The 72,089-nt window shown below is 42.3% G+C and overlaps 1 protein-coding gene and 1 long non-coding RNA gene across 2 annotated transcripts; one reads left to right on the plus strand and one right to left on the minus strand.

Moving 5' to 3' along the window:
* Positions 1–6,545: 6,545 nt before the first annotated feature.
* Positions 6,546–11,290, plus strand: LOC126993574 (uncharacterized). Its single transcript, XM_050852713.1, has 4 exons — positions 6,546–6,621; positions 8,319–8,533; positions 9,312–9,917; positions 10,786–11,290. Exons 1-3 carry the CDS (start codon positions 6,554–6,556, stop codon positions 9,734–9,736), a joined length of 708 nt encoding a protein of 235 aa, XP_050708670.1. The 5' UTR covers positions 6,546–6,553; the 3' UTR covers positions 9,737–9,917; positions 10,786–11,290.
* Positions 11,291–12,582: 1,292 nt separating this feature from the next.
* On the minus strand, positions 12,583–16,939 carry LOC126993575 (uncharacterized). Its single transcript, XR_007747961.1, has 3 exons — positions 16,472–16,939; positions 15,460–15,690; positions 12,583–13,060 (listed from the first exon to the last, which is right to left on the minus strand). It is a non-coding gene; the product is annotated as an uncharacterized LOC126993575 (long non-coding RNA).
* Positions 16,940–72,089: the final 55,150 nt, after the last annotated feature.

Below are 72,089 nucleotides of genomic sequence, written 5' to 3' on the forward strand. Positions count from 1 at the left end.
GGTGCAGTCTGAATTTACTTGTCTACATCTGAGTTTTACGCCATTGTTCCTCGTGCGCAAAGTGTCATCGATCATAAACAATGTTGATCTGTCTACATTCGTGAAACCATTAAGTATTTTAAAACATTCGATCAGTTTTCCTCGGAGGCGACGTTTCTCAAGAGAGAACATGTTAAGGGTAGAAAGCCTTTCTTCGTAGGATTTGTTGCGCAAGGAAGGGATCATTTTCGTTGCCCGACGCTGAACACCTTCTAATTTAGCAATATCCTTTGCATGGTGGGGAGACCAAAACTGTACCGCATATTCCAAGTGGGGTCTGACTAAACTGTTGTAGAGCAGGAGTATTACATCTTTATTCTTGAATACAAAGTTTCTTTTAATGAAGCCCAACATTCTGTTCGCTTTCTTTGCTGCATCGATGCATTGCTGTGAGAATTTGAGGTTTGACGCGATTTTGACACCCAATTCTTTGACGCATTGAACGCTTTTGAGTTTAACGCCGCGCATTTCGTATTCGAACTTCTTATTCCTCGTTCCAACTTGAAGGACCTGGCACTTGTCTACGTTAAAGGGCATCTCCCATCTATCCGACCAAGCTGAAATTTTGTGCAAATCCTCTTGGAGGCTTTGCCTGTCTTCGTCAGTGAGAACCGAGTTGCCAATCTTTGTGTCGTCTGCAAATTTACTAATGCGGTTATTGAGTCCAACATCCACGTCGTTGATGTAAATAATGAAGAGCACTGGGCCAAGGACCGAGCCCTGAGGGACGCCACTAGTGACAGGCGCCCACTCTGAGTTAAATCCGTCAATCACTACTCTTTGTTGTCTGTTGCTCAACCAATTCGCGATCCATTGGTTTACTTGACCGTCAATACCTATTTGCTTTAATTTGTAAAGTAATTTATGATGCGGGACTTTATCAAACGCTTTCTGGAAATCAAGATAGACTACGTCCAGTGATTTGGTTACGTCATAAACAGTGAAGAGGTCGTTATAAAAGGTTAATAGGTTTGATAGGCAGGATCTTTTGTTTCGGAAGCCATGTTGTGAGTCCCCAATCAATGAGTGGCTTTCAAGGTAATTCACAATTTTGTCTCTAATTATGCCCTCAAGTAGCTTACCTACAACCGAAGTTAGACTAATGGGCCTGTAATTACCTGGTACTTTTTGTCTCCTTTCTTGAAAATCGGTGTCACGTTAGCCTTTTTCCAATCTGAAGGGACGATGCCTTGTCGCAAGGACATATTGAATACGGTTGTGAGGGAGGAGAGTATTTCGCTCTTTGTTTCTTTCAGCAGAGTTGGATATACTTTGTCAGGTCCAGGACTTTTATTTGTTTTAAGTGAATGGAGAGCTTTAAGGACTTCATCGGTTGTTATTTCAAAATTAGGCAATGCATGCTCGAGATTTACAATAGTACTGGTGTTGGTGGTAGCGAGAGGAAGACTGTTAGTATTAAACACCGAGGAAAAGTAATTGTTTAAGAGGTTTGCAATGTGTTGGCTGTCAGTCACTAGTGCACCGTCGCTGTTTGTTAAAGGTCCAATACCACTTTTGATCGCCTTTCTGTTGTTTATGTAACTGAAGAAAGATTTCGGATTATTTTACAGTTGGCTGCAATATTTTCTTCGTATCTACGCTTTGCCTGACCTACTAGTCTTTTTACTCGTCGCCTGGCATCATTATAAAGTCTAATGTTTTCGGGCGTGCTTTGTTCTTTCTTTAACCTGTAAAACAATTTTCTCTCATTGACTGATTGTTTAATTTCGCTATTAAACCACGGTGGGCTTTTATTAGTGTTAATTCGCTTCTCGCACAAGGGGACGAATGTGTTCTGCTGAGTGAGTAAGTGATTGTTAAGGCTTAGCCAGGCTTCCTCTACGTTGCCGTCATCTGATAGTTGTATTTCTGTTAGTTTTTGTCGGATTTCTACGAAGTTAGCTCTTTTGAAATTGGGCACCTTTACTTTATTTTCAGTCACTGATGATTGAGCTTTAATGTCGACGCGCACTAATTTATGATCGCAAGAACCGAGGTGTTCTCCTACCGTGACACTACTGATTAGGTTATCTTGGGTCGTTATAACAAGGTCGAGTATATTATTTTGTCGAGTTGGCTCAGAAACCATTTGGCTTAGATAATTTTCTTCTAGAAATTCGATCATTCTATGTGACTCGCCTTCTGTACCTGACAGTGTCGCCCAGTCGATATGGGCAGGTTAAAGTCTCCTAATATCAGTGAGTCGGTGTTATTAAGTGACTGCCTTAAGACGCTGTACATTTCAAGGTCGTCATCGAGTGATTGCCCGGGAGGTCTGTAGGTGACAGATATATTTAAGTTGACTTTTGCAATGTTTACTCGCACGCACAAATGTTCAACGTTACTGTTTCCAGTGTTTTGTCAGTGGGTTGCAAATAGCTTTTGACATAAAGGGCGACGCCACCGCCTCTACGGTTTACACGATCTTTGTTGAAGAGTCTGTAGCCATCTATGTTGTATTCGGAACTTAAATCAATATTTGTGGTGTCGATAAATGTTTCGGTTATAGCAATTATGTCAAAATTTTCTGTTAAAGCAAGACATCTCAGTTCATCAAATTTGTTTCTTAGGCTACGCGCATTGAAACTAAGGATTTTTAAGTTATCTAGAGGCTTAGTAATAGAGGTGGTGGTACTTGCGGGATCACGGTTACGGGTTTGTCGCGATGCACGGCGTCTATTTACACGGGTGGGGTGGAGGGACGTGGCCGTGACTCGTTTTTTGTTCGGATGACACGCACTGCTTCGTTGAGGAGCCTTCCGAGTCTGGCTGCCCCGATGGGAGAAAGGTGCAATCCGTCCCTGTGGAAGAGCTCATTTTGTCCATAGAAATTGTCCCATGCGTTTAGGAACTCCACGTCAAGCTCCCTACAAAGAGTCTGTAAGCGGTTGTTTAGGCTGAAGGCCTTACTGAAAAAGTCGCTCTCCGCCCAAGTCCGTGGTAGAACTCCTGAAATCAAAATGTTAGGGGATTTAGTCTTATACTGCTGGATGAGCCTACGGTACTTCTCCAGGAGTTCCTCAGACCGGGTCGTGGTGACGTCGTTCGTACCTGTGTGAATAACAAACAGTGAATCATTAGTAGCCTGGGGGGAGATCTCCTCAAGAGCAGCAGTTATGTCGTCGATCCCAGCACCAGGATAGCAATAGTTCCGTCTTCGACGAGGAACTCTGCCGCAGAACTCAACGACCTGCTGGCGAATCATGGAGTCACCCACCAGGAAGGTGCTCTCCTGCTCGTCCTCCTCCTCCAGAATGGCAAACCTGTTGAAGCAATGAACAGGATAAATCGCTTGTCTGGCTGGTTTGGCTCCTCCATTCACGACGGTGAAGCCATCATGGGCGGTGCCACTAGCATCCTCCCGTTGCGTGGTGTTGTCCGCTGGTGTCGACGGTACCGCTGAGGGCAAGGGGGCGGTTGGAGAAGGGTTTGGCACCACAGCAACGTTAGCCTGGATGAATTCCTGCAAGGAGGCAACAGTGCGAGAAAGCTCTATTATTTTATTCTGACCTGCTTCCATCTTCTCTTCTTGCTCCTGCAGTCTGGTCTCGAGATGCTGCCTGGTGAGAGAAAGCTCTATTATTTTATTCTGGCCTTCTTCCATCTTCTCTTCCTGCTCCTGCAGTCTTGTCTCGAGATGCTGCCTGGACAGACACAGTCGACAGACAGCAGAACGCCCTGTAAAAAGTGAGCTGAGAAGCTACCGTTACAAGTACTGCACTTAGACGCCATCTTAGCTGAAATGAAAGAGATAAAACACAGAGTGAAGGGGATTAGGAAAGGGTTGAGGTGTGTGAGAGGTAGTTTAGTAATGGAGGAAAAGTGAGAGAGAGGAGGAGTAGGAAGGGATGTGAGGTGAGTAAAGAGGGGGAAAGAGAGGTGTGTGAGATCAAGGAGGGTTAGGAAATAGGTGAGGTGGGAGAGAGGAGGAGTAGGAAGGGATGTGAGGTGAGTAAAGAGGGGGAAAGGGAGGCGGTGAGTGAGGTGTGTGAGATCAAGGAGGGTTAGGAAATAGGTGAGGTGGGAGAGAGGCGGTGAGTGTGTGTGAGATCAAGGAGGGTTAGGAAATAGGTGAGGTGGGAGAGAGGAGGGGTAGGAAGAGATGTGAGGTGAGTAAAGAGGGGGATAGGGTGGCGGTGAGTGAGGTGTGTGAGATCAAGGAGGGTTAGGAAATAGGTGAGATGAGTGAGAGGGAGTTTGGGAAAGGAGGTAAGTGGGAGAGAGGAGGAGTAGGAAGGGATGTGAGGTGAGTGAGGTGTGTGAGAACAAGAAAGGTTAAGAAGGAGGCGAGGTAAGGTGGGTGAAGGGATGGGTAAATAGGATGTGAGGTAAGGTGAGTGAGGGGGGGAGGGCTTAGAAATATGTGGAGGTGAGGGAGGAGTAGGAAGGGCTAATCCTCTAGGGGATGAGGAGGAGCAAAAGGGATGTGAGGTGAGCGAGGGTGGGGGGGGGCTTAGGTGAGGTGAGGGAAAGGGGTGTAGGAAGTGTTAATCCTCTAGGGGATTTAAAGGGGGTGTAATGAGGAGGAGCAGATTGAATCCTCAGGGAATTCAAAGGGTGGGTTGTCGACACACCCAAATCACGCGTGAGACACTCGGGAACACAAAGTCACACTCGGGACACACGAAACACTCAGAAACCCAAGCACAAGCACGACTAAACACCCTCAAGTCACTCGCAAAAACACCGGAAGTACAACAGCACACTCAAAACACTCTGAAACCCACGCAGAGCACTATAAACATCCAAATCACACGTAAAAGCACTGGAAACACAACACACTCGAAACGCAGAACACTCGAAAACAGCCAAATCACACGTAGAAACACCGGAAACAAAACAGCACACTCAAAACGCTCTGAAACCCACGCAATACACTTAGAAGCAGCCAAATCACACGCAAAACACCGGAAACACAACACACTTGAATCACTCTGAAACCCACGCAGAACACCCGGAAACAGCCAGATCACACGCAAAAACACCGGAAACACAACACACTTGAATCACTCTGAAACCCACGCAGAACACCCGGAAACAGCCAGATCACACGCAAAAACACCGTAAACACAACACACTTGAATCACTCTGAAACCCACGCAGAACACCCGGAAACAGCCAGATCACACGCCTTCGATAGAGTCTGACACCAGTCTTTGCTTTTTAAACTGCCCTCTTTCGGATTATATCCCTCTCTCTGTTCCTTTATCTCCATTTTCCTTTCCGGCCGTTCTATCTCTGCGGTGGTAGACGGTCACTGTTCTTCCCCTAAACCTATAAACAGTGGCGTTCCACAGGGCTCTGTCCTATCACCCACTCTCTTCCTGTTACTCATCAATGATATTCTTTCCATAACAAACTGTCCTGTCCACTCATACGCCGACGACTCCACTCTGCATTATTCAACTTCTTTCAATAGAAGACCCTCTCAACAGGAAGTACACAACTCCAGACTGGAGGCTGCATAACGCTTAACCTCAGACCTTGCAATCATTTCCGATTGGGGCAGAAGGAACCTTGTGTCCTTCAATGCCTCAAAAACTCAATTTCTCCACCTATCAACTCGACACAATCTTCCAAACACCTATCCCCTATTCTTCGACAACACCCAGCTGTCATCTTCTTCAATACTATATATCCTCGGTCTATCCTTAACTCAAAATCTGAACGGGAAACGTCGCATCTCCTCACTCACTAAATCAGCTTTCTCGAGGTTGGGCGTTTTGTATCGTCTCCACCAATTCTTCTCCCCCGCACAGTTGCTATCCATATACAGGGGCCTTTTCCGCCCTCATATTGAGTATGCATCTCACGTGTGGTGGAGGCTCCACTCACACAGGTCTTCTGGACAGAGTGGAGTCAAAGGGTGTTATTGTTAGACGCGAAGGATATCGTCCTATCCTCTCGCTAGACCATGTAGGTAGGCAAAGTTACTTCGTCCTCGACCGTATTGAGAGACCAGCCTGCCAGCAGCCCCGCTGCATCTGGCTGCATCTGGTGTTGGTACGCCTGATCAGGATCAGCTGGCCACGCACCGGCCCGATTTCCCGTTTTTTTCAAAAATCATGTTTCATATCGGGACTACATTAAGAGAAAATTATAAATTTAGAGATAAACAAAACAGAAAAGCTAGATATAGCCGTAATTAATGGAAGAAGACGAGGTGCAGTGCATAAACTTTTATTTCAGCAGTCATACATATAAGAAATTATAAGGAAGTACTCTTTAAAAATAATAGCATTTAAGATACAAATTCAAATTAAACAATTATGAAAAAAGAAAATGAAAAGATAATGCAGAGTGCCGATATGAATGCATATTCCGCCATCACAACAACGCGCGCGCACGGAAGCTGATCGACAATGGACCGCGCTGCACCACTTTCGTCAAGGCAGAGGAGAGTCCTGGTGCAGCTAGTGGAGGAAAGGCCTGTCCTTCAAGATAGGTCAACCAGCACTGCGGTCCAGCACAAGAAGAACTTGGCGTGGGATGAGATCGCCAAAACTTCAACGCCATGCACCCTGATCTGGAGCCGCGATCAGTTCAACAATTGAAAAGAAGTTTCAACCGCATCAAATTGAAGTAAGTAAATGAGGTGCATTGATTTTACGTTGTATATAGTTAACCTTTTGACCAGTATCGCTTTGTATCGCTTCTAGGTCCTCCTCTCCTCGATCCTTTCAGTGCGCAACGCGTCATGACCCCTGTGCGCTGTCGGGCAGGGGGGAGGTGAGTTCTATTTTCACCTCCACACCTCTGTAACTATGCATTGTAGCAAATATTCGGCATATCATTGGAAAGATAAAGGCAAATACTATACAGCTTGCTTAATTATATTGCCAGTTTCATATGATGACCGACTAAACAATTATATTTTGCCATCGTATCTAAAAAAATAACCGCTATTATAATATGTATTGGTAGTATAGTTTGGTATATATTATTCTCGCTTTAACTTAGTGGTTGTAACAGCCAACTAGGCAAGACAATTCACCCAGTTCTGATGACAGGCAGCATGTTTCACGTATGAGTATGTGGTTGCATTATGTAGGAGGTGTCGGTGGACATTCCATCAGAATAAAGTTACTATGGGGTGGTGAATAGTGTTGGAACATGTATTGTGAGCGGGAGATTCAAAACACCACCAGCACAGACAGCGCGGCGTCGCTGCCACAATTTAGCAATAAAATAATAAATGCTCTTACTGTGAATTACCATATAGTTCTTGCATCACGGGGTCACGGGGAAAATGCTTCCACCTCAGCGTGCTGTTGCGAAGCAACTGGGGTCACATGCCACTCCCTCCCACCTGAGAATTAACATACTGCACCACTTCGACCATGCCTTTATACCCACCATTAATATGATCTTAGAATGTTCAATTGTAAAATTCTGTGTGGCATCAGAATGCCGCGGAGCTTAAATTGTCTAGTGCCCTCACATACTAAGATGTGAACCCATTTGATAAATACCTATCCACTCCAGTGTTTGGGTGATGATTAAAATGATCAACTTTTCACCTTTTGAGACACAGATTACACTAATAATGTGTTCTCCAGATCCAAAATAATCATAATGCATTAAAAATAGGCTATAGTTATTTTTCATTGTTATTACATGTTATTTGTAAGGCAAAAAGAAAGAATTACTGGTAGAATAGCAATAAGCATAGAGCAGGTGTAGCTCTTACATATGATAATATTATACCATTGCTGATCAAATAGTAACCCATTAATTCTTGCTTTGTTAGTTAAGAGCTATATTCAAACTAAAATAATCCCATGTTATCAACCTAATTGAATAGCAATGTATCTTTAATGCAAACACTATTAATATTAATAGGCACTAGAATATTAAATCTGCAACACTAATATCAATTTTGGTACAACAAGTTGTTTCCAATGCTCTTTACTATATTTGGTCAAAGGGTAAAAAAAGGTAAAGGAAAAGGTTAAGTTGGGAGCACACGCTATAGCTGCGGGTGGTGGCAGTGCTCATCTCCATCCCATTGATCCTTTGAGCCTGTCATGAGACAACCCATAAACCAGATACAGTACCAGTGTAACATCTGGGTTACCACAGTTTACTTTCCCTGGTGGCCCCAGGTACCCGGGTGAAAGGAAGGATGAACGGCTGGGTGGCTGCATGCCGACTGCCCAGGCCCGCAGATTCATTGTTAGGGACTCGAACCACTGCATTGCAGAGGTGTATTGTTAAAGGGTTTACAATTCAGTATGCCTTTGATATATTATTGTTATTAAAATCATGTTTCATTGCAGTGTGAAAAAGGAAGAGAGAGCCTACAAGCTGAAGGTGAAGAGGACTGGTGGTGCCCCTCCTCCATCACCTCCCAAGTTTACAGAAGAACATGAGACTGTTGCCTCCATGATCTCTGGAGAACTCAACATGGGCGAGGATGTCTTTGACACTCTTGCCATTCAAGATGGGCATCCAGTGGATGAGGCAGGCACTCCCATCATGGATGTTACTTTCAGTAAGTTAATCATTGCTTGAAAGTATATCACATTATATTATCCAGCTTTCTGCATTCTTGTTCTGGTGCTGCATATAAATACTATCATTGTTATTCTCATCATCAATTTTCTCTTGTTGATACACTGGTTTAGGTTAAAAGATATGACAAAAAAAAACATATATATATATATATAGATATATATATATATATATATATATATATAGATAGAGAGAGAGAGAGAGAGAGAGAGAGAGATATATATATATATATAGATATATAGAGAGAGAGAGAGAGAGAGAGAGAGAGAGAGAGAGAGAGAGAGAGAGAGAGAGAGAGAGAGAGAGAGAGAGAGAGAGAGAATATATATATATATATATATATATATATATATATATATATATATATATATATATATATATATATATATATATATATATATATATATATATATATAGATAGATAGATAGATAGATAGATAGATAGATAGATAGATAGATAGATAGATAGATAGATATAGATATAGATATATAGATAGATAGATAGATAGATATAGATATAGATAGATAAGTTACTCATTTCTGGGAACAAGCTCTGAGGGGGCCCAGTCTAGGATTAAATTTAAATAACTATAAATGCAATAGATATCAAATTCTCTGGTGCCTTTTATTTATGGGTTAGTGTTTTTTCAAGTATTATAAGAAAAGAAGCTAACATTGTTATTGAAGGAAGAAATTTCCCGAGTCACATCATCTTTCATGTATAAGTATGACTGATAATGCATTGTATTATTTCACAGCTGTGAGTGGAAAACTGCCACCGACAGAGGTCCCCTCTGCTACTTCTGCCGCTGAATGTGCTGAAGCACCTGCACCTCCTAGTGCTTCTACATCTTTCCAGCCAGAAGCTTCATCCTCTGCATCCACTGCACCATCACTAACTACATTTACATGTAATGTGGCCTCCTCTTCTGCTGCCCCACGGCAGAGGAGGAAATTTGATGCAGAGTACCAGGCCTGTCGGAAGCAGCAGGATGAGTATCACCAACTCCTTCTTCAACAGACCAGAGAGGAGCACGACCAACAGATGAAACTGTACCAGTTTCACAGGGAGGTGTTGCAGCGGCAGCTAGATGTCTTCACGGAGACTTGGCATCATATCCGTGAGGCAGCAGACACCTGCAAAGCCAAATTTTTGGACAGTTTGGGGAATGCCGGAGAGTAACATCCATGATGGGATTGCCTGCCTCATCAACTGCATGCCCATCTTGTATTGTAAGAGTGTCAAGGACACACTCGCCCATACTGAGTTCTCCAGAAATCATGGAGGCAACGGCCTCGTGTTCTTCGGAAAGCTTGGGAGGTGATTGAGGAGGGCCACCACCAGTCTTCTTCACCGTTAGCATGTAAGCTCCCCCCAACATCACTACCTATGAATTTATCTAAACTTTTTATTAATGTGTTTATCTTATTGACTCTCAGAACATGAAGGTCAGGCCTGTTCCACGCATTCTCTTGTTAGTAAAGTATTTTTTGTCTATGTCCCTGTTGAATTTGAGTTTATCTAATTTAAACCCATTACTACATGTCCTACCCAGCTCTCTTATCATCATAAACTTATAAATATCCCCCTTATTAAAGCCCTTCATCCATTTATAAACTTCGATCAAGTCTCCTCGCACCCTTCACCTTTCTAGAAAATGCAATTTTAATTCATTGTTCGAGTCTCCTCATATGTCAAGTTTCTTAACCCGTAAATCATCTTTGTCATCCTCCACTGTACCAATTCTAACATTTTGATACCCATTCTACAATTATGAAGGTGACCAGAAAAAACACACATTATCATAAGATCTAACTAATGCTAAATATAGCTTGATAACATCAGCACTTGTTGCTTACTCTTCTTGAAATGAATCCCAGTACCCTATTTGCACAATTTCTAGCCTGAATGCATTGTGCTCTTAGATGGAGATCAGAGCTCATCAAGATCCCTGAATTCCTCTCACACCTTGATCTTCTTAGGGGAGTGTCACTTAACCGATAATTATGAGGGGTTGTTCCCATATACACTCAGAGTACTGCACTTCCAGATGTATAAATAAAACCAACACTGCCACCATCTTCAGTGGTCTTTCTTACACCACTGAAGATGGTGGCAGTGTCCACCGAAACTGTTTAGTTAAAAATATAACTATCGTCTGCCAGTGTGGGTTTTATTTATACATCAAGAATATTACGTCAGAGTGATTAGCCCATTCTTTGCACTTCCAGACATTGAACTCCATCTGCCACTTCCCTGCCCATTCACGCAATCTGTCTAGTTCATCCTGGAGAATACTAGCGACCCGATCCGACTCAATTACTCTGCCAATCTCTGTATCATCAGCATTTTAGCATATATTGCCAACATTAACTAGTGTTAGTAGTAGTAGTTGTAGTAGGAAATACATTATATTCAGTGATGTTTGATAAATATTTTTGTTCATTTATTTATATCATGATTATGTACGTATAGGCTTCAGGCAGGAAATGAACAAATTAAAGAGACTGTAAATTTTGATCGGAAAATATTTATGCAAAATCTTACAAGCTATTTTCATTTTCTGAACAGACATAACTTATTATTAGAGAAACTACAATAAAGATCTCAAAATGTACACCACTGTGACCAACCACCACACCAAGAAAAGACGGCGCCACTATAAAACACTTGCCTGCATCATGACGGGCTAGGGCCGACTACCATCCAGGTCTCTCAAGAAAGCCTAAAAGCACTATAGGCTGGGAAAAAAAAGATCAAACCTGGGCTATCTGTGTATAAATCAACCCAACTGAGCTACTGAGGTCACCATGCCAAGGGCCACTTATGCAGCACTATACCTGACACCTGGCCCCTACTGTGGATATGAAGGAAAAGTGACCTCGCTCACACTCATGGTAGCTGGAAACGCTTTTAATCGCTTTTAGTCAACCCATAATGCCACCTGTAGTATATATTTACATTAGAAAAACTGCAATAATAGTGAAAAATTTTGTCATGTAGATTACTGAATTTTCAATGTGTTATTGCAGTTCCTCTAATATATATAGCACCGCATGTGCTACTGTGGGTTAAATAAAAGCATTTCCAGCCACCATGAGTGTGGGCGAAGTCACCTTTCCTGCATATCCACAGTGGGGGCGAGGATGTCAGATACAGTGCCAGAGAAGTGGCCTCTGGGATCATCTTTTTCTGGGGTGTTTTATGGGGCTGGTTAGGCTGTGGGACCACTGCCTCCTGAGCCCCATCAGTGGGAAATGTTAGCGGATGTTGTTATTCTGTCGATGTGTCACCAGGGGAGGGGTTAGATCCTATTGAGTTGCCAGGACTTCTGTAGGAAGGTCTGCATAGACTTGAGGGCTTGGAAGGCAGTGTTGGGGCTGAGGGTGTCGCTGCCCAGCAGGCCTTCTATGTAAAGTTGGCCTGTGGATGTTGAGTCTGGTTAGGGATGCTTAATTTGAGGTTGGTGTGGAGGGAGTGGAATCTTGGGCAGTGGAGCAGGAAATGTTCTGGTGTGTTAGGCTGTGTGAGGCACCATGGGCAGTGTAGGTCTTGGACTAGACGGAGAACTTTTAAATCATCGATGGCTCGGTTGGCTTGCTGCCCTGACTCCTATCCAGAAGCCTGGGTTCCATTGCCAGCACTCAATGGTGTACATTTTGACATCCACAGAAGATCTAAAAGAATCTCTCAACAATGGAAGCTCTGAGCATTTCCAGTGCCTACATCATAATCTGCAAGTATGTCTATGTTGATGGGCTCAAGTTCTTCTTCTGGCATGTCAATGGGGAGTTTGTTGAGGATTGCAATATTGTGCAGGATGGCACATGCAGTCACAATTTTTTTTGATGTTGAGAGTGCTGTTCTCATTGGCTTTGAGAGAATAGCAAATCTTTTCTTCCAAATCCTGAACGTTCTCTCGATCAGGTTCCTTGTTTTGATGTGAGAGGCATTGTAATGCCTCTCCTTAACAGTACGAGGAATTCGAATGGGAGTTAAAGGTAGCTTTACAGGCATAGCCCGAATCCCCCAACAAGTATCCTCTGTACTGCCCTCCCTCCAGAGTAGCACACAAAACAGACTCACTGAAGATGCGGGCATCATGTGCACTACCTTGCCAGTTCACGACCAGATTTGTGAAGAGCATGGATGAGTTGCAGACCCCCATTATATTCAATGAAAAAAAGCCTTTCCTGCAGCGGTAAAGTTCTGCATCTTCTCCACCTGGACTGATGATTGGGATGTGTACACCATCTACACATCCAATAACTCCGGGCATGGCAGCTACCTCGGCAAATTGTCGCATGACATCCTGTTCTTCAGCAGGACTGGGGAACTTTATGTAGTCCCCTGCTAGCTGGCAGATTGCACTGGTCACAGTCTTGACACAGGTAGATACACTGGGCAGCGACATGTCACAGCAATCCCCCATGTCAAGCTGGAAGCTCCCAGTGGCATAGTAGCGGAGGGTTACCAGCAGCTGGAGACGTGGTGGGATTGGAAGCCCTGTAAGAAAGAAATATTTATCAGAATATATATATATATATATATATATATATATATATATATATATATATCTATATATATATATATATATATATATATATATATATATATATATATATATATATATATATATCTATCTAGATATCTACACACACACCATAGAACGGGGCTATTATGACCACCTGGGGCAACTGAGACAACCTAAGGAAATTTCTTATAAAAATTAAACAAAAAAAATAATAGGTCGGACTGTTTTGTTAACTTCTGTTTTGTAGACATTCAAGTACATAAGATCTGAAAATGTAAACCACATCTTTTCACTCATTCCACAAGTACCCCTCATTCCTATTCATTTGTGTATGTATATTCGAGGAATGTGACCCAGTAACGCTAAGGTGTGCTGTACACAAGCCGTGTCCCTCAGCCAAGTCCAATTTCTGTGATCTGTAGCCAGGCATCCTATGTAAGTATACAGCCAATGTGGAGGTGATCAATGTTAATGTTTACTTTGTATTGATCTTTATATAACATGGGGTAATTGAGACCACCATAATGGGGTACAAGAGACCACAGCTACATAAATGGTACACACTTCTGTTTTGTTTCGGGATGGTGTGTACAAGAGAAAAGAAGGTTCTCCCAGGGCCCAGTATACTCCTGACATCCGGAAACAGGCTGATAATAATATTAATAATAATAATAATGATAATATTAATAATAATAATAATGATAATATTAATAATAATAATAATAATAATAATAATGAAAATAATAATGCTAATAATAATAACAACAACAACAAAAAAAAAAATAATAATAATAATAATAATAATAATAATAATAATAATAATAATAATAATAATAATAATAATAATAATAATAATAATAATAATAATAATAATAATAATAATAATAATAATAATAATAATAATAATAATAATAATAATAATAATAATAATAATGATAATAATAATAAATTAATTAATAATAATGAAAATAATAACAATAATTATAACAGTAAATAATAATAATAATAATAATAATAATAATAATAATAATAATAATAATAATAAATTAATTAATAATAATGAAAATAATAATAATTATATATAATTATAAAAAATATATAATAATAATAATAATAAATTAATTAATAATAATGAAAATAATAATAATTATAATTATAATAACAATAAATAATAATAATAATAATAATAATAATAATAATAATAATAATAATAATAATAATAATAATAATAACAACAATAGCAATAATAATAATTCCTGATGACTGCACCTCCATGGTGATGTGGTTATCGTGCCAAGCTACAAATCCACAGATCTAGGTTCAAATCCCAGTCGGTGTGCACCTCACCCAACTGTTCATTCTCCCTCTTGTGCCTGTCAAATTAATGGGTACCTGTGGAAACCTGTGGTAACCCAGATGTTACACCTGCCCTCTCTTTTGGGGTAATGGGTTCATATCCACCACAGGCTATAGTGCTAATGTGACAGAGGTCAGCACTCAGGCCATGTGCAACTATAGTATGTGCCCCTACCTTCACCTTACTTTCACTGAGAATGTGGATGACTGCCTTATCCTACTTTTCAACCAATCAATAACCAAGCCCATAATTTTTGCAGATTTTTGCAGGGGTCTATAAGGCATCATAGTTTCATGAGGTGGGCGGGGGAAGAGGGTAGCGATCGAAGCAAGGATGTGCAGGTGAGGGAATATTTTGTAAATAGGCACTTTAGGGCATTTTAAGGCTGATTGAAAAACATTGGAGGGGCTGTAGCCCCCTAGCTCCCCCCCACAGAAATTATGGCTGACAACAGAAACTCATGTTAGAAAAGTGTGTCAAAAGATATGTTGAACTGAATTGTTTGCTTTGACCTAAACTCTATCGCTAGGAAATATGAAATAAACATTTATTCCTTAAGAATGATAATTTGACAAAAAAATCATAGACATATATTATGTAGACATATTTTTACATAGCTGAGAATAACTAGGGTATGGATCTGTGACTTTGGCACCTCGTATAATTTGAGAACTATCAGGGCTGTCCCTGTTTATGGTTGTGGTTCGTTGGCAGATCTAAAGGGGGACCCAGGGGCCGCCCCCCCATGGTCCTGAGCGAATACTGGAAACTAGCTCAGAAGTGCGCTGCGGCTATAACAACAAAACTCGCAGAACATTCCAAATTGTGTGGTAGGCAATTTCATCGGACTTTTCAACAATCGGGCCTCCGGCAAACTTTTTTCCTGAATCGGCTCCTGTTGCAGTTAAGCATCAGTACATTAATCTTGCTAGCCACAGCTTGATCAGGTCTGATTAAAGTACCTGTAAAGAATGGCATTTTTATATTTTCAGACCTATGATATTTTAAGCTTACCTCTTTTCCTGGTAGAATCTGGCAATAGGTGCTGGATTTTTGATAAGAGATCCAGGGTGACTTGCTTGGAGAGCCGAAAGCGTTGAGTGAACTCCTCTTCCGAGTACATTTCAAAGGGATCCCTACGGCTCCTGAACAAACGGGTTCTCCTCCTGATGGCCAGGTCTTCCCATTGTCCCACGTGAGCCACTCTACGTAGCAGGTGTCTGTAGGCTGCCATTGCTGCTTTTTCTGTAATAAAAATTATATTTAATCTTTTGTGTCATCACCCTCATCAAGGATTATTTTCATTTGAAGTGGAACTTAAGCATCAAGGTCTGTCTGAATATAAGCTTGAGCTTAGATGGCCAATGTAATTATTCCCCATAATGGTGTGAAATATTAATATTGGCCATGCTGGGGTGGGCAGGCTCAGTAATGAAGGCTGCTTCCTTGACCTATTTCATAGCATTCACAATTCATACTTATTGAGGTTTACTGGCGTCAGGCTCACTGTAGTATTACCAAAGTTAAGGTAAAGTTGGGGCACACGCTATAGCTGAGCTGCGCGTGGGTTCTCCGTTGCATGAACACGTGAGCCTGTGGTAGGAGGGAGCCCAACACCCCGGGACACAGGGCCAGTGTGACATCCGGGTTACCACAGTTTACCTTCCCCAGGTACCCATTTATCAACCAGCCCGAGAGGGAGGATGAACAGCTGGGTGAGCAGCACGCTGACTCCTCGGGTCATGATTCGACACGGGGTGCGTAGTAGTAGTCAGCCACGCTGACCACTAGACCACGGAGACCTCTTAGTATTACCAAGCACGAATAATAAGATTATACATCCTGTCAAGCTCCCTCACCCGGGTGTAATAATACATTTTGTTGGGGCTACGGCATGGCGATGAAAGGCGAGCCTCCTGTCAGCCTTCCAGCAAGTTGTAAACACGCCTTATCCCGCCTAACGTATCCTGCCACTTTAAAAACACTAAACAATCATTCACAGCCGGGAAAATACGCTTGGTCTTACCTGTATATGGATGATGAATTGTAGTAATGGCGGCAGCCTTCCTCTCCCGCGTGACGCCAGGCCGGAGGGGGGAGCTTGTTGTCGTCACGACGCCTTATTCTTGTAAAACGCGGAACGGGTACTGTTATCAGAGAAACACTAGTGTTCTGCCTAATAGGATATTTTTTTCCCGAAAATTTATTTTATAATTTATTGTATTTTTTACATTCAGTCTAAATTCTGATAACAATTTAAATCACGATTTCGACGAAGACACGGGGGTACCCGTGTCCTCGACACTCGACCATGTTCCAGTATTTTGGCGGGCATTTCAAGTACTCTCAGTAACGACTTGACTTCATGGGAAGTAACTTGTCCTCGACCTTCCGTCTAGCAATACCACCCTAAGGCTCTTCGTCTCATCAGCTCTCCTCCTCCTACTGATAGTCTTCTACCTCTTAAATTCCGCCGCGATGTTGCCTCTTTCTATCTTCTATCGATATTTCCACGCTGACTGCTCTTCTGAACTTGCTAACTGCATGCCTCCCCCCCTCCCGCGGCCCCGCTGCACACGACTTTCTACTCATGCTCATCCCTTATGCAAGAGTTAACCAGCATCTTCACTCTTTCATCCCTCACGCTGGTAAACTCTGGAATAATCTTCCTTCATCTGTATTTCCTCCTGCCTACGACTTGAACTCTTTCAAAAGGAGGGTATCAGGACACCTCTCCTCCCGAAATTGACATTTCTTTCGGACATCTCTTCTAATCTATTTTTGGGAGCAGCTAGTAACGGTCTTTTTTATTATTGTTTTCTTTTTTTGTGTGTCCTAGAGCTGTCTCCTTTGTTGTAAAAAAAAAAAAAAAAATACACCAACGCGCGGACCTTAATACCTAAACGGAATGAGTTACTTACCTACGTTGACGTAGAAAGACCGGACGTGATTGCCATCACCGAAACGTGGGCCATCTCTGACCACCTAATGACCGAATTCTCAATTCCAGGATACGAAAGTTTCTACAAAAACAGACTTCACAAGAAAGGAGGAGGTGTTATATGATACGTCAAGAACAAATACCCGGCCGTGAAAATAACCAAAGGGGACTCAGAGAAATATGACACTGTATGTGTTGAACTGGAGACTAGCAAGCACAACAAAATAACGATTGGAACCGTTTACAGACCTCCAAAGCAACAAGCAGCGGACGACGCAGCTGTGTATGAGGAAATTCCCACCATAACACAAAACAAACAATCAGTCATTATCGGGGACTTTAACTGTTCCAACATTGACTGGAACACGATGATTGGAGATCGGGAGGGTAACAGATTGCTCGAAATGTTAGAGGACACTTTTCTAACTCAGATTGTTACCCAACCTACAGGAAAAATAACTTATTAGACCTAGTACTCGTGAGTGATTCCGATCTCACACGTGAATGTCAGGTCGGCGAAAACTAAGTGGCTGCGACCATCACCTAATTCGCCTAAAGATCAGAACAGACCACGAACTCACCGAAAACACGTCCAAGATTCCAAACTACAAAAGAGCAAATTTTAATCTCGCTCGTGAGCTGCTAACCCAGACAACTTGGGAACTCATGAACCTCACTCCTGTGGGCGGCGCGTGGAACGGCTTCAAGAACAAACTCTTAGAGGTAGAGAGAACAACTGTTCCCATGAAGACTAGAACAAATAATGCCATAAGCCCACCATGGATGACTACCCAAGTTCGACCGGCGATTAATTTAAAGAACAGAAAATACAACTTGCTAAAGGAAAACAGCACTGACGAGGCACGCGAACAGTACCATCAAAGCTTCTCATTCGCCAGCGTAAACGCGACAATGAAAAGCAGATTGCGAGCGAAGCCAAGTCCAACCCGAAAAAGTTCTTCACGTATATAAGAACCAAAAAGAAGACAAAAGGCAATATCGGTCCCCTAAAAGATGTAAGTTTTTTTTTTTTTACAGCTAAGGAGACAGTACAAGGGCGTAAATAAAATTTATATAAAAAAGCCCGCTACTCACTGTTCCTGAATAGAGATCGAAGGAGTGTCCAAAAAGAGAGGACAATTTCGGGAGGAGAGGTGTCCTGATACCCTCCTCTTGAAAGAGTTCAAGTCGTAGGCAGGAGGAAATACAGATGAAGGAAGATTGTTCCAGAGTTTACCAGCGTAAGAGATGAAAGAGTGAAGATGCTGGTTGACTCTTGCATAAGGGGTTTGGACAGTATAGGGATGAGAATGAGTAGAAAGACGTGTGCAGCGGGGCCGCGGGAGGGGGGGAGGCATGCAGTTAGCAAGTTCAGAAGAGCAGTCAGCATGAAAATATCGATAGAAGATAGAAAGAGACGCAACATGGCGGCTCAATTTGAGAGGTAGAAGACTATCAGTATGAGGAGGAGATTTGATGAGACGAAGAGCCTTTGACTCCACTCTGTCAAGGAGAGCTGTGTGAGTGGAGCCCCTCCACACATGAGATGCGTACTCCATACGAGGGCGGACAAGGCTCCTGTAAATGGATAGCAACTGTGCGGGGGAGAAGAACTGGCGGAGACGGTACAGAACGCGCAGCCTAGAGGAAGCTGATTTAGTAAGAGATGAGATATGGAGTTTCAAGTTGAGATTTTGAGTTAAGGATAGACCGAGAATGTTTAGTGTTGAAGAAGTTGATAGCTGAGTGTTGTCGAAGAACAGGGATAGTTGTTTGGAAGATTGTGTCGAGTGGATAGGTGAAGGAACTGGGTTTTTGAGGCGTTGAAGGACACCAGGTTCCTCTTGCCCCAATCGGAAATAATAGTAAGGTCTGAGGCTTAGCGTTCTGTTGCCTCCGGTCTTGAATCGTTAAGTTCCTGTGGAGTGGGTCTTCTATTAAAAGAAGTTGAGTAATGCAGAGTGGAGTGATCGGCGTAAGAATGGATAGGACAATTCGTTTTGGAAAGAAGATCATCAATGAAGAACAGAAAGAGAATGGGAGATAGGACAGAACCCTGTGGGAAACCACTGTTAATAGGTTTAGGGGAAGAGCAGTGACCGTCCACCACAGCAGAAATAGAACGGTCAGAAAAGAAACTGGAGATAAAGGTACAGAGAGAAGGATAGAAACAGTAGGAGGGTAGTTTGGAAAGCAAAGATTTGTGCCAGACCCTATCAAAAGCTTTTGATATGTCCAGCGCAATAGTAAAGGTTTCACCGAAACGGTGAAACCAGTAGAACGCCCCTTGCGGAACCCATACTGGCGATCAGATAGAAGGTTAGAAGTGGAAAAGTGCTTTTGAATTGATTCAAAAGCTTTAGATAGACAGGAAAGTAAAGCTATAGGGCGGTAGTTTGAGGGATTGCAACGGTCACCCTTCAAAGGCACAGGCTGTACAAAGGCATACTTCCAGCAGGAAGGAAAGGTAGATGTTGATAGGCAGAAACGAAAGAGTTTGACAAGGCAGGGTGTCAGCACGGAAGCACAGTTTTTAAGGACAATAGGAGGCACTCCATCAGGTCCATAAGCCTTCTGAGAGTTGAGGCCAGAGAGGCCATAGAAAACATCATTTGGAAGAATTTTAAGAACAGGCATAAAGGAGTCAGAGGAGGGATGAGCATGAGGAATATGCCCAGAATCGTCCAGGGTAGAGTTCTTACAGAAAGTTTGAGCGAAGAGTTCAGCCTTAGAGACAGATGAGATGGCACTGCTGCCGTCAGGGTTAAGGAGAGGAGGGAAAGAGGAAGAAGTGAAATTGAGGAGATATTTTGGCTAGATGCCAGAAGTCACGGGAAGAATTAGAAAAGCAAGTTATTGACATTTTCTATTGATAAAAGAAGTTTTGGTAAGTCGGAGAATAAATTTCGCACGATTCCGGGCTGACCTGTAAAGGTCAATGTTAGCGGGTGTTCGACGGCTCAGGAACCTTTTGTGAGCTGCGTCTCTATCTGTAATAGCTCCAGACCACGCATGATTACTCCAAGCCTTTTTAGCATGAGGTGTAGAGAAACAACGTGGAATGTATGCCCATTCCAGAGACAATCACCTCTGTGATGAGCTGGCACACACAGAGGGTCTCTCCTGGAAGCAGTAATCATTCCACGGGAATGGAAAAGTACATCCTCAAGTCGTCCCACCGAGCTGAAGCAAATGCCAGAAGCATCCATCGCCTCTTCGGTGGTTCCAGGGGATGTACAGGAGCGATAGGACAGGATACAGAAATAAGGTTATGATCGGAGGAGCCCAACGGAGAGAACAGTTTGACAGAGTAAGCAGAAGGATTAGAGGTAAGGAAGAGGTCTAGAATGTTGAGCGTGTCTCCAAGACGGTCGGGAATACGAGTAGGGTGCTGAACGAACTGCTCTAGGTCGTTGAGGAGAGCAAAGTTGTAGGCTTGTTCACCAGGCTGGTCAGTGAAAGAGGATGAAAGCCAAAGCTGGAGGTGAACATTGAAATCTCCTAAGATTGAGATTCAGCGAAGGGAGAGTGAGTCAAGATATGCTTCACTTTTGAGTTCAAATAGTCAAAGAATTTTACATAGTTAGTAGAGTTAGGTGAGAGATAGACAGCACAGATGTATTTAGTAATAGAATGACAATGAAGTCTTAGCCAGATGGTAGAAAATTCAGAAGAGTCAAGGTCGTGGGCACGAGAGCAGTGATGTCGTTGCGCACGTAGGCGCAACATCCAGCTTTGGTTTGAAATTTAGGATAGAGATAGTAGGAGGTAACAGAGTAGAGGTTGCTGTCAGTAGCCTCAGAAACCTGTGTTTCGATGAGGAAGAGAAGGTGAGGTTTAGAGGAGGAGAGAAGGTGTTCCACAGAATGAAATTTAGAACGAAGACCGCGAATGTTGCAGAAATTGATAAGGAGGAGGTTCGAGGAGTTATCAGGACACCTCTCAAGTCGGCAGCCAGAAGAGGAGTCCTCCCTGGGGGAATTTATGGTCCCCCCCACAGGTGGGGACTCCGAGGCTCGGTAATTTCTCGTCATTTTGAATTTTGAATTTTGGGAAAAGGTGTGTGTGTTGTGTGAATGTAGTTTGGTGTAAAAAGAGAGAGGAACTGTCTTTAGAGAGCATGCTGAACTACTCTCTGATGAGACAAAAGGGAAACGGTTAGTGAGGACATGGGAAGGGTCTTTGAAGGGCTTCAGCACCCTCCTCGCTTCCCATATATCCTCACCGGGAGTAGCTCACGCCCGTTCGGTAGGTGTCTTCCTACCTACTCTTACAAAGTGACGTACTAACACAGGACAGCAGACAAATGGTCGAAATCCTAAACAAAAACTTCGCGTCTGTTTTCACGGTCGAGAACACCCAGTCCGTACCCGAGAGCCCTACCCCACCGATGGGAATCACTCCCCTAGAAATTGGTACAATCGACGAACGGGATGTGAAAAAGTACCTAGACAAACTCGAGACAAACAAGTCCACCGGACCCGACGACTTGTCACCCAGGCTACTCAAGGAACTCAAGCAGCAAATCCTCCACCCACTCACCGCCATCTACAATCTGTCACTACAACAAAACAAAGTCCCGAAAGACTGGAAACAAGCGAACGTAACACCGATCTACAAAAAGGGAGACAAAAGCATGGCCCTAAACTACAGACCAATCAGCTTAACCTCAGTGGCGGGAAAAATCCTCGAAAAGATCATCAGAGACAAACTCCTTAGGTTCCTTGAAGACAGCAACATCATTTCCGATGCTCAGCAGGGTTTCAGGAATAAGCGCTCATGCTTAACCAATTTATTGGACTTCTTCCAAGGTATCTATGAAAACTGGGATAATCATATCCCCAGTGATGTTATATATCTAGACTTTCAAAACGCCTTTGACAAAGTCCCACACGAAAGACTCCTCAGGAAACTCAAGTCGGCGGGGTTAGGCGACAACCTGACAGCGTGGATCAAAGACTGGCTCACTGGAAGAAAACAGAGTTGTACTCAACGGACAGGCCTCCGAGTGGCTCCCGGTCACAAGTGGAGTACCACAAGGGTCAGTGCTGGGACCCATAATCTTCATCATATATATCAACGACCTAGAACTAGGATTGAAATCCAATCTTTCAAAATTTGCCGACGACACAAAGGTGGGTGGAAGGCCCTCACGACGGCAGACTGCGAAATTATTCAGAGAGACCTGGACCTGATCACTGGTGGTCAGAAAATGGCAGATGTTCTTCAACACTACCAAATGTAAAGTAATGCATATCGAATCCAGAAACAGCAACCACACATAACACATGGGTGGCGAACCACTACATGTAGTGCAAGAGGAAAGAGACATCGTGGTCACCATCAGCAGTGACTTGAAACAAACAAAACACTGCAAGTCCGCCTATAAGAAAGCCAATACAAATGCTTGGGTTCATAGCGAGGAACTTCGAATACAAGACGCCGGGAGTTATGTTATCCTTGTATAATTCGCTGGTAAGGCCCCACCTGGAATACGCCGTGCAATTCTGGTCTCTAAATTACAGGAAAGACATTGAATTACTTGAGAGAGTACAGCGCCGCGCCACGAAAATGATACCATCACTGAGGACGAATCCCTATGAAGAGCGACTCGAGCGACTCAACCTCTTCACGTTGAAAAAGAGACGACTGCGGGGAGACATGATACAAGTCTTCAAGTACCTGGAAAAGCTCAGCAACGTTGATCACTCCAAACTCTTCACGCTACAAACTAACCTGAGAACAAGAAACAACGGACAAACAATTCAAGCAAAGCGATGCAATGCCGACATCGGCAGGAGTTAATTCTCGAATAGAGTTGTTCGCCACTGGAACAGCCTTCCTGCAGAAGTGGTTAGCGCAGAGAGCATCAACTCCTTCAAGATTCGCATTGATCGCCACTTTCCTGCATCGGGAGTGAACTGAACGTATCCAAGAGTAGATACACAAGTACTTTAATCCTTCCCTGCATGCCACTCCTATGGCAAACGGATTGATTAAATCACTGAAAGCAGGCCAACAGGCTTTCTGCTGCCTGCTAGTTCATGTTTCCATGTTTCCTCTTCCTCCTCCGCCTCTCCCTTCTCCTCTGGGTGGCAGATGTGGTGGTGGGTGGGTGGGGGAGTACACGGGACAATTAAAGATATCGAAGTGGGTGTGTTTATGGGTGTGGACGGACGAGAGAAAGGGGGAAAGAAAGAAAAAGCAGCCATTGTATTACTGCCAGGATCTGCGCAAACAGTCTTGACATTTCTAGTAAAAAGCGCAAGAACCGACACACCAAGAACACCTGAATCAAATAACTGTATCTGGCACTGAGTAGGTTATGCGTTCCTCGGCGCAGTGGTTAGCATCCCTGACTACAAATCTGCGGGCCAGGGCTCGAGTCCCGGCCTTGGCAGTCGGAGTGCAGCCCACCCAGCTGTTCATCCTCCTCTTCGGGATGGTCGATGAACGAATATCTGGGGAAAGCTGGGAAGGCAGGATGTGGAAACCCGGATGTTACACTGGCCCGTGTCGGGGTAATGGATTCTTATCCACCACAGGTTCAGAGGACCAACGGGACGGAGATGAGCACCGCCACGCGCACTGTAGGTGTGCTGTCAACTTTACCTTTTGTTGATTAGGTCCCACCTGAGTCATCCTTTTTTCCCTTTGTGCATCCATTACATAATGCATATAGATTCCTCGAATCAGTACTGAATGAATGAATGATTAAACTGCTCCAAGGATTTATATTTTACAGCAGAGAACAATTGAAAACCTTAACTTACATTCTTTTCAAAGGCGTAGACTTCGAGGAGATGCAAATGGGGTTTCTGAATAGGTTAAAGGGATTGGCAAGGGAGTTCCTGATGAAACACTTATATAAAAAAAATACACAGAGAAAAGAACAAACAACAACTGATACAGATTAGATGAATTTAGGTTGAGGAAGGAAATGGCAAAGAACTACTTCACGACCAGGTGGTGGTAGGTGAATAGAACACAATGGGCAGACACCACTGAAAATTTTCAGTAGAGGTTAGACACATTTATGGCCGGGAAGGGAGCTCGGTGAATCAACCATTCCCAGGAGGCGCCGTGTGTACGCCGACTGGCTTCCTGTGGTCTGCATGTATCCCTATGCTCCCTCCTGTACATAGTGGTCATGACGACGGCTTCGCACACCTCGGAGCTTTTTTTCTCCCTATAGTTATCTTGCGCAGGCTTAGCCTAGAGGCCCCCCCCTCCCCCTTCCCCTAAGGTAACAGTGGGGGGGTCTTCTTGGTTAGTTTGGTGTAAAGTGACTACAGAGACCTTAGCATCGCAGTGATTTGCGCCCTTAAAGGTATGCCATCCAGCTCTAGACTCGGGACCATGCAATGTCAACTCCGAGCTACCCTAAACGGCGTGTCCGACACCGAGGTGACGTGCTGAATGGAACGCCTATACGCGTGTATCCACTACCTGGACCAATGGCAAACAAAACCCACTACGAGCTCCTGGGCGTGAAGCCCGAGGCCACCCTGCAGGAGATCAAGAAAGCCTACCACCGCCTCGCCCTCAAAATTCACCCTGACAAGAACCCGAATGACCGGAACGCCAAGACAAAATTCCAGCAGCTGCAGCAGGTGATGGAGACGCTCTCCGACCCCGACTCACGGGCCCGATACGACGCACGGATAAGGAGCACGGCCAGTCAGGCCAAGGCTCCGGGGAGGAAGCCTTCCTACTCGGCCTCTTCTTCTTCTTCGGCTTCCTCCTCCTCGTACGCGTCCTCCTCCTACCACTACTCCTCCTCCTCCTACCACTACTCCTCCTCCTCCTCCTCTGCAGGCTCCTTTTCAACGCCAAAATCTAAAGCAAAATCGTTTCACAAAATAAACAGAAAAGAAACAAGGAGACTGAAGTAGGCTCGACGGCCTACATGTGGCACCTCCTATTTCCCTTCACATATAAGACGATCGCAATAGACAACATCTCGCCCAAGGAGAAGAAGGCCAGGAAGAGGAAGCGGTACCGGCAAAACAAGAAGAAGGCGGCGTCGTTTCACTAAGAAGGGACGCCGGGACGGCAGGCAGGAGTGAGGCGTCAGGAAGGCTTTTGAGCCTACATCATTCCATCAGTTCTCTTCTTCCTTTCCTACTGACTCATTCATGTGTTTCCCAGCTCCATCTCTTCCCAAAGTCAGACCCAGTATATACTTTCCTGTGTCGGAGTATTCATTATGTGTTCCTTCTATTACGATATCCTTTATTACTGTTATTGGGACTATCTTACGGTAAAGCAACTTATTTAGTATATTAATTCATTTTTTTCATTGTTTTTCTTGGGTTGTGTAGTGCGCTGTTGCTTCGTGTGTCCCAGTGAGCGCTGTGGCTGCTTCCCTTCATATTCCGAAGCCGTGTTGTGCCTATGTCTGGTCATGTATCAGTTCTCTCAAGGCAGTGTCTTAGTCTGTCGTCAACTATCACTCTTTTCCCTTGCTCTTTTATTTTTCTTTCTCCTACTTTTCCTCTTGCTCCATGTTTACTGACTCCTGTTAGCCGTAGGATGTCTTGATTTACCATGACTTTCAACATTTGAATTTCCTCCCTCTGCCTATCGTTCTTATCAGTATTGCTGGTACTGTTCTTCTTGTTATATTCATCTCCATTCTATTACTCACCTTCCCACTCATCTCTCCGGCTGCTGCTCCAACCATTATTACTATTACTGCTGCTGCCATTCCTACCACTACCACTTTGGTGCTGCCTGTAACGCCATTTCTTGGGTCTCGTGGACGACCCCAACCCGTTAGTGGCGCAGGCGAATTTTCTTCATATTGACTGCCTCGATAGATGACTCCTGCCAGGCCCATGCCTCCCCCAACCCCCAACCCCCGTGCTCCTCATGACCGAAGTCGCTGAAGTTTGGGATGACTAAACATCTGGACAGCATATGGGTACACATCCGCCCTCGGCGATGATTGAAAGGCGTCAGGGTGTAGCGCTGGGTCTCGAACCTGGGTCCCCGAGCTCACCATGCCCGCACGCTAACCACTCGGCCACCGCGTCTACTACCATTACTTTGACTACTACTACAACCACCACCACCATTACTACCATTTCAAAAAAAATTCTAGTTTTGACCGCATGCACATGAACATAATGGCAATCTCTCCTTACACTCATTCAGAAGATTGAAGTTTCAAGTCTTTAGTTTTCTCTTATGCTAAAGAAGACTATGCTATCTTCAAGGAGGTTTTCCATATTGCACAACTTTTGCCATAAGAAAACTTGTCAATACGCCTCGATTTTAGATATTCCGATTTTCACCCGTTGACAAATCTCAGACATACGGATTCTTTGTGTCAGTGTATTCTCAGAAGTTTTCAATAAGCAGTGCGAGAGTTTTCGACCCGAGAGCCACTTTCATATTACTTGTTCAGACTAGGCTTGGTCCATATTGTTAAAACATTTCAGCGCGTAAGCAAACATATTTGACAAAGTTCTCGTAGTAGTTTTTGACATTTGCAAAGGTAGTGTGATGAGGGTCATCACAAACGGCCTTCCTCCTGTACCATGAAGCTAAAAAAAACACTCATGGGAACCCATTGTTATTATTATCATTATTATTATTATTATTGCTTTTGTGGTTTAAGTTGTCGCTGTTGTCCCCGTCGATTTTATTGTTTGTATTGTATTGTGTCGTTTGCTTGTACTGTATTGCGTTTGTTTTGTGTGGTTTGCGTTACTTTTATCAGCTCATTGTTATTTGTTATTTATATTGTTGGTGTTGTGTTTCTTAATGTAATTTTAGTGTTGGTAAGAGAGAGAGAGAGAGAGAGAGAGAGAGAGAGAGAGAGAGAGAGAGAGAGAGAGAGAGAGAGAGAGAGAGAGAGAGAGAGAGAATTGGTATGATATTAGTAGTAAAAATAGTATAGTATAGTTCTAGTTCTAGTTATTGTCGTTGCTGCCCCAATATTGAAATAAACAGACGTTATTGCATTTTATCATGATGGATATTTTGATCTGTTTGCCGGCGCCGTCACGCTCAGCACGGGGCTAGGAGCCGCGGGTGAGTGCGTGCGCCGGGCTCTGCTATATACGATCTGTCTCTGCCTGTACAAATGTATGTCTGATGTCAGGTGTGGACGTTAGCTGCACTCTATATACACTCTTATGTGTTATCATGTTAGCCTTTGTTACATATTTCCTCCCTCTTTCCTTTCTTTTTGTCTCTATCTCTCTCTCTCTCGCTCTCTTTGTCTAAGCTCTCTGATACACTCTTCTGTATCGTTTATTTGTTTATACTTCTTCCCGCCCTTAGTTTCTCTCTCTCTTATTGTAAACATTCTGATAAACTCTTTTCGGTATGATCATGTTATCCTCTGTTGTTTTCCTCTTCCTCTTCCTCCCCTCGCACCTTTCCTTTCTCCCTCCCTCTTTATAGACCTGATAAACACTTACTTTTGCATTATCATTATAACACTTTGCTATTTCGCTCTTCGCCCTCCCTTCCTGTCTTCCTCCCCCTCCCCCTTTTCTATTTCCAAGCATTCTGATAATCACACTTTTTTTAAAAATATGTGATTTATGTTATTTCTCTTTCCCTGCTTCCCTCCCTCCTCCCTTCCTTCCTCCCACTCTCTATTTCTAAACCGTTTAATAAACACTCACTTGAACTATTATGATTGTGTGATATTTCTCTTCGCTTCTCCTTCCCTCCTTCCCTCTCTTCCTCCCACCTCTCTCTTTTTCCAAACCCTCCGATCAACACTAACCTTTGTATTATCATGTGACCCTTTGCTATTTTCCTCCTTCCTCTTCCTTCCTGCCTCCCCCTCTCTCTTTTCTAAACCTTCTGATACACACTCACGATTGTGCTATTATCTGGCTTTTCGTTACTTACACCTTCCCTTCCTCCCTTCCTCCCTTCCTCCCTTCTCTACTCTTAACCCTCCTTGTAAGCATTCACTATTCTACTATCATATGGTCTTTATTATTTCCGTTTTCCCTCCCTCCTTCCCTTCCTTCCTCCTTCCTGCCTCTCTATACCTTCCTCATTCCCCGTGCATTGCCTAACATTTCCTCTTTCTTCCTTCCCATTGTTTCCACTATTTTCTTTGTCCTCCTTCATATATTCTTTCTTCTGGTCCTCATTTCAATTTTATTTTTACTTTTTACTTTTACACACCTTCTTCAAACGTTTCTCCACATGATCTATCTTTCATTTACCTTCTCTTCCTCTCCACTTCTCCCTCCATTTCTTTCCTTCATTATTTTTTTACTTCCATCTCTCATTTCAATTCATTCCTCTTCCTACATTCTCTTTTCCTCTTAGCCTTCCACTTTTCTTCCTCCATGTGATCTTCCTTCCAATATTTCTTTATTTATTTCCACTTTCCTTTCCAGTTCTTTTGTCCGTTCATTGTTTGTTTCTATTCCTTATTTCAATTGGTTTCTTTTTCGTCATTCACTCCTTCGCTAAATCTTCCATATTTCCTCTACGTGTTCCTCCTTCCCCTTTTCCTTTCTTTTTTTCTATCTTTCTTTCCTCCAAAGTCTTTTTTTCCTTCATTTAATAATTTGCTTTTAGTCCTCCATTAAATCTTCCACGTTTTCTTCACATGGTCTTCCTTTCCCTTTATTTTCTTCCTTTTCCCTTTTTTTCTCCAGTTCATTAGTTATTCACTTATTTTTGGCTTTCATTTGACTCGATCCTCTTCATATGGAGTGTTGCTCTTATATCTCTCTCTTGTTTGTTTTCAGGTAAGTTGTGCTGTGTGGGACGACGCCAACGTGAGTACACAATATTGTTATCATGATTTTGAAGTCCATATTATAATTGTATCAGTGTGTGGGTAAGCTACAGAAAGGCTGACGTAGGGCCTGAGGTGTGTGTGTGTGTGTGTGTGGGGGGGTTCAGTGTGTTGGTGAGAGGGAGAAAGAGAAGAGAGGAGAAAGAGAGCATAGGGGAGAGGGAGAGATAATCATTCGAATACGAAATCGCATAATGAAAAATATATAAATAACAGTTACAAAGGCGAGGGGAAAGAGATCTATATATACAGAGAGAGAGAGAGAGAGAGAGAGAGAGAGAGAGAGAGAGAGAGAGAGAGAGAGAGAGAGAGAGAGAGAGAGAGAGAGAGAGAGAGAGAGAGAGAGAGAGAGAGAGAGAGAGAGAGAGAGAGAGAGAGAGAGATTTAACATGCCAGACTCTTCTTCGTGATCTACGAAGGAGTTATCTCGTAGGTGATATATTAGAAAAGGGCAAGCGTTGAATAATCCCTTTTTTTTGTAAGTTGAAAAACACGAAATTTAACTAAAAAGCTTCAAAGCCTTTCAGGTCAGAGGATTTTCCGTAAACCTTGCACCGGGTACGCTGACGGGGAATAGCATTTTTATAAGATTTCCAATGGCGGAGTTTCCATTCCGTTACGTGGAACGGCTGTTGAGGAAATGCGTGAAACACGAGAGGCGGCGGAAGTTGAATGTCCTGAGGAATTGTCTTATATGTCTTAACTCGCCCAGCCTGGAGACTAGGTGGCGATGGCAGTTTGCTGTTAGTAGTAATAATTGTTGAACCTATTGACATTATAGGTAGTGGATTAGAAGTTCGCCCTCTAGGCTTAGAGTTTGAGATCCGCCACAGCACAGCCGCAACACTAGAATTATCATAATCCCTTCTCAAATCTCGTTAAACTACTTGCGCGTGCGTGCGTGTGTTTGTGTGTGCACTATAATGTCTCCCAACAATACCATGACCACCAGCACGGCTAATACCACCACCACCACCACCACCCCAAGTCTAGTATTCACACACTAGAGTTTCAACGTCGCCAGATGCTGGGTGGGTTGTGTCGACTCGTCCGATCCATACCGTCCTGTCCCGCCTCACCTCAAATCGTAACGGGTAGCGGCTGGTTGGCTTACTAAGCACGCATGCACCAACCACATAATCACCACCACCACCACCACCACAATAAGATATTTAGCATCGTCACAGAACAATTATGGACCTCAGTGTTGGCGACAGAGATGACGGTGGCATCGACAGGGAACTTAAAACCAACACAACACAAATTAAGTCGTCATAATGCACCGCCATATTATCATCAACCACCACTACATCCACTACCACCAACTTACATTTGGAGTGTATTCTAAACTTGTGTGGTGAGCGTGTCAATGGCAACTGTCGTGGAGATGTTAGTGAATGTGATGACTTTCCTGGTGTGTTATCTCAAAGTTGTGTGGAATAGGAGGAGCTAATTTGTCGGTGTACAAACAGAAGATGAGGAATATTGTTCGCATCCTTCAGCACCACCGCCAGTTACTTAATCATTCGAAGATGACACACCACCACCACCACTACCTCAAGAAGAAAATCCAGAACTTGTGATATTCTTTAGTTAGCGTGCTCCACCACCACCACCACCACCACCACCAGAACGTGTGATATTCTTTAGTTAGCGTGCTCCACCACCACCACCACCACCACCACCACCACCACTACCTCAAGAAGAAAATCCAGAACTTGTGATATTCTTTAGTAAGCGTGCTCCACCACCACCACCACCACCACCACACCACCACCACCACCACTACCTCAAGAAGAAAATCCAGAACTTGTGATATTCTTTAGTAAGCGTGCTCCACCACCACCACCACACCACCACCACCACCACCACCACTACCTCAAGAAGAAAATCCAGAACTTGTGATATTCTTTAGTTAGCGTGCTCCACCACCACCACCACACCACCACCACCACCACCACCACTACCTCAAGAAGAAAATCCAGAACTTGTGATATTCTTTAGTTAGCGTGCTCCACCACCACCACCACCACCACACCATCACCACCACCACTACCTCAAGAAGAAAATCCAGAACTTGTGATATTCTTTAGTTAGCGTGCTCCACCACCACCACCACCACACCATCACCACCGTCATCATCAACGCCATCACCATCACCATCACCCCGCATGAGATCTTCCTCCATTATAACAACAACTGTTTTGATAAACACTAACGAAATACAGTTGCTCTTGGTTGACATCTTCAAGTCACACAACCCAACTTGAAGCTACTTGAGAAATGTCCTGAATTATACGACTCTTTAGTGGCAATATTGATAAGTGAGTGGTCGTCAACAACAACGTCAACTGATGATGAGGGTGATCGTCCCGGTGAAAAAAGAAAATAAACGCCACCACCGCTGTAACAACGCAAACCACGAACACGTTTACAAGTTATGGAAAAAAATGAATATTCCATTCGGAAGTACCAAAGAACGAGTTCGTGATTGTGATTTGGATTGTATTTTGAGAAGGACTAATTTTCTTTTTGGATACGGTGTTCTGTGAAGTTCAGCATCGTCAACCTCCAGAGCGATATCGTTTTTAGTATTATTCGCTTCATCAAACTCATAAGAAATAATTGAAAGTATAAGGATAATGGTCAAAAGGGTAATACTGCACCGTGCATTCCAAATTCTCTATATATAAGCAAAATGAATATATTTATGTTGTATTTGACAATAACAACTGAAAGGCTGCCTGTTATATCCGTAGACTTATATTCTCAAATATTCGCGGATTTGGAGAACCTGATGACAAGTCGAAAGCTGATGCCAACACAGAGAGAGAGAGAGAGAGAGAGAGAGAGAGAGAGAGAGAGAGAGAGAGAGAGAGAGAGAGAGAGAGAGAGAGAGAGAGAGAGAGAGAGAGAGAGAGAGAGAGATTTACATAGATTTACATAGAAAATCAGACCACACAGACCCCATGGTCCAGACTTGGTGGTCTGTCCTTAAACCTAAGTGATTTTACATTAATCAGAAGACTCCAAAACGTTGCATTTCTACTCTAGTTGATATTAAGTTGAAGGAAGTGACGGTCGAGCTTGTTTTTAAATGATTCAATCGTGTTACACTGGATCACTGAAGATGGGAGCTTATTCCATTCTCGCACTACAACGTTGGTGAAAAAAATTTGGTGAAATCTGAATTTACTTGTCTACATTTGAATTTTATGCCATTGTTCCTCGTTCGCAAAGTGTCATCGATCATAAACAATGTTGATCTGTCTACATTCGTGAAACCATTAAGTATTTTAAAACATTCGATCAGTTTTCCTCGGAGGCGACGTTTCTCAAGAGAGAACATGTTAAGGGTAGAAAGCCTTTCTTCGTAGGATTTGTTGCGCAAGGAAGGGATCATTTTCGTTGCCCGACGCTGAACACCTTCTAATTTAGCAATATCCTTTGCATGGTGGGGAGACCAAAACTGTACCGCATATTCCAAGTGGGGTCTGACTAAACTGTTGTAGAGCGGGAGTATTACATCTTTATTCTTGAATACAAAGTTTCTTTTAATGAAGCCCAACATTCTGTTCGCTTTATTTGCTGCATCGATGCATTGCTGTGAGAATTTGAGGTTTGACGCGATTTTGACCCCCAGGTCCTTGACGCATTGAACGCTTTTGAGTTTAACGCCGCGCATTTCGTAATCGAACTTCTTATTTCTTGTTCCAACTTGAAGGACCTGGCACTTGTCTACGTTAAAGGGCATCTCCCATCTATCCGACCAAGCTGAAATTTTGTGCAAATCCTCTTGGAGGCTTTGCCTGTCTTCGTCAGTGAGAACCGAGTTACCAATCTTTGTGTCGTCTGCAAATTTACTAATGCGGTTATTGAGTCCAACATCCACGTCGTTGATGTAAATAATGAAGAGCACTGGGCCAAGAACCGAGCCCTGAGGGACGCCACTAGTGACCGGCGCCCACTCTGAGTTAAATCCGTCAATCACCACTCTTTGTTGTCTGTTGCTCAACCAATTCGCGATCCATTGGTTTACTTGACCGTCAATACCTATTTGCTTTAATTTATAAAGTAATTTATGATGTGGGACTTTATCAAACGCTTTCTGGAAATCAAGATAGACTATGTCCAATGATTTGGTTACGTCATAAACTGAGAAGAGGTCGTTATAAAGGTCAGTAGGTTTGATAGGCAGGATCTTTTGTTACGGAAGCCATGTTGTGAATCCCCAATTAATGAGTGGCTTTCAATGTAACTCGCAATTTTGTCTCTAATTATGCTCTCGAGTAGCTTTCCTACAACTGAAGTTAGACTAATGGGCATGTAATTACCTGGTACTTTTTTGTCTCCTTTCTTAAAAATCGGTGTCACGTTAGCATTTTTCCTATCAGAAGGAACGATGCCTTGTCGCAAGAACAAATTGAAAACGGTTGTGAGGGAGGAGAGTATTTCGCTCTTTGTTTCTTTAATCAGTATATGATATACTTTGTCGGGTCCGGGACTTATATTTGTTTTAAGGGACTGGAGAGCTTTAAGGACTTCATCGGTTGTTATTTCAAAATTAGGCAATGCATGCTCGACATTTACATTAATACTGGTGTTGGTGGTAGTGGGAGGAAGACTGTTAGTATTAAACACCGAGGAAAAGTAATTGTTTACGAGGTTTGAAATGTGTTGGCTATCAGTCACTAGTGCACCGTCGCTGTTTGTTAAAGGTCCAATTCCACTTCTGATCGCCTTTCTGTTGTTTATGTAACTGAAGAAGGATTTTGGATTATTTTTACAGTTGGCTGCAATATTTTCTTCATATCTACGCTGTGCCTGACATACTAATCTTTTTACTCGTCGCCTGGCATCGTAATAAAGTCTAATGTTTTCGGGAGTGCTTGGTTCTTTCTTTAACCTGGAGTAGGTAGGAAGACACCTACCGAACGGGCGCAAGCCACTCCCGGTGAGGTATGTATGGGAGGTGAGAAGGGAGCTGAAGCCCTCCAAAGACCCTTCCCATGTCCTCACTAACCGTTTCCCTATTGTCTCACCAACACCGGAGAGTAGTTCAGCATGCTCTCTAAAGACAGATCCTCTCTTTATCCACACCACACTACATTCACACAACATATACACCTTTTCCCAAAATTAAAATTTCAAAATGGCGCACATACACCAAGCCTCGGAGTCCTCGCCTGGGGGGGGACCACAAATTCCCCCAGGGAGGACTCCCCTTCTGGCTGCCGACCCGAGAGGTGTCTTGATAACCCCTCGAACCTCTTTCTTCTCAATTTCTGCAACATTCGCGGTCTTCGCTCTAATTTTCATTCTGTGGAACATCATCTCTCCTCCTCTAAACCTCACCTTCTCTTCCTTACCGAAACACAGGTTTCTGAGGCTACTGACAGCAATCTCTACTCTGTTCCCTCCTACTGTTTCTATCCTAAATTTCAATCCAAAGCTGGATGTTGCGCCTACGTGCGCAACGACATCACTTGCTCTCGTGCCCACGACCTTGACTCTTCTGAATTTTCCACCATCTGGCTAAGACTTCACTGTCATTCTATTACTAAATACATTTGTGCTGTTTATCTCTCACCTAACTCTACCAACTATATAAAATTCTTTGACTATTTGAATTCTAAAGTGGAGCACATCTTGACCCACTCTCCCTTCGCTGAAATCTCCATCTTCAATGTTCACCACCAGCTTTGGCTTTCATCCTCTTTCACTGACCATCCTGGTGAACAAGCCTACAACTTTGCTATCCTCAACGACCTAGAGCAGTTGGTCCAGAACCCTACACGTATTCCCGACCGTCTTGGAGACCGGCCCAACATTCTAGACCTCATCCTTACCTCAAACCCTTCTGCAAATTCTGTCAAACTGTTCTCTCCGTTGGGCTCCTCCGATCACAATCTTATTTCTGCATCCTGTCCTATCGCTCCTGTACATCCTCTGGACCCACCGAAGAGGCGATGCTTCTGGCATTTTGCTTCAGCTCGGTGAGACGACCTGAGGATGTACTTTTCCGATTTCCCGTGGAATGATTATTGCTTCCAGGATAGAGACCCCTCTGTGTGTGCTCAGCGCATCACAGAGGTGATTGTCTCTGGAATGGGGGCATACATTCCTCGTTCTTTCTCTACTCCTCACGCTAAAAAGCCTTGGTTTAATCACGCTTGTTCTCGTGCTGTCAATGATAGAGAGGTAGCTCACAAAAGGTACCAGAGCCTTCAAACTAATGCTAATTATGGACTTTACATTTCTGCCCGAAATCGTGCCAAATCTATTCTCCGACTAACCAAAAATTCTTTCATTAATAGAAAATGTCAAAACCTTGCTTTCTCTAACTCTTCCCGTGACTTCTGGCATCTAGCCAAAAACATCTCCTCCAACTTCACTTCTTCATCTTTCCCTCCACTCCTCAGTCCTGACGGCAACACTGCCGTCTCGTCTATCTCTAAGGCTGAACTCTTCTCTCAAACTTTTTCTAAAAACTCCACTCTGGACGATTTTGGGCATATTCCTCCTACTCATCCCCCCTCTGACTCCTTTATGCCTGTTATAAAGATTCTTCAAAATGATGTTTTCTATGCCCTCTTTGGCCTCAATCCTCAGAAGGCTTATGGACCTGATGGAGTGCCTCCTATTGTCCTTAAAAACTGTGCCTCCGTGCTGTCACCCTGCCTGGTCAAACTCTTTCGCCTCTGCCTGTCAACATCTACCTTTCCTTCTTGCTGGAAGTATGCCTTCATACAGCCTGTACCTAAGAAGGGTGACCGCTCCAATCCCTCAAACTACCGTCCTATTGCTTTACTTTCTTGTCTATCTAAAGCTTTTGAATCAATCCTTAACCGGAAGATTCAAAAGCAGCTTTCCACTTCTGACCTTCTATCTGATCGCCAGTATGGGTTCCGCAAGGGGCGTTCTACTGGTGATCTCCTAGCCTTCTTAACTGACTCTTGGTCATCCTCTCTTAGCCGTTTCGGTGAAACTTTTGCTATTGCGCTGGACATATCAAAAGCTTTTGATAGGGTCTGGCACAAATCTTTGCTCTCTAAACTACTCTCCTACGGTTTCTATCCTTCTTAGTCCAGTTGGAAATAGGGGTCATCATGCACCCCCCTGAAATATACTTCTAATTGGTGTTTCTAGATTGGAAAAAATGTGTAGAAAATGATTAGCTATGTTAAAAAGTTGCCCGGATGTCCCACGTATGATTTTTATGCAAATTAGTGCCGCCATTACCGACAAATCTATTATTCGCTATATCTCAGCCTGTAGTGCAGATAACTCAACAAATAAGGTGTCTAGACCCATGTTTTCATGGTTAAAGATTGTGATAAAACTACTCTTGAAGTAACAGCACGTGTTCTTAGTATATAAATTAGTGCCGCCATTACGGAACAATCGATTTTTGCTATATCTTAGTCAATATTGCAGATAACTCAACAAATAAGGTGTCTAGACCCATGCTTTGAGGGGCATATATTATAAAATTACTCTTGAAGTGACCTCATGTGTCTGTGACAAATTAATGCTGTCATAGCTGACAAAAATCTGTGGTTTTTTCCCTGATCTAGCAACATTGATCAGAAGATTTCTGGGGGTTGCATGATACTCTTTTCTTAACCTGTTGCTATCAGCCTTGGTATTAATAGTCATTTCTCTTTTCCATTCCGGATAAACAGTGTAGTAGGTGGTAGCATAGTGTAGTTTGGTGGTGGTAGAAGTACTAACCCATCATGCCCAAAAGAAAGCGTGGACGCAGCATGGATGCTGCAACCCCCACCCCCCAAAGACTTACCTGCATTCTTCATTTACAAGCCTTGTCTGACCATGGTCGTTTTACACCCTTCAGTAAAATCAAAGGAACTGCCAATGAAAAACTACAGCAGCTTCATAACATCCGAGACCGACGTCTCCACCAAGCACATGACTCCCCATATCGTATGCAGTCAGTGTGTGACCAGATCCCCACAACTCTCCCTGATGACCTGGAAAGTTTTGGGTATCACCGCCAGTGTTATCAGCGATTTACTAGCAACCTCCATCTTCTGGGAGATGACGCAGAACCAGAAGCATCAACCTCACAATGGCATCACTCCCCTCGTAAACTGTCTTCTGCACCCATCTTCCCACCACAGTGTATTTTCTGTGACAAAGTGGAGATCAAAGGTGCTGATCGCAAAACTGAGAGAGCTGAAAACTTCTCGTCCTATAAGAATAAAGACAATGCATGGGAGCAAATCGAAACACGGGCCGAGAAATTGGGTCTAGTTCGACTTCATCGACAGGTAAAAGACAAAGACCTTTTTGCTTGTGAGGCCAAACACCATCCATCATGCTTCAAATCTTTCCGCACAGCATTCGCTAACTACGAACGCAAGATTCACAAGGCCAAAGGAGCAAAGGATACTGATCATGCTTGCATGTCAGCTGCCCATGAGAAGGCACTCAGCTTAGTATTGGAGCATATTCAAAACCATGTTGTCCAGCAGAATGAGGTACTTCAGCTATCTTCCTTGCGTTTGCTTTATGTTGAGGAACTGAAGCAGCATGGATATGAGAACCCAAACTATCGCTCTGAGAAACTACTGAAACGCCTACAGAATGACCCAATCAAGGACGATGTCAGCTTCGTGAAGGTGAATCGTGACAAAACGATGCTATTTCATTCTGGCTTGTGTACAGTTCAAAAACCACTGTTTCTAATGCCCTTGCAAGAGCCTACACTCTCGGAAGCGCAGATAAGTACCAAGATGTTGCTCTCCTCCTTCGGCATAATATTCTTCAAGCTTTCAGCGAGTCCAAAGGTCTGCCCTGGCCACCGACAGCTGATGACATGGAGCTCCGTTGTGAAAAGCTCCTACCTCCAGACCTTGTCCGTTTCCTCAGCATTGTTATGGTTGGCAAGGAAGATTTAGAGATGAGCGATAAGATGAAGCATCTGGTATTCTCCATTGGGCAAGACCTGTGCCGTGCAGTGTCTGAGGGAAAATGGAAGTTACCAAAACACATGCTCCTCTGTATGACTGTCAGGCACCTGTTCCGAAGCAAGCAGCTCACCACAGTATTGCACAGGCTTGGCCACTCTGAGAGCTACGATTTTGGCTTAGAGTTGGAAACTGCTCTGGCCAAGGCCCTGGATGAAGTCTCGACTTATCTGACACCCCAAATTGTGACAGGAGAGGGCAATATTGTCTTCCATTGTGAGTGGGACAACCTCAATAAAACCACAACAAGTGTGCACGGCAGCAACATTGTCAACAGTGCTGGAGGAATCATGGTGCAGGAAGTAAGGCCTGGGTTTGAGATCTCCAAGGTCCGAACGCTGCCTATCATCAACAAGTCACAACAGCGTAGCCTGAAAGTCGACATACCAGAAACTCTCCCACCCTTGCAGTTCAGTCGTGTTGGCCCAAAGTTCCCCGAGGGCTCCTCATTCACACCCCCTGCAGAGAATGACACAGTCTATGCTACTAAGATGCGTGAGTACTATGTCTGGCTCTTCAGCAGATACATTGGTAGTAATGGCAAGCAACCAGTGCCTGGACTAGGGGGCTTTACCTCTGCAACTGGGACTCCCCCACCTAGAAAATCAACAGTGGACTACTTCACACCCATCCATCAACCAATCACTGACAATTCAGTTGTTCGTGAGCTGTTGAAGCGCTCTGAGGAAGCCACGGTTGAGGTGGGTCAGAAGTGGGTCCTGAATACATTTGATCTTGGAGTCTGTTTGAAAGCCCTACCTATCATCTGGCGATGGCCAGAAGAATTTGCCAATCATGTGGTCATGATTGGACCCTTTCACACATCCATGAACTATATCGGGATGCTCACAGGACACAAAATGCGTGGCTCGGGATATGCAGAGATTCTGTTTGAGGCACAGCTGGTGACAAGTGGATCCCTCAAAGGTGTTCTCAGTGGAAAGGCATATGCCAAGTCCCTCTTTTGCCTTAAAACCATGTGTGAAGCAATGGAGAGGCTGCTCATGGAGCGGTTCACCGAGGAGGAGAACATCCCCATTGATGACCCCACTGCACTTCTCAACATGACTCAGTCTTGCAATCAAGAACACCTCAACAAAGCCCTGGAAGACCCCTCCACTCTAACCCTCATCCAGAAGTATCGTGATTATGAGGAGAAAGTGCGCAAAGGCCACCTTGGGAAGACAGCTGCCTTCTGGATGTCATTCATTACACACTGTCATCTTGTCTTCATGCTCCTCCACTCCGTTAAGACAAACAACATCCAACTGTTCCACAAATGCAATGGAGAGATGGCCGAGCTTTTCTTCGCATTTGATGGCCACAACCACTCCAGGTGTGTGCAATTAACATGCCCAAATTGATAACTTTTACATTGGAAATTCTAATTGATAACTATTTCTAATTTCCATGCATTATGAAACAAGATCATCTAGTAAACGTGTTTATATTTAGTTTGTGTGTCTTCTTATAAACAGATATCTGGCCTGGCTGGAGGTCCACCTGACAAACATGGAGAAGACGCATCCGGGGGCCAAGGACCTGCTCACCAAGGGTGCAATCGCGGTGGCCCGATCGATGATACCAGGGGCACTCAGCGCAGTCGATAAAACAATGGAAGAAACGTTCATGCGCTTTGCCAAATCATCAGGTAAATTGTGAATTTCATCTTGAAACATTTGATGCATCTGAAAGGTAGAAAGAAGCTGTTTAATGTAGATTTGATTCATACTTTGCAGGTGGCTTCACTGGACTGTACACCCAGTTCGGGGCATACCAGAGATGGTGTCGCACAACCTCCGCACGGGCACAGTTTCATGAAAAGACCCTGGAAATGGTGGATGTCCTTCAGGATCCAGATGGCCCAAAGATGGGAAAACACCGGGAGCTGGAAAAAGCGGCAATCAAGAAGAGTGAGGAGGCTGTCCAGCGCGTCTTCACTGCCATCAAGAATTTCACCAATCCTTTCACCATCGCAGAAAAGGACAGACTGTACTCCCTGGCTTCGGGTGCTCCCGTCCCCATTGACGTTGAAACTGATGTACTGAGAGCAGAAGCTGTAGGCAAGGCCGCTAAAGCTGACTTCATCAGATGCCTACAGAGCGGAGAGCCAGGAAGCTTCTTTGACCCACTGAAGAAGAAGAAACTCAAGACCATGGAGGCTTGTAACAAGAAGGTCACCCTCACATCCTCACAGGGAAAGGTAACAAGGTGTTTCAATACAAAAATGCTATATTGTGTTTTTACTGAACTGTAAAATGGTGACCCTTTACTTAGTTTTTCATCTTTTTGATAACCTGCGTTTTTAAATGTTATGTGTAGTATCAACATGTTACCCATTTATCATTCCAGGTCATCAAATATCAGGGGCAAAGCAATCTTGCGTTCCTCCTCCTTGTCAAGTCACAGAGTCTAGATGAACCACTGGACTTGGAAGAACTCATGAAGTACTCCCTAATGCCTGTGCCACCCAGCCTTGGGACACCTGATGGCTTTTTCTCCAAGACCAACAAAGCCTCCATTCTGCACTACCTACTGGAAGACATCACCCCCGAAGATCTGCCATACCCCAAGGATGCCCTGTTCATCCAGGATGGCATGGCACTGCTCCACATCCTTGCCAACCTTCCTCCAACCTGTGGTGAGATATGCTTACAAGTCCTTGATCAAATGGTGGCCAAGAAGCACTTCTTGTTCTCAACTGACAGTTATCATGCAGACTCTATCAAAGCCCAGGAGAGGTTGAGGCGTGGAAGCTCGGAGAAGATTATTCTGTCTGGACCAGCAACCAGGAAGCCATATGACTTTAAGTTGTTCCTTGCAAATGATGACAACAAGAAGCAGCTCTGCCAGCTCCTGCTGAAAGTATGGAGCAGCCAAACAGCAGCATCAAGGCTGGAGAGAACCGAGATGGCAGTGCTGATTGTGGAGGGAAGAGCCAATCAACTCATCTCATCAAATGGCGAGGTGAAGTGAAAAAATTACAATGATATTGTAATATGATGTTCCATTGTAATATTACAATACTATTTTAATATGTTGTACCATTGAGTACGACAAATGATCATATTATTGTAACATATTTATTACTATTAAATATCTGGCTGATTTCACTCTTTGTGCCTCCTTATATTTCAGGTTGAAGTGCGTGAGCTCCATACCATTTACAGCAACCAGGAAGAGACTGATACAAGGGTGGTACTGTACCTCCATCATGCCGCTGCCCTCGGATACAAGAATGCTGTTGTCAGAACCCCAGACACAGATATCCTTGTGATTCTCCTCTACCATGCTCATACAATCAAGCTGACAGTATACCTGGATACAGGGTCAGGGAAACATCGACAGCTACTAAATCTGTCTGAACTTGCTGAGTCCCTGGGAGAAGACTACTGTGCCACTCTTCTTGGGTTCTATGTGTACAGTGGAGAGGACTGCACCAGTGCCTTCAAGGGGAAGGGGAAAGTGGGGCCATTGAAAATGCTGGAGAAGAACCCCAGGTTTCAGAAGGCATTCGGACAACTTGGTGATGATTGGACTGTCAAGACTGAGGTGCTGAAGCAGTTGGAACAGTTCACCTGCCTGATGTATGGACAGAGTCGCGAGTCATCGGTTGATATTGTCCGTGCCAAGCTACTGCGCAAGATGGTGGGGGAGGATGAGAAACTCACTTCCAGGTCAAGGGTTGACCTAGCTCGCCTTCCTCCCTGCCACTCTGCTCTGAAGCCGCACATTCAGCGTGTGAACTATCGCGCCGCCTTGTACAAGCGAGCTGATCAGCCCATCCTGGAAAAGCCAAAACCCTACGATGAGGGGCAGGGATGGATGAAGAATGAGAGAGGAGTGTTGGAACCTGTGTGGTCCTGCGGTCCAGTCCTCCCAACCTCACTGGTTGATCTCCTGGATACTGGTGATCATGAAGAAGTTGAGGAGGAAGAAGATATAGAGGGCGAGTTTGACTTGGACAGTTTAATTGAAAGTGATGATGATGAGTGATGGATCTGATAGTGGAGAGCCCATCACTTGACTGTTTATTTAAAATAATAAAGACTATGGTGGTCACTTCAACAGTTCATTTGTTCACTGATCTGCAATATCAGCTGGGATATAATAAAGAATAGATTTTTTTGTTATAACAGCACTTATTTGCATACTAAGATGCTACAGACACATATTTTCATTTCAAGAATAGTTTTATCATAATCTTTGCCCCTCAAAACATGGGTCTAGACACCTTATTTGTTAAGTTATCTGCAATATTGACTGAGATATAGAAAAAAATTGATTTTTCCGTAATGGCGGCACTAATATGCATACTAAGATGCCATGGACATCTGCTGTTACTTCAAGAGTAGTTTTATCACAATCTTTAACCATGAAAACATGGGTCTAGACACCTTATTTGTTGAGTTATCTGCATTACTGGCTGATATATAGCGAATAATAGATTTTTTGGTAATGGCGGCACTAATTTGCATAGAAATCATACGTGGGACATCCGGACAACTTTTTAACATAGCTAATCATTTTCTACACATTGTTTCCAATCTAGAAACACCAATTAGAAGTATATTTCAGGGGGGTGCATGATGACCCCTATTTCCTACTAGACTATCTCTCTGTACCTTTATCTCCAGTTTCCTTTCTGACCGTTCTATTTCTGCCGTGGTAGACGGTCACTGTTCTTTCCCTAAATCTATTAACAGTGGTGTCCCACAGGGTTCTGTCCTATCTCCCACTCTTTTTCTGTTGTTCATTGATGATCTTCTTTCCAAAACGAACTGTCCTATCCATTCCTACGCCGATGATTCCACTCTGCATTACTCAACTTCTTTTAATAGAAGACCCACCCTTCAGGAACGTAACGACTCAAGGCTGGAGGCTGCAGAACGCTTAGCCTCAGACCTTACTATTATTTCCGATTGGGGCAAGAAGAACCTGGTGTCCTTCAACGCCTCAAAAACACAGTTTCTCCACCTATCCACTCGACACAATCTTCCAAACAACTATCCCCTATTCTTTGACAACACCCAGCTATCACCTTCCTCAACACTAAACATCCTCGGTCTATCCATAACTCAAAATTTCAACTGGAAACTTCATATCTCATCTCTTACTAAATCAGCTTCCTCGAGGCTGGGCGTTCTGAACCGTCTCCGCCAGTTCTTCTCCCCTGCACAGTTGCTGTCCATATACAGGGGCCTTGTCCGCCCTCGTATGGAGTATGCATCTTATGTGTGGGGGGGCTCCACTCACACAGCTCTTCTGGACAGAGTGGAGGCTAAGGCTCTTCGTCTCATCAGCTCTCCTCCTCATACTGATAGTCTTCTACCTTTTAAATTCCGCCGCAATGTTGCCTCTCTTTCTATCTTCTATCGATATTTCCACGCTGACTGCTCTTCTGAACTTGCTAACTGCATGCCTCCCCCCCTTCCGCGGCCCCGCTGCACTCGACTTTCTACTCATGCTCATCCCTATACTGTCCAAACCCCTTATGCAAGAGTTAACCAGCATCTTCACTCTTTCTTCCCTCACGCTGGTAAACTCTGGAACAATCTTCCTTCATCTGTATTTCCTCCTGCCTACGACTTGAACTCTTTCAAGAGGAGGGTATCAGGACACCTCTCCTCCTGTATTTGATCTTCCTTTCGGCCACCTCTTTTGTTTTACTTTAGGAGCAGCGAGTAGCGGGCTTTTTTTTTATTATTGTTTTCTTTTTTTGTGTGCCCTTGAGCTGCCTCCTTTGTTTAAAAAAAAAAAAAAAAAAAAGACAATTTTCTCTCTTTGACTGAGTGTTTAATTTCGCTATTAAACCAAGGTGGGCTTTTATTAGTGTTATTTCGCTTCTCGCACAAGGGGACGAATGTGTTCTGCTGAGTAAGTAAATGATTTTTAAAGCTTAGCCACGCTTCCTCTACATTGCCGTCATCTGATAGTTGTATTCATGTTAGTTTTTGTCGGATTTCTACAAGGTTAGCTCTTTTGAAATTGGGCACCTTTACTTTATTTTCCGTCACTGATGTTTGAGCTCTATGTCGACGCGGACTAATTTATGATCGCAAGAACCGAGGTTTTCTCCTACCGTGACATTACTGACTTAGGTTATCTTGGGTAGTTATAACAAGGTCGAGTATGTTATTTTCTCGAGTTGGTTCAGAAACCATTTGGCTTACATAATTTTCTTCTAAAAATTCGATCATTCTATGTGGCTCGCCTTCTGTACCTGACAGTGTCGCCCAGTCGATATGGGGGAGGTTAAAGTCTCCTAATATCAGTGAGTCGCTGTTATTAAGTGACTGCCTTAAAACGCTGTACATTTCAAGATCGTCATCGAGTGATTGTCCGGGAGGCCTGTAGGTGACAGATATATTTAAATTGACTTTTGCAATGTTTACTCCCACGCACAAATGTTCAACGCTACTGTCTCTTGGTGTTTTGTCAGTGGGTTGCAAATAGCTTTTGACAAAAAGGGCGACGCCACCGCCTCTACGGTTTACACGATCTTTGTTGAAGAGTCAGTAGCCATCTATGTTGTATTCGGAACTTTAATCAATATATGTGGTGTCGATAAATGTTTCGGTTATAGCAATTATGTCAATATTTTCTATTAGAGCAAGACATCTCAGCTCATGAAACTTGTTTTTTATGCTACACGCATTGAAACTTAGGATTTTTAAGTTATCTAGAGGCTTGGTAATAGAGGTGGTGGTACTTGCGGGATCACGGTTACGGGTTTGTCGCGATGCACGGCGTCTATTTACACGGGTGGGGTGGAGGGGCGTGGCTGAGAGTCGTTTTTTGATCGGGTGTCACGTACTGCGTCGTTTAGGAGCCTTCCGAATCTGGCTGCCCCGATGGGAGACAGGTGTATTCCGTCCCTGTGGAAGAGTTCACTTTGTCCGCTCTCCATCATATTCAGTAAATCTTTAACAGCTGGAAAAGTTCCGTCGGATTGGAAACTAGCATATGTCACACATATTTTCAAAAAGGGGGACAAGTCTCATCCAGGGGAAACTATCGACCAATTAGCCTGACAACGATTGTTTGTAAGTTAATGGAGACTATCATTCGCGACAATATGGTGAAATTCTTCGAAGAAATTAATATAATAAATAATTCGCAACATGGCTTCCGTAGTAAACGTTCGTGTTTAACTAACTTACTTGATTTTTTTCATTATATTTTTGAGGTGTTCGATGAAACCAGATCAGTAAATATCATATATATGGATTTTCAAAAGGCATTTGATAAGGTCCCCCACCAACGATTGCTCAGCAAACTATTGGCACACGGTATCTCGGGTAACATTAACAATTGGCTTGCGGACTGGCTCTCTGAGCGGAAACAGAGAGTAGTTCTAAACGGTGTTACATCTAACTGGCTCGATGTCAGAAGCGGCGCACCTCAAGGATCAGTGCTTGGCACCATGCTCTTCTTAATTTATGTTAATGATATCGATGATGGGTTCACTTGCAAAATATCAAAATTTGCTGATGACACAAAAATTACTAGTAAAGTAGCTGCGACACTCGACGAAGAAGCTTTACAATCAGATCTAGATCGACTTGCACGTTGGGCCAATTAATGGCAAATGAAATTTAACGTTGACAAATGTAAAGTGTTGCACATCGGAAAAAAATAACAATCGCGTTTGGTACGTAAGGAATGGCCAACAACTTTCTGCAGTAAGTAAATAAAAGGATCTTGGAATCACTATATAAATCGATTTAATGACCGGTCAGCATTGTTCAGAGGTAGTTAAAACTGCAAACAAATTGGTTGGCTTCATCGGACGAGTCTTTAATAATAAATCGGAAAAAGTAATATTAAAACTGTATAATTCGTTGGTTCGACCCCATCTAGAGTACTGTGTACAGTTTTGGTCTCCCTATTACAGAAAAGACATAGAAAATTTGGAACGGGTTCAACGAAGAGTAACAAAGATGATTCCTAGGTTGAGAAATTTATCATATGAACAGAGGTTTAAAGAAGTAAATTTATTCAGCCTATCAAAACGAAAAATGCGAGGCGATCTAATAGAAGTGTTTAAAGTGTTTAAAGGATTATGTGATATTAATGCGGAAGATTACTTTACAATTGATCGATCAAATAGAACAAGAAGAAATCACAATTTGAAGATAAGTGGTAAAAGATTCTCGTCGCACGAAGCTAAACACTTCTTCTTCAATCGAGTTGTTAATGATTGGATTCCTCTACCCTGAGGTGTCGTTGATAGTACAACAGTTAAGGCCTTCAAAAATAAATTAGACAAGTATTTTGAATCCAACCAGCAACCAAGATATTACTCATTGTCGTAATAACGCTAAGCTCTTTCGAATACTGGTGTCCTTTTCCGCTTTTATCGCCCGGTTAGTGGTAGCAGTAATGGTAGTTCTTTCCTCTTTCCTACATAATTTCCATGCAGTTTTTCCATGCTGCATGGTTCTTTTTCCTTTCCTGCCAGAGGGGGCCGAAGGGATGGAGGGTGGGGAGGAGCCTTCGCCTTTGCTGTCCTTCATCTTACACCTTTGATTAGTTAGTGTAGCTTGTCACAAACAGCCTCGTAAGGACCAGCCGGTCTGCTGTTGTTTGTTCTTTCTTTGTGTTTCTTTGTGTTCCTCCTCCTCCTCCTTCTCCTCTTCCTCCTCCTCCTCCTCCTCCTCCTCCACCTCCTCCTTCTCCTCCTCCTCCTCCTCCTCCTCCTCCTCCTCCTCCTCCTCCACCTCCTCCACCTCCTCCTTTTCATCTTCCTCCTCCTCCTCCTCCTCCTCCTCCATCACTTCCTCCTACACCACCTTTTACTTCTCCGCTTCCTTCTTCTCTTTCTCCTACCACACCTCTTCCTTCTCCTCTTGTTCTTCCACCGTCACTTCCTCCTCCTCCTTCTCCTTATCCTCCTCTTCCTACTCATCATCATCTTCATCTTCATCCTCCTCCTCCTCTTCTAATATGATACTTTTCTCTCTTTTTCATCTTCAAGTATTTTTGGGGTAGTTCATTTTCTTCTATCAATTATCGTGGCTTGATTTATAAAAAAAAAAAAAATTCAAGTTCATCTTTTCAATCCTCTCATGTTTCTGGGGGCGGGTGTTTTTTTTATTGTCATATTTAGTCAGGCTCCTGCATTTCACTTTGTGGTTTTATCTTTCTTTTTTTAGTGTGTGTGTGTGTGTGTGTGTGTGTGTGTGTGTGTGTGTGTGTGTGTGTGTGTGTGTATACAACAAAGGCAGCAGCTCAAGGGCACAAAAAAAGGAAACAATGATAAAAAAAACCCGCTACTCGTTGCTCCTAAAAGAGAATCCAAAGAGGTGGCCGAAAGAGAGGTCAATTTCGGGAGGAGAGGTGTCCTGATACCCTTCTCTTGAAAAAGTTCAAGTCGTAGGCAGGAGTAAATACAGATGAAGGAAGATTGTTCCAGAGAGTACCAGCGTGAGGGATGAAATAGTGAAGATGCTGGTTAACTCTTGCATAAGGGGTTTGGACAGTATAGGGATGAGCATGAGTAGAAAGTCGTGTGCAGCGGGGCCGCGGGAGGGGGGGAGGCATGCAGTTAGCAAGTTCAGAAGAGCAGTCAGCGTGGAAATATCGATAGAAGATAGAAAGAGAGGCAACATCGCGACGGAATTTAAAAGGTAGAAGACTATCAGTAGGAGGAGGAGAGATGATGAGACGAAGAGCCTTAGACTCCACTCTGTCCAGAAGAGCTGTGTGAGTGGAGCCGACCCACATGTGAGATGTATACTCCATATACGAGGGCGGACAAGGCCTCTGTATATGGATAGCAATGCGCGGGGGAGAAGAACTGGCGGAGACGATACAGAATGTCCAACCTCGAGGAAGCTGATTTAGCGAGAGAGGAGATGTGAAGTTTCCAGTTGAGATTTTGGGTAAAGGATAGACCGAGGATGTTTAGTGTTGAAGGTGGTGATGGCTGAGTGTTGTCGAAGAATAGGGGATAGGTGTTTGGAGGATAGTGTCGAGTTGATAGGTGGAGAAATTGAGTTTTTGAGGCATTGAAGGACACAAGGTTCCTTCTGCCCCAATCGGAAATGATAGCAAGATCTGAGGTTAAGCGTTCTGCAGCCTCCAGTCTGGAGTCGTGTACTTTCTGTTGAGAGGATCTTCTATTAAAAGAAGTTGAATAATGCAGAGTGGAGTCGTCGGCGTATGAGTGGACAGGACAGTTTGTTATGGAAAGAAGATCATTGATGAATAACAGGAAGAGAGTGGGTGATAGGACAGACCCTGTGGAACACCACTGTTGATAGATTTAGAGGAAGAACATTGATCGTCTACCACCGCAGAGATAGAACGGCCGGAAAGGAAACTGGAGATAAAGGAACAGAGAGAGGGATAGAAATCGAAAGAGGGCAATTTAGAAAGCAAAGACTTGTGCCAGACTCTATTGAAGGCTTTCGATATGTCTAGCGCAACAGAGAAAGTTTCACCGATACGGCTAAGAGAGGATGACCAAGAGTCAGTTAAAAAGAGCAACAAGATCACCAGTAGAACGCCCATTGCGGAACCCATACTGGCGATAAGATAGAAGGTTAGAAGTGGAAAGGTGCTTTTGAATCTTCCGGTTAAGGATTGATTCAAAAGATTTAGATAGACAGGAAAGTAAAGCTATAGGGCGGTAGTTTGATGGATTGGAACGGTCACCCTTCATAGGCACAGGCTGTACAAAGGCATACTTCCACCAGGAAGGAAATGTAGATGTTGATAGGCAGAGACGAAATACTTTGACAAGGCAGGGTGTCAGCACGGAGGCACAGTTTTTAAGGACAATAGGAGGCATTCCATCAGGTCCATAAGCCTTCTGAGAGTTGAGGCCTGAGAGGGCATAGAAAACATCACTTGGATGAATCTTAATAACAGGCATAAAGGAGTCAGAGGGGGTATGAATAAGAGGAATATGCCCAGAATCGTCCATGATGGAGTTCTTACAGAAAGTTTGAGCGTAGAATTCAGGAGCAATAGGACAGGAAACAGTAATAAGGATATGATCGGAGGAGCCCAACGGAGAGAACAGTTTGACAGAGTAAGCAGAAGGATTAGAGGTAAGGTAGAGGTCTAGAATGTTGGGCCTTTCTCCAAGACGGTCGGGAATACGTGTAGGGTGCTGAACCAGCTGCTCTAGGTCGTTAAGGAGAGCACAGTTGTAGGCTTGTTCACCAGGCTGGTCAGTGAAAGAGGATGAAAGCCAAAGCTGGTGGTGAACATTGAAATCTCCCAAGATGGAGATTTCAGGGAAGGGAGAGTGAGTCAAGATGTGCTCCACTTTAGAATTCAAATAGTCAAAGAATTTTACATAGTTAGTAGAGTTAGGTGAGAGATAAACAGCACAGATGTATTTAGTAATAGAATGACAATGAAGTCTTAGCCAGATGGTGGAAAATTCAGAAGAATCAAGGTCGTGGGCACAAGAGCAAGTGATGTCGTTGCGCACGTAGACGCAACATCCAACTCTGGATTGAAATTTAGGATAGAGATAGTAGGAGGGAACAGAGTAGAGATTGCTGTCAGTAGCCTCAGAAACCTGTGTTTCGATGAGGAAGAGAAGGTGAGGTTTAGAGGAGAGATAGTGTTCCAGAGAATGAAAATTAGAACGAAGACCACGAATGTTGCAGAAATTGATAAGGAGAAGGTTCGAGGAGTTATCAGGACACCTCTCAATTCGGCAGCCAGAAGGGGAGTCCTCCCTGGGGGAATTTATGGTCCCCCCCCCAGGCGGGGACTCCGAGGCAGTGTTGTTTTTCATCATTTTGAATTTTGAATTTTGGGAAAAGGTGTGTGTGTTGTGTGAATGTAGTATGGTGTAAAAAGAGAGAGGAACTGTCTTTAGAGAGAATGCTGAACTGCTCTCTGGTGTTGATGAGACAAAAGGGAAACGGTTAGTGAGGACATGGGAAGGGTCTTTGAAGGGCTTCAGCACCCTCCTCGCTTCCCATATATCCTCACCGGGAGTAGTTCACGCCCGTTCGGTAGGTGTCTTCCTACCTCCGGATGTGTGTGTGTGTGTGTGTGTGTGTGTGTGTGTGTGTGTGTGTGTGTGTGTGTGTGTGTGTGTGTGTGTGTTTTTATGCATGTGTTCCTACTTTTTTTCCATTCTGTGTTTGTGTAATTTATTGCATGATTTTTTCATAAATGTAAATTTTTTCTGTTTTTCCAGTAATTTTTTTCCATATTTTTTTCGTCTGTTTGATCGTGTTTCGTGTTAATTCTTGTTTATGTACCTGTTTGCCTGTTTTATTAGTGTGCTTTTCGTGTCTTTTCCTTTTTCCATGTTCGAATACCTGTCTGCCTTCTTACATTTATGAATATATATATTTCTTTACGACAAAGGAGACAGCTCAAGGGCACAAAAAAGGAAACAATAATAAAAAAAGCCCGCTACTCGCTGTTCCTAAAAAAAATTAAAAGAGGTGGCCGAAAGAGAGGTCAATTTCGGGAGGAGAGGTGTCCTGATACCCTCCTCTTGAAAGAGTTCAAGTCGTAGGCAGGAGGAAATACAGATGAAGGAAGATTGTTCCAGAGTTTACCAGCGTGAAGGATGAAAGAGTGAAGATGCTGTTTAACTCTTGCGTAAGGGATTTGGACAGTAATGGGATGAGCTTGAGTAGAAAGTCGTGTGTGGCGAGGCCGCGGGAGGAGGGGAGGCATGTAGTTAGCATGTTCAGAAGAGCAGTCAGCATGAAAATATCGATAGAAGATAGAAAGAGAGGCAACATGGCGGCGAAATTTAAGAGGTAGAAGACTATTAGTATGAGGAGGAGAGCTGATGAGACGAAGAGCCTTAGACTCCACTCTGTCCAAGAGAGCTGTGTGAGTGGAGCCCCCCCACACGTGAGATGTATACTCCATACGAGGACGGAAAAGGCTCCTCTATATGGAAAACATCTGTTCGGGGAAGAAGAACTGGCGGAGACGATACAGAACGCCCAACCTCGAGGAAGCTGATTTAGTAAGAGATGTGATGTGAAGTTTCCACTTGAGATTTCGAGCTAAAGATAGACCGAGGATATTTGGTGTTGAAGAAGGTGACAGCTGAGTGTTGTCGAAGAATAGGGGATTGGTGTTTGGAAGATTGTGTCGAGTTGATAGGTGGAGAAAATGGGTTTTTGAGGCATTGGAGGACACAAGGTTCCTTTTACCCCAATCGGAAATGATAGCAAGGTCTAAGGTCAAGCGTTCTGCAGCCTCCAGTCTGGAGTCTTGTAACCCCTGTTGAGAGGGTCTTCTGTTGAAAGAAGTTGAATAATGCGTATGAGTGGATAGGACAGTTTGTTATGGAAAGAAGATCATTGATGAATGACAGGAAGAGAGTGGTTGATAGGACAGAACCCTGTGGAACACCACTGTTGATAAGTTTAGGGGAAGAACTGTGACCGTCTACCACAGCTGAGATAGAGCGGCAGGAAAGGAAACTGAAGATAAAGGAACAGAGAGAAGGATGGAATCCGAAAGAGGGCAGTTTAGAGAGCAAAGACTTGTGCCAAACTCTATCGAAAGCTTCCGATATGTCTAGAGCAAGAGAGAAAGTTCCACCGAAACGGCTAAGAGAGGATGACCAAGAGTCAGTTAAGAAAGCAAGAAGATCCCCAGTAGAACAGAGACAAGCCAGTCCTCGTCGACAGACCGACTTGGTCGGCTAGATTTCGATCGCCGATAGAGTCGGTCTGTCGGCTCCCTGCTACGGGCCGCCTTTGGCAAATGCCCGAGCTCCCTCGTGCAAGAGTGAGCAATCCTCCCCCCCCCAGTAGAACGCCCCTTGCGGAACCCATACTGGCGATCAGATAGGTTATTATTATTATTATTATTATTATTATTATTATTATTATTAGTAGTAGTAGTAGTAGTAGTAGTAGTAGTAGTAGTAGTAATAGTAATAGTAGTTGTAGTAGTAGTGTTGTTATTATTATTATCATTATAATTAGTAGGCTAGTAGTTGTGTTCACAGGAATGATACCCGCCCATATCTCAGTGAATCTTTGAAAGGGCGCAATTTAGGTCCAAAGGGGACGCCCCCTAGATCCGCTACTGCATATGAGAATCTAGGGAACTAAATATTATAGCCTACCTTTTGAAATTTTGTGAGAAATGTTGTGCAGTACAACTGTTGATACAACAAACATTATGGGTTGTTGTTTAGGGTAAAATAATCTTGTACTTATTTTTTGGAAACACTTTTCGGTCTCATCATGTATCATAGCTACATTATGATCTGCATGCATGGGAACATAGTTTTTCGAAAATAACATTTGAGGAAAAAGTCCGCCGTGGATTAAAAATGCATCTATGGTCATATATATATATATATATATATATATATATATATATATATATATATATATATATATATATATATATTATATATATATATATATATATATATATATATATATATATATATATATATTAGTACCTTTGTTATCATATGAAAATTTCAACCTGATCAGATGAAATGAAAAATTAAGAATATTGTTTTTCGTAATTTTTATGAATATTTTGAATTAGTTTCTCTCAGCCATTTTTTTACTGATTTCCTTGTGACACGCACATCTGATAATTCATTGTTATTCTAACAGATGGTCAAGATGTTTTCTTGAAGACTAGTTTTGTTAATCTGTAATTTTTTTTTTTTAATTGTTTTTGGAGAATTTTCCCATATATCAAAACTATGCCGTTTAAAAAATAAACATCTTGTAGAATATTAGTACGATATATGATCTTGTATGTCCTAAAGTTTCATGAAAGTCGTGCAGAAAATAAAAGCAAACAAATATTTTTATGTTCATTTTGTACTAGTTTTGAGAAAAACGCGATTAAAGTTTTGCCAAAGTTCTTGGGCCCAGTGTAGGTACTATACTGTCAATGCTACTTTGATATGAATTTCATGGGATCAGTAATCACATATCAGTGAGTGCATAAAAGGATCAGGCACCTTGTCCCCCTTATAAAGGTATTAATCGCTCAAAGGTGAGGGTGTCAGGGCGCGCCACGCCCCTCATTGTTGCAAGGTTCGATCAGTACTCTCCAGATGCATAGCTATCGGTTGGAAGTCCTTTGTCTGCCTTCCTCTTCTTCTCTATTGTCGTCTTCGGTGTAATTCTTGTCTTTTCTCTCATTTATAATTTTTTTTATATGTATTCATTTGTCCCAAACTTTTTTTGTGAGCAGGTTGCGCTTTTCATATCCAAATTTTTTATTTTACTTGCCAGCCTATAGCGCCGGTAGGCTCTCTTGAAGGGTCTAGATGGTATTCGGCCCCAGCCCGTTATGGCGCAGGCATGTGTTTTATTAGTGGCGCCATCTTTTCTTGGCTCATGCTGCCCCGGAGCTCGTTCTTGATTCACTTGGACGGTTTCCTCTAGAGTCCGGGTTGATGGGTGGTCTTCAGGACAGCATGTGGGTAGTTTCAAGCCACACGGCTGTGACTGAAAAATTCCAGGTGGTAGCGGCGTATTCGAGCCCGCGTCATCCATCACGCAATGAATGCGGGGCACGCACGCTAACCACTCAGCCACCGCCTACCCAAATTATGTTCTAAAACTGTTACATGGGTTACAAACTTCAGCCTGAAGATTGTTGCATGTTTGATTTTTCAACATTTATTCCATACTTTGGCATGCCAGCTAATGCGCCGCAATCAGCGTGCCACGCCCACGCAGTAGCCATTTAAATCTCCTCGCTATTGACATTTAAATGTATATTTGACCGAAAAAAGATCTACCAAACGAAAACCAAAGGAGAGGATGTTGCCATAGACCATGTAACTCAATTTCGTATTTTTTGAAAATTATTTTCGTATTTTCAGGGAGGACTCTTCCCTTAAACAATACGTCGAAAAAGGCTGGTATTTTGGGGGAGTATGTTTGAGACCCAGACCTGATTAGTAAAAATATGCTTACGTGCCAAATGTGGATAATTACGGCACTTGTTGGAGTAACTTTACGGTAAACCTCGATAAAACACACGGGCACAGGTAGCGAGGCTAGGCGTGTCATCATATTATTTTGCAACTCCTCACAATCATGTCGAGACGTCGACGTGACGTCTAACTATGAAGTAGTATTTATCACTGTCCCAAACGGCAGTTCTGTCGTTTTGCTTCACACACACACACACACACACACACACACACACACACACACCTGCATATTTAACATAGAACAGTGATTCTTAGTCATGTTATCACCGCGCCGCTCTGGTAGGCTATTTGGTTCACCCCTGCACGCCCCCCAGTACTTGGTTTATCCCTCAAATAGCTACATGATCATTCCATCCACATATCCTGGCATTTTTTCCTCAACGCCCCCTCTCATCTTTTATCAAACTGATAATATCATAAAATATAACTGGAAAAGTAGCATTTTGTCGCAGACTTTTTTTGCAAGAATTCTTTAGTGGCAAAATGGTTAAGAACCATTGCTTCTTGTTACATGCATATACCATGTAGTACTAATGGTAGTATTTTCCATGCAGAGGATAAGTATTTTCCTTAGAGTAAAACTTTTTCGCAAATATTTTCATATGAGCATCAACTCCATGTGTAGGGCTGAAATATTGTTACAGTGTGTGTGTGTGTGTGTGTGTGTGTGTGTGTGTGTGTGTGTGTGTGTGTGTGTGTGTGTGTGTGTGTGTGTGAAAGGCAGAAAGACAAAACAAAGAGACTAATACGACAAGGTTAAACGTCGACGTCTCGACATGATTGAGAGGAGGTGCAAATTAATAAGATGACACGCCTGGCCTCGCTACCTGTGCCCGTATGTCTTAGCGAAGTTTGCCCTAAAGTTACTCCTACAAGTGGCGTAATCATCCGCATTTGGCACGTAGGTATTTTTTGCCAATCAGGTCCGGGTCTCAAACATCCTCCCCCAAAATACCAGCATTTATCGACGTTTTGTTTAAATGTTACTTTCGAAAAATCCCCTGAAAAAAATAGTGGTCTTCTCATCACACTGCAGCCATCAGAATAATACATACTTGAGAAATGTGATGCCTTTCTTTCTTTGAATTCTTGTCGCACTTATTATTACAGCTATCCAGGAAACACTATTACGTATATATTACGTAGTATAAAGGTAATGGTTTTGTAACTTTTACGTAGCCAAGATACAGTTATTACGAAAATGTGTGGACTCCCAGGTACGTCCTCAAAACGCATTTCACTACGTAACTCACGACCTTTCTGCAGCCTTATGAAAACGTACCATTAACACGTTTTTATGACTACTTCTACTACCTTTTTACCACGTCCTCATCACCTTTTAACAACCCATTTACTACGTATCAATTACGTTTTTGCTACGTTATTGCTGCCCTGAGCGTGCATAGAGCCACGACCTTCCTGCTACGTACCATTAGCTTTCTACAACGGTTCGTGCAACAGCTCCTTCCAGTACCTGTAGCCGGTGTGTCATAACTTATTTTCCTTTACTGCTTCAGTCACATAACCATATTATTTATCTATTTTTTATGCATATTATCACCAGTGAAAATCAATGGTAGTTCACTTGTAGATTAGCTGAGCCTTAAAATCTAAGTAAAGGGATTCAAACTGCAATCTTACCTACATTTTTTTTCTAATCACTAAGCTTCTATGGAGTTCAGGTATCAAATAGGGATTCTACTTTCATCAAAATAACTTTCTTATTGTATGGACAGAATAAGTGGCTTAACTAGCAAACTATATTATCCTATCTGCTCTCTGAAAATAAATCCGCCTTGTCAATAATTTGCACTCTGACATGATCCAAGTAAATATGTTATATTGTAATTGCATATACTGATTTTCAAAAGAGAAAGGAGAAAAGCATGAATAGAATATCAGCTCACCACATCTCATTCTATCTTTGTTCATTTGCTGGTTAAGACCAACTTAGATTTTAAGGCTCAGGTGATCTTCTAGTAAAGAGCTATTGATTTTCATTGTTGATTATATGGATAAAAAAAGAGGTAAAGAATATGGTTGCGACTGGAGCAGTAAAGGAAAATAAGAGTTGTGACACACAGGTTACAGGTACTGGAAGGAGCTGCTGCACGAACCATTGTTCTAGCAACGGGCGGCCGTTCGACACAAGCTTGTGATTGATGATTGATTGATAGTTTATTGTCGCAAGTAAACGACATTAGAGAAGTGAGAAACATGCCATCCCAACCCTAGTAATACATGGGGAGTTGCGTTCGTGTGTGCGTGTCGGCGTGTGTCAACGGGAGCGAGTCTCTAGGGCCGGCGGCGGCGGCTACACATGCTCGTTTTGAATGAAGAATTATGGTACATACAATACTTATTTTGGCATTACCATGAGGTGATAACTGTGTCTCGTACATTATAACATTTGTTTATTTCTTTTACTTTGGCCAGACAATTCTTATAGCTAATAAAGAAAAAAAAACATACGTCCTTGAGTGAATGACGGTAACTGCTGGGTCGCTGAGTCTGTCAGACGTCACTCACGCCAGCTTGCCTCAGGCCTCCAGTCCGTCCCTACACTACGCCCCACTGACTTTTTCCCCTTCCTTTTGAACATTCTAATTGCCTCTGTTTTACCATCGAGGATAAAGAAATACTGGAAAAGAAGTAATAACAGTTCAAGTGACGGAGAGGGGCGAAGAAAAGAAAGAATAGACGAAGTACTGGCCATTCTTCCCCCCACCCCCCGACTCCCAGCTTCCAAATGATTTTATTATTGTTGTCGAGGAAGTAGCCTAATAGTAAAACATAAAACTAGGTGGCTACTCTACGGTTTCAGAGCTGGTTATCTTTCCGCTTTTTTCTCTCCATAATGGAAAAAAGAAGATAATTTATATGATTAGTTAACTAGACAACTTCTTGGTACGATTTTGATGGGGTGTTTTTTTTTTCTTGAATGCCAAAACGAGGATATAGAAATGGAAATGCAAGTTGACTGATTGATTGTGTCTTATTCTCCGTCTTTCCTGCCCTGGTTATTTAGGTATTTATTTATTATCACGATGTAACGAATCGTTCTTCTAAGGGTATTTGCAATGTCTGTCGTGTAATATTTGTGATTCTTATCTCCGCATAAAAGCTCGCAGTCCCCGCCGCGCCGCCCCAGCAATGGATAAAATTGTTTCTGGTCAACCTATTTCCACCCCCTTGACGTATCAGAAACTTACTAATTAAAAAAAAGGTAATTCAAAGGCTCTCCACCATGGATGTGTCCGTGTGGGTCTTACTCATGTGGCAGAAATTCTTTCTCTCTCTCTCTCTCTCTCTCTCTCTCTCTCTCTCTCTCTCTCTCTCTCTCTCTCTCTCTCTCTCTCTGACACACTGACGAGCGACAGAGCGAGGTAGCTACATACATGATGCGTGTGTACGACATTTGTTTGCCGAGTGAAGATGTCTCATTCTCCTCCAAGAGAGAGAGAGAGAGAGAGAGAGAGAGAGAGAGAGAGAGAGAGAGAGAGAGAGAGTTACCTCCGTTTTTTTTATACTCTTTCTTTTTACTTGCCAGTAGCTTCTTTTCACTCATTATTCACTATTGTTTTACACTATTGATTCGGTACCAGTACTTAGTGTTCATGAGCGTTATCATTGTTCAGATAAATGAGTACGATGCTAGGTGTTAGAAGCGCGAAAATTTGAAAACGTCGGAGCTTATTGGGTTAAATCGTAGACTTTGGGTGTGTCTCCCCGGAAGCAATCTTTAATGCTTTATTGCTTTATTATTGTGAAACGGTGCCGGAATAAATATTTAGAGGCTTCGAAAACGTTGTCGTGGAACATAACCCCCTATAATTAATGGGATGATAGGTTTGATATATGCGAATTCACATTATGCGAGCTTTTTGCAGAACGTAATCCTCGCATATAACGAATACCTGTAGCAGTCACCGCTCAAATTCCGTGTTCCTTCCCCTCAGTGACAAGAAAATGGGGTGCTGCAAAGAGAGACTAAGATTCTCAGTGTTTTCATGTAATGTTCATCGTCACTGTGTCTGCCACTGTGTCTGCGTCTTCATCGTTAACTTTCCTTGTATTCGTTTACCTTTGACTGTCCGTCCACGTTCTCTTGTCGTCCACTCGTACACATTGTTATACACATACACCCACACTTAAATGTTAACCTACACAAACAACATTCACACACACGCATACACAAACAAACACCTATCCTATGTGTTGTCCTTGTCGTAATGACCTTTGTGATTTTTGTCCAATAAAGTAACCCTGGCGGATATGACTTTCTCTATCCGTGAACCGATTAGCACTTAGAACACTCGCTATCACCAACATACCTGGTGTATATAATCTTCAAATTTAATCTTTTAATACATTAGGAAGCAGAGTATACAATTTTTGTATAGAAAAAAATTACTGAGATTAAAAATTTATATAATCATATGCTGGAGCATGCTAGGACAATGAAGTGTAAAATTGACAGCAAAATTATAAAATCCAATAATTTTTTTTCTACTGAATCGCTAGATCCCAAAATATGAGTCATGAGGAAACAAAACTAGGTATTCCTTTTTCTCATAAAAGAAGAAATACATAAACACAATTATAGTTTGAATCATATATGAAAAAAGATATACTTTCCTCTGAAATCAAAATAATTTCATCAAACAAACTTATTCCAGTAGGTAATTGCCCTAATACATTAGGGACTAGATTAACAATGCCTAGGGACTATAGCGGATCTCCAAGATCCTATTAGAAAGTTGTGTGTAATGCAGTGGTTCCCAAACTGGGGAGGCATGAGCTGGATACAGGGGGCTGGATATATATATATATATATATATATATATATATATATATATATATATATATATATATATATATATATATATATATATATATATATATATATAGATATATATATAAACAAAGGATAGTGGGGCATGAGGATTCCTAGAAATCAATAGAGGCATCATGTAAAAAGTTTTGGAACCACTGGTGTGACGGAAGACATAAAGATATGAACACTCCGAAACAGTGTATTTTTTAAGGAAATTTCACTGGGCGACATGACTTGAATATCCCAAACCCAAAGCTAAAATCAATGTATATAAATGATAAGGAGTTTAATAAACTAAGTTATATAAATATTAATATCAATGATCGAGGAATTTAATTCGAACTTTGCACGCTGTAATGTAATATCTTGTGTAATGTAATGCATCATTTTCTTTCAAAGAAATACAATAAACCAAGAATACACATTAACAAAACCTATGTGGAGGTACCTCGTGGTCCTATCAGTACCAAATTAACACATGTATTTATAGTTTTATACTGGAAATAATATACTTTTCTGGTAAATTACTCCATATCACAAAATAGCAAAATATGCAATATAGAAAATAAAAGATTATTTAATTCACATGTGTATCAAAAGAAAGAAAATATGCAAATTAATTGCCACAAACGTTTTTTTTTCAGAAACTCAAAAAAAAAAGTTTAAATAAGAAGCAGCATGATCAAGAAACAAATAAAGACATTAAACTGAACTCTCCTTGGCAAAGAACTTCTTTATACAATGCCTATCTTGATATAATTCTTTGTCTGGAACTTTGTATCTGCGCGGTTTTTTCTGGAGAAACTTTGCTACAGCGGGTCTAGGTTCAAAGTGTGCTGTCCCACTACTGTTAAGGGCAATATACATCCGACTATTGATGGCCTCTCTTGAGTAGCTGGATTGTTTAGGGCCTTTGATAATAGTATGGCATGAGACAGCTCGTTCAGGACCAATACTGTGAGGGGTTAGTGAGACATACGCTTGAACTAGTTTGGAAAACACAGTTCCGGATTGGGAGATTTTTAACATGTGGCAGAGTTTCCCTGTTCCGTCTGTAATGTTACCAGGAACAGGAAGGTTTTCAGAGGAAAAATGTCCAAGAACTTCATCAGAGAATTCAGTAATGCAATCTATTCCAAAAAGACCTTCTACAACCTTTCTTGTTGAGTTAATCATTTGTGCAGCTGTTTTTCCTTCGAGGAATACTTTAATTTGTTTTACTATGTCCTCTTGATCCAGGTCAAGTCTTTGAGACAAATATTCCTTTGCACTTAAGACAATTTCAGTTCTAACACATGATGTACTCCTCCTTGTTGAAACACAGTGATTGTGAGAGATTCTTCTTCCACTTTCACTTGTTGAAGCTTCATGCTTTTCCCTCAGCTTTTCTTTCATACCTCCTGGATATGGACCAGCTTCCATTAATGTCACAGATGCAAGAGCAGCAGCTTTAGATACTTCAATATCACAGAGCGTGGCCATAGATTTCTGACTATCTTTTTGTAGCTTTTCAAACAGGCGAAGGAGATCAAGCATCAGTGCTGAATAAAACTCTTGGTCGCCACCTTCTTTCCAGAGTTTCAGGAAGCCATTTACTGTTGCTTTTTCATTTCGGGTGCTAATTTTTTATGTGGATACAGAATTTCAGTGTGCCCGTATGGACGGCAAATTCTTCCAAACTGATTCACACAGATTTAAAAGATGCTCGACAAATCTGACCTCAAAGTGCTCAGGAAACCTAAAAAAAGCAAAGCCTGATTCTGCAACAATTTTCTTAAGCTCATCTGTTCGAACTGCAGAAGCTCTGTAATAAGATGCTACAGCTTTGATATTTGTTCTCCAATGTTTGATCTCAGTCACTGATGCCTCTGAATCAGAAAATGCTAGATCTGATAGATGTACCACACACCATACACAAAGAAGATCTCTACCTAGATATTCATTTAGCTTGGCCCATAACCCAGACTTCCTTCCGATATTTGCACTTTCGCCATCTGTAGTCAATCCGGTCAGCTTCTTCTTTGCCACCTCGCCAATACCCAGGTATTTGAAATTAGTCAGTACAGCATCCATTAATCCTTCAGCCTCACGTTTTTCGGAATGACTTTCACCTAGGAAAATGTTCTTCATGTTCTTTTCCCTCCCCACAAAACGATCAGTAATAAATTTGTTATCAACTGAATATTCATCAACAGAACCATCAACTTGTAGTGAAAAGCAGCCAGAATCAATTATTTTTTGAACAGTAGCTTCCATAACTACTTCAGCAACAGTGTCAAGCATCTCTCGATACACATTTGGATCTCGATAATGAAATGCAGATGCCGGTGGCTGAAAATCACAAAAGGATGCATCTAGCCTATATTCACGGTATACAGAGATCTGGTTGCTAGAATGCATTTTTGCCAGTGATCGGCTAGGCCATGAATTCGCAGATAATGTAATTTGCTTGCTGTCATTATGCACATCAACTGCTAACTCGATTAACTGGGATACAGTTTCAGCTTCATGTGACTTCATGTTATTTACCCATGGGTGTTCATCAGACTGACTTAACTAGAGTTTTGGGGTCTCCTCTGCACAAACTGCAGCTTTGTGGACGTCACTCTTCAGATGATCAATAATTCTCTTCAGTTCCCTTTAGCCATCTGATCTCAAACCATCAGCCATTGGCACTTGTCCATTGCGTGCATACTTCTTTGCCTCTGAAATATGATTGTACCACACTGTGCATTTTAAACCTTGTCGCCTTCCAAATCGCGTTTTCTCTAGTACATTAGGATATGAGGAAAGTAGCCAAAAAAAAATCAACCTTGCATCCTTTATACCACTCAGTCTCTGTACACTCCTCCTCCTGTGTGAGAATATCACATCTAGATGAAGTTTCTGTAACTCCTGTTATTTTCGTTGTTGGGCATGCTGGCGTTATATCACGGCTGCCCTCTTTACCACCACATCTCTGTGTAAAATTGTCAGACCCAGTTAACGGGGTCACTAAATCTCTAGAAGGTGTCTCATCAGAACTGAGAGATATTGATCCAGCTGGTCTTTTTTTTGCTGCAGCTGGAACACTGAAATAATCTGTGATACGTTTAGCCATGCTTGAGACTTGAGTCTTGACTCTTGAGTTATTTTAATTACTGAAAAGTGAAAGATATAAATGAATAATATTTTGTGATAATCTACTACCAAACTCGAAATATAATTTCACATAATAATAATAATAATAATAAATATAATAATAATAATAATAATAATAATAATAATAATAATAATAATAATAATAATAATAATAATAATAATAATAATAATAATAATAATAATAATAATAATAATAATAATAACAACATCAACATCAGCCCTATCTTATACTTCTAAGTCACACTGAGGCAAATAAATTGATGAAATGGTCCTTTAAATATGTGCTTAATCAATAATCATATTAAATATTAACGGATCTAGACTTAGTGAGGCGCCTTTTTATTAAACTACACCAGCTGACCCGGGTCCATGATGGGGTATAAGGACTTACTAGGCTGTTTTCCATATGTCTGGCTACATAAACAATATGGGAGGAAGGCCTAGATATAACACAGGACCCAGGAGCCCTTTTCTCTCATATACTGGCAAGAGCACGTTACAGCCGGCGGCAGGGGACACGCCCTCCCACTTCTCCCAACTCTCACCGTCATTCCTATACAAAAAAAAAAAAAAAAAAACCTTTACGACACACCACAGCACTCCCTCCTATGTGTAATACTCCCAAGCAGATTGTGAGGCTCTAAGCCAGGGGTTCTTAACCAGGGGTATCCATACCCCTTACGGGCCTTACCCCTTACGGATCTGGGAAGTGACTGTTTGGGGTATGTTACTCGACCTCTGGCAGACAAGTTATAGGACTTTTGATGAAAATTATTTTGACAGGCAAGTTAAGAGGCTATAGGATCATACTGGGCAATCCAGTGGGGTTCTGAAACGGTTCAAACCTTCAGAAGATTGAGAACCCCTGCTCTATGCTGTAGCTAAATTCGGCACTGATATTAAAAGTAACAAAATGTTTTCCTACCTCTCGGGACAACCACAGTCAGAAGGACTTTAAAAACAAACAAGTAACATTCGTATCTGCTGTACATAGCTACATGATGAAAAACTTCCACCATTATATGCTTGGCTGTTTATTTCATCATATATGTATTATTATTATTTTGATAATTTATTATGTTATAATAAACTATCATACTCACTCTATGTAAAAACACTGAAATCAGTAAGGGAGAAAATTTCAGTATTAACGAATTTTCAAATGAAAGAAAACGGAGATAGAAGGCCAATGCAAGAGCTGTCTTAAATTTACAAAAATTTCCTCATAAAGTTTGAGGATTTGATATGGTCGCCCAGTACTTAAAAAATCGCTTTACTGGGCGACCATTTTTCATCACTGGGCGACCAAATGGTCGCCCAGTTATAATGTTAAAAAATGCACTGCTCCGAAAGGAGAAACAAATAACCATTTTTATCAATTAATGTGAAATTACAGAGACAAGTGAGAACTAATCTTTTTTTTTTTTAAACTTATAACTATGAGACATTCATTTTTTTCCTATTAAGCTCAAAGAAAGGATCCAGGATAGCAATGCACTTGAACCAGGCCTTTAGAGAAAGTTATCAAAACTTAATGGCGGAACCAAATCATTTACTGAATGGAAAGGTACTGATGAATAGTAATCATGTATATTTGAGATGGTCACAACTCATTTTTTTAAGTGCTTAACTTTTTTTTTTCACTTAATGATAATGCCCAAATGAATACATAATAAATAAATTGAAAACTAAAAACTAGCACCAAATTAAGCTAAAGACTACCCACATGCTGTCCTGAAGACCACAAATCAACCCGGACTCTAGAGGAAACCGTCCAAGTGAATCATGAATGAGCTCCGGGGGGCAGCATGAGCCAAGAGAAGATGGCGCCACTAAAAACCACTTGCCTGTGCCATGACGGGCTGGGCCCGACTACCATCCAGGCCCCTCAAGAAAGTCTACCGACGCTATAGGCTGGCACGAAAAAAAAAAAATCTTTTTAGGAACCAGATGTACTCTATATTATTCTGAACACACAGGCCGACAACAATCACTGATCCAGCACTGTTGGGCCCGGCAACTTAATAGGGGATATGTTGCTGGATTACAGGTTTGCCTTATCCTGCCCTCTATATCCTATAACACATAGAAATCATAAAAGATTGTATGTAGAAATTAAAGTAATAACTAAAGAATAGAAAATTAATTGGAAAATGGACATAATTATCAGTTTTTTATATAAATAGTGTCAAATGATGAAAAAATATATTATGAAAAGATATGTAGAAGGATATTGTTGCTGGAAATTTGCAGTTCAGTACAGAGCAAAATTCCAAAAAAGTAAATAATTAAATAAACTTTACATTTCAATGAACACTGTTGGACTGGTGGACAGTCTGTACTAAATTATATCTAGTTTTTATTCTGACAACACTTTGTGCAAAACTCCAAATTTGGAGAAAACATCATCCAACTTCTGAACGCTATGATGCCACAATTTCATGATCTTTAATACAACTAGAGTAAATATTTATTTACTTGCCACTTCCTTTTATCAGTATATTTCTTCCATTTGAAAGATTTTTAGTTAATTTGGGTGTTTTGATACCTCATTTGTTGTGCAAATGAATAATAACCACACTATGACTTGACATGAGGGTGGATTGTTTCACTCACTTGCTGATATCTCTTTCCCCACTTAACCCAGTACTCCTGTGTTGGCATATACATTTTCTACTAACCTTCAAACCTCCCAAGAAAACACAGGAAGGAGTGTAGAGGTCAAAGCAACAGCAAATCTTTCCATTAGTCCTGTTTCCTTTATTTGTTGTTTTCTTCTTCCATTTGATATATTTTAAGCTCTTTAGTGTTTTGAGGTATAATTTCTTGTACAAATGAATAATAACTATAATATGACCATGTCCATTGGGTCAAGAATGGTATAATTCATGTGCCAATATCTCGTTCTTTACTTAATCAACTATGACATACTATTCTGTTGTCATATATATATATATATATATATATATATATATATATATATATATATATATATATATATATATATATATATATATATATGGCGCCACTATAAACACTCGCCTGCGCCAGAACAGGCCGACCATCAGGCCCCACCTGGAAGAAGCCTTGGGCCGACCATCAGGCCCCACCAGGAAGATGCCTACCGGACGTAAATAAAAAAATATATATATATATATATATATATATATATATATATATATATATATATATATATATATATATATATATATATATATATATATATATATATATATATATATATATATATATATATATATATATATATATATATATATATATATATATATATATATATATATATATATATATATATATATATATATATATATATATATTACCTTTAAACTATAGGAAAGAGTATAGAGATAAAACTCAACTGTGAAATCAGCAATGAAATGTGTGTGGGAACCTTATCCTCCACGGGCAACTTAAACCCGTGGCTCACCACCAAATCTTCTCTGCTGCCACTGACAACAACGGTGTAGTACAAAGCCTATCACGCATATTTCTTGTAAATAATCAACATAGCAAATCTAATTAAACTAAATTTATCCTAATCTGATCTATCCTAAACTAACCTACCTACCTAACGAACCTAACCTAATCTACCTATGACAAATATATGTTTGACATTGTAATATTGATTATTATTCATTTGCGACGGAAATGAAGTACAAAATCATGCAATTCACTACATTTATCACCAGAAAAACATGAACCACATAAGAAAATCGTTGGTTGGGTGAAACTGTAACTTGTCCAAATGGTTTGCTAAGCAATGCGGTAACCCACAGGTCTACGTTGCCATAGGCGACGTAAACCCGTGGCTCACCACTTCATCGCTGCCGAACAGTGCAAAGACCACGTACCACATGTATAAAAGATCAAACTTAACTAACCTGACCCTAACTATATTTCACTTTGAACAGCCTACACATGGCATGGCGGCCATTCAGTCAATTGGCAGGGGAGTCAAGATTGCCACGGTAATAATGGTTACTATTAATCATTTGCACAACAAATAATTTATCTAAACACTCATATGACCCCCTCAAAGAAAATGAGATGGAAGAATAAAAACAAAACCTGGGAATGGCAATAAAATAAATAAATACCATGTAGAGCTGAGCAGCAGAACTAATATCAGCACAGCTTGCCATCAACTCACGCCCAACTTCTCTCTGATCTTCTCATTTAGCTGTCCAGCACATCCCAAACTCCCCTTCACCTTGACCCATCCTCATTGTCTGATAACATTTCCGGGCCATTTTACTTTCTTATGTGCTTTTACACTAGAATATTACCGAGCCTCTGTGGTCAGCGTGCCTGGCTACTACTCCGCGCCCCCGGGTTCTACCCCGGCCCGGGCAGTCGGCGTGCAGCACACCCGGTTGTTCATTCTCCCTTTCGGGGTCGTCGATAAATGGGTACCTGGGAAAACCTTGTGAGGATAAACTATGGTAACCCGAATGTCACACTGACCTTGTGTCCCGGGGTGATGGGCTCCCTCCCACCACAGGCTCAAGGGCCAATATCACGGAGATGAACACCGAGGCCACGCACTGCCACAGCGTATGCCCCCAACTTTACCTTCTTCTTCTTCTTGGGTGTTTTATGGGGCTAGTTAGGCTGTGGGATCACAGCCTCCAGAGTCCCGTCAAGCTGAGTCCGGCTGTTTTTCAAACTAATCTGATGATGTGATGATGACGATGTCAACGTCCCGCTTTTCTAACGGGTTGACAATCAAATTCAAATAACAAAACTGAAAATTATATTGCGAAAGTGTATTGTAGTGAGAAGAGACAGATAATAATAAGCAGTGTGTGTAAATAAGCAGAGGGGAGGACCAAGAAGAGGAGGATTTACGAAGCGATATAAGGCGACACAAGTCAAAATAAGAAGACATAAGGGTGGAGGTGGTTTATATAATGATTCAATGTGTCTCCTGATGACATTTCACATCATCCACCTGCATGATGGAACCGCATTATTCGGCATATGATATACTACAAACTTTCCCAACGTTTCCAAAATGATACCTTATCAAAATTTAAGATTATTTATGTAGTGTATTTGCTGGAGAGAGAGAGAGAGAGAGAGAGAGAGAGAGAGAGAGAGAGAGAGAGAGAGAGAGAGAGAGAGAGAGAGAGAGAGAGAGAGAGAGAGAGAGAGAGAGAGAGAGAGAGAGAGAGAGAGAGAGAGAGAGAGAGAGAGAGAGAGAATGACGGTTAATGTCATATTAACGTTATGTTCACATATCTTGAACTAACCTATAATACTTATTCACTATGTATATACAACGTTTTCAACTTTTCAAGCATCAAATGCAGCGCTTATTTTCACGATGTTATAAATACGGGAGCATGACGTAAAACCATTACGTAGTGTATTCGTAGATGTAACACGATCGAATTACAGTAACGTTCAAAGAGACTATATACCAAGAGACAGTGGTATGTAGTAATTCCTCGGGCGTGCGCAAGTAGCGCCATCTATTGGGGTCCACCAAAAACGTCACTTTTCAGGGGTAGCTTTACTATTTTTGAAGTACCTGCCACAGCACCCTATCCAGCCTTTACTTGTTTTTTTCATTATTGTAAAATGATTTACTAATGGAGTAAAGAAAAATGAATTTGTTTTTATGTTTTATTAGGTATTATCTATACTATATCAATTTGTTATTTTAGGAAAAATATGGTGTAGAAAGCATTTGCTAATATATATATATATATATATATATATATATATATATATATATATATATATATATATATATATATATATATATATATATATATATATATATATATATATATATATATATATATATATATATATATATATATATATATATATATATATATATATATATATATATATATATATATGTGTGTGTGTGTGTGTGTAGCAAACATATCCAGTGCTTTAAATACAAGCAAAGCATACAACATTCTATGCATGCTAGATTACTATAATGCCTTTGCAACTGTGGTAACCCGGATGTCACACTGGTCCTGTGTACCAGGGTAATGGGTTCCCTAACACCACAGGCTCAAGGCCCAATGTTACGGAGATGCGCACCGAGGCTACACGCTGCTACAGCGTATGCCCCCAACCGTACCTTTACCTTTTGCAAAAATGCTCTTAGCTGAGTAAGAATATCATACTAACTGTACAAGTGCCAGATAATGGCAAGTATTGCATACTGCTTGACAGGGCAGAGAACAAAAGCTTCTAAGCATTACAACTGAAATAAGCAATGGGAGACACTCAAAGCTTGTTAACTGAACATGACCCGATTTATAACAGTTAAAACCAACAATGGTGCGTTATATACAATGAAAACTGTAAAAAAATGTTGCAAGACACATCAATATAAGAGCAAAGCATCATAAAACATGCTGAAATACATGATGGAGGACATCAAGAAGGTAACATATGAGTTGTTTTAAATGGAATGCAATAACTTGGTGGTCCTGGGAGACAGCCGAGCCTGGAGGTGAAAAAGGGATGTAGGACACGGTATGATCTCACAAGCTCTGACCTTGGTGTCAGGGTATGAAGATATTAAGCTCAGTAGACACAACTATGCAGCGGAGGCACATATGATAAAAGTAAATGAGACAAAATAAGGCAACTCATAGTGTAAGAAAATATCAGGAAAGTTATGCTGCAGTATGTGACACACCAAATTACAGGGCAGAGAGTGATATGTGTCATGATTTCATTATTCAGGGATAACTTGGTGGTCCTGTGGAAAATTACCGCGGGAGTCCCCGCCATTTTGATTGAGCGTAAGAGCGTAAGAGCGTAGGAGTACTGTTAGACCTCTCATGGTTACATTTCTTGGAGATCTAACTAACAGCGAGGCCGTAAGGAAGGAGGTGGAGAGAGACGACACCCTGCACGTTTGCAGGAAAACTGTCATTCAGCTGAACGAAAACCGCGTCAGTTTTATCAAGCAGCGTGGCTTGATTTATAGGCAGATTATCTCTCCCTCGGGTGAAAAGAAATTGCAGTTAGTTGTGCCTGCGAGATACAGAGAGGCTGTTCTCAAGTTAGGTCACAGTACTACTCTAGGTGGTCATATGGGAAGAACCAAGACACTCGCTCGCGTACAAGCACATTTTTATTGGCCAGGGATAGGCCAGGAGGTAGCTAGATACGTGAGGTCGTGCGATGTGTGTCAAAAGACTATAGATAGGGGTAGGGTAAAGCCTGCACCCTTACAACCACTGCCCATCATCGATTCTCCCTTTGAAAGAGTAGCGGTAGATTTGGTGGGGCCAATGGAGCCCCGAGCCAGCGATGGCTCCCGGTATATTCTTACGCTTGTAGATTTTGCCACGCGTTGGGCGGAAGCGGTGCCGCTGAAGAATATTGAAACGCAAACTGTGGCTGAAGCTCTCATGACTATATTTTGCCGAGTAGGTATACCCAGACAAATACTGAGTGATCGGGGTACTCAGTTCACCTCAGGGATGATGGAGGAAGTACTACGTCTGCTAGCGTTCAAGGGTTACATATCACACCCTACCATCCCATGGGAATGGACTGTGTGAACGTTTTAACGGCACACTTAAGAAATGCTTAAACGCATGGCTACCGAACAACCCAAGGAATGGCCTAGGTACCTGGCTGGCAGAGAAGCGCCACAGAGCTCCACCAGGTTCTCCCGTTTGAGCTAATGTATGGTAGGTCGATTAGAGGTCCGCTTCAGTTATTGAGAGAGCTGTGGGATGACAATGTATCGGACCCGGAGGTCAAGACCACATACCAGTACGTGTTGGATTTAGGTGACAGGCTGAGAGAGACCTGTAACATTGCTAAGGAGGAGTTACTCAAAGCAAAACAAGTACAGAAAAGTTACTACGACAGGAAGGCAAAGTTGCGTAAGCTCAGTGTAGGAGAACGGTGCCAAGTTTTGCTTCCCACAGCGAGCAACAAGCTGTTAGCTCAGTGGAAGGGACCTTACGAGGTTCAGGAGAAGGTTAATGACCTTAATTATATTCTCCTGGTTGATGGACACCCAAAACGGTTCCATATCAACATGTTGAAACAATACTACCGGCCAGAAGTAGCCGCAGGTTGTTTGCGAGAAAGTGAGTATGATGATGAGAAGGTGAGGTGTCTAGAGTTAGTTAAAGCTCACTATTCTCAACCTCAGACCGTAGATGTGGGAGCGGCAGTAGTAATACAAGATGATGAGGACGGCGAAGCTCCTCTCAGTAACACTTCTAGACAGACAGAGTCAGTGCATGGCGTGACGTTGGGAGGAAAGTTAACCCCAGAGGAGAGGGAACTATTGGCATCGTTGCTAGAGCGTCTGGTGGCAGATTAAGATGATCAAAATGTAGGTGGCTCGGAGACTTTATATTGACTAGTGGCAGTGAGGTGTGGGTGCAGTAAGGTGGCGGGGTACTGGATGCGTGCCTAGTACCGCCGGTATAACGAGGATCAAGCCTCTACCTGTAACCCCTGTAACTACACCTCACCCATCGTGAGTAGTGGGGGGGATTCTGGAGCTGCCCTGTGTAGGCCACCCAGCCTCTTGCAGTTTCCCTATGTTCTTGTGTTCTTATGATCTTGGGACCTTAAGATTCAGATGAGTCGAGGAACCAAGTGACGAAAGTGTTCAGATTAGATGGGTTCAGGAGTCGCCACCCCATGGTGCGATCAGCCAAGATCACTACTCTCAGCCTCAGACCGTAGATGTGGGAGAGTTTTGCGGTATGCTTAAAATTTAAGTCGCATGGTATGGTGCATGGTGTGATAATGTAAGGAAAATTAGGCAGTTAGCCAGGAATTTATACAATAAGTTACACCATTTTTACACCTACCTACCGCTACTCCACATCTACGTATACATACATAACACCACTTACATATTGTGAATAAATGTGGCGAAGTTCGCCAAGCCCGCTCTAAAAGGTACTGGCGCCTCGCTATGGAGTTTTCCCTCTAGTTTGAGTATTAACGTAAATGTTGAGTTTTTTTCACTCACAGGCGAACCGTCAATTACCTGAGCAGAGGTTAACTGACATACACCACAGTATGAGAGGGTGTGTGAAAAGTGTGAGAAAGTACTGTCAGGAACATGTTAATCTGTAGGTGCAGGTGTAGGGCATGTTACCAGTGTTGGCAGCGTATTCACAGTTTAAAAACTTTTCTCTGAAGACAAAAGTTTTCTTAAAGGGGGGGCGAAATGTCATGATTTCATTAATTAGGGAGTGGCCTGTGGAAAATTACCGCGGGAGTTCCCGCCATTTTGATTGAGAGAGCGGGAAGAGTCAAAGATCAGGCGGGAAACAGAAGCTTTTTAAATCATATTCGTTATTACTGCCAACGCTGAGCTATGTGTGGGATGCATGACCCACTGTGACCAAGTGCATGTGTTAGGTTATTAATAAGTAACCTAACACACCTAACATAACATAACATAACATATTGAACTCAATTTGTATGCAGAGATGTGAGGAATGTTATTAAGCTGTAATATTTCCAACACATTAGTTGTGATTAAAGCAACATGGAATACAAAGAAACACAAAGAAAGAAGAAACAACAGCAGACCTGCTGGTCCTTACGAGGCTGTTTGTGACAAGCTACACTAACTATCTAATCAAAGGTGGAAGATGAAGGACAGCAAAGGCGAAGGCTCCTCCCCACCCCCCCCATCCCTCCAGCCTAAGCTGACAGGAAAGGAAAAAGAACCATGCAGCATGGAAAAACTGCATGGAATTTATGTAGGAAAGAGGAAATAACTACCATTACTGCTACCACTAACCAGGCGATAAAAGCGGACAAGGACACCAGTATTCGAAAGAACTTAACGTTATTACGACAATGAGTAATATCTTAGTTGCTGGTTGGATTCAAAATACTTGTCTAATCTATTCTTGAAGGCCGTAACTGTTGTACTATCAACGACATCACAGGGTAGAGAGTTCCAAACATTAACAACTCGATTGAAAAGTGTTTAGCTTCGTGCGACGAGAATCTTTTACCACTTATCT

Source organism: Eriocheir sinensis, unplaced genomic scaffold, assembly GCF_024679095.1.
Source record: "Eriocheir sinensis breed Jianghai 21 unplaced genomic scaffold, ASM2467909v1 Scaffold636, whole genome shotgun sequence".
Lineage (NCBI taxonomy): Eukaryota > Metazoa > Arthropoda > Malacostraca > Decapoda > Varunidae > Eriocheir > Eriocheir sinensis.

Bases quoted from the DNA above. Each gene is read 5' to 3' on its own strand.
- LOC126993574 (XM_050852713.1), top strand. From the start codon at position 6,554: ATGCACCCTGATCTGGAGCCGCGATCAGTTCAACAATTGAAAAGAAGT. The intron at 6,622-8,318 runs GTAAGTAAATGA...GTTTCATTGCAG, and splicing joins TTCAACCGCATCAAATTGAA to TGTGAAAAAGGAAGAGAGAG. The intron at 8,534-9,311 runs GTAAGTTAATCA...ATTATTTCACAG, and splicing joins CATCATGGATGTTACTTTCA to CTGTGAGTGGAAAACTGCCA.